General features: G+C 35.1%; 3 protein-coding genes and 2 long non-coding RNA genes across 12 annotated transcripts in view; 2 read left to right on the top strand and 3 right to left on the bottom strand.

The window, feature by feature from the left end:
• The window catches only part of LOC121262043 (potassium transporter 5-like), a 6,656-nt gene extending 1,227 nt beyond the window's left edge, over positions 1-5,429 (bottom strand). The window contains exons 1-7 of the mRNA XM_041164477.1: positions 5,274-5,429; positions 4,840-5,065; positions 3,072-3,320; positions 2,306-2,359; positions 1,567-1,827; positions 948-1,115; positions 558-812 (exon numbers count right to left, since the gene is read on the bottom strand). Coding sequence (XP_041020411.1) covers positions 558-812; positions 948-1,115; positions 1,567-1,827; positions 2,306-2,359; positions 3,072-3,320; positions 4,840-5,065; positions 5,274-5,429 — 1,369 coding nt within the window. The remainder of the gene's footprint in view (positions 1-557; positions 813-947; positions 1,116-1,566; positions 1,828-2,305; positions 2,360-3,071; positions 3,321-4,839; positions 5,066-5,273) is intronic.
• Positions 5,430-12,567: 7,138 nt separating this feature from the next.
• On the top strand, positions 12,568-12,880 carry LOC121263860. The gene is made up of 2 exons (XR_005940366.1): positions 12,568-12,702; positions 12,827-12,880. It is a non-coding gene; the product is annotated as an uncharacterized LOC121263860 (long non-coding RNA).
• Positions 12,881-32,535: 19,655 nt separating this feature from the next.
• LOC121263518 lies at positions 32,536-44,685 on the top strand. 8 transcript variants are annotated; one of them, XR_005940282.1, is made up of 7 exons: positions 32,536-32,786; positions 38,099-38,341; positions 40,147-40,221; positions 41,241-41,350; positions 42,395-42,466; positions 44,051-44,109; positions 44,486-44,685. It is a non-coding gene; the product is annotated as an uncharacterized LOC121263518 (long non-coding RNA). The 8 variants fall into 8 exon arrangements; XR_005940280.1 differs by lacking the exon at positions 44,486-44,685 and adding an exon at positions 39,782-39,853 and having other exon boundaries at positions 44,051-44,475; XR_005940279.1 differs by lacking the exon at positions 44,486-44,685 and having other exon boundaries at positions 44,051-44,475.
• Positions 44,686-45,622: 937 nt separating this feature from the next.
• LOC121262246 (potassium transporter 5-like) lies at positions 45,623-52,051 on the bottom strand. Its single transcript, XM_041164642.1, has 8 exons — positions 51,581-52,051; positions 51,211-51,433; positions 49,106-49,354; positions 48,699-48,749; positions 47,573-47,833; positions 47,306-47,473; positions 46,939-47,193; positions 45,623-46,850 (listed from the first exon to the last, which is right to left on the bottom strand). The coding sequence occupies exons 1-8, from the start codon at positions 51,788-51,790 to the stop codon at positions 45,898-45,900; spliced, it is 2,370 nt and encodes a 789-aa protein (XP_041020576.1). The 5' UTR covers positions 51,791-52,051; the 3' UTR covers positions 45,623-45,897.
• Positions 52,052-54,464: 2,413 nt separating this feature from the next.
• On the bottom strand, positions 54,465-54,923 carry LOC121262041 (uncharacterized mitochondrial protein AtMg00810-like). Its single transcript, XM_041164476.1, has one exon. It carries the CDS (start codon positions 54,921-54,923, stop codon positions 54,465-54,467), a length of 459 nt encoding a protein of 152 aa, XP_041020410.1.
• Positions 54,924-72,089: the final 17,166 nt, after the last annotated feature.

The raw sequence follows: 72,089 nt of genomic DNA, 5'->3' as shown, positions 1-72,089 counted from the left end.
TATTCAGAAAGTGTTTCATCTTATCTCATCATTACAACTTTCTCAAATTTCTATATAAAATACAATAAACAATTCAACTAGTTTTTTCAAATCCCAATTCGACTTTTTCAAATCCCAAAATAATAATAATATTAAAAAATAATATTCTAACAATATTTTTTTCAACTTTCATCTTTTATCTAAAATTATCTCATCTTATCTATGAATCAAAGTGGGGTCTTTACTCTCCTTACAATTGGCCTTAATAATTGGAGTGGAGTGTAGAATCATTGTTTGAACTTAAGACTTTTGTTTTGATGATGCCATATTTATTAAGTCACTGATCACCACTTGTCCCAAAATTCAGAGGTAAATTTAATTATTTAATTAAATCATATCTTATTTAGTGGATGTTGAGAAGCAGTAGTACTTGATCTCAGGCATGTTTAGAACTCTTTCAATTCCGTTTCTTTATGAGATTAACTGCAAATAATTAGCCCAATATATAGCTGTGGTCTGTGGATGCATGTTGCAAATTTAAAAGAAGCTAAAGAAAAAATGGAGTGCTTAAAGATTACCGTAGGCATTGCCAATCTTAGCAGTGGTCCTGAAGCCTAAAGTGACTGCCACACAAGCCACCATAAGAATATAATTGATTTCAGGTATGTAAACTTGTCCTTCATACTTAGCCGAGGTATGCAGTACTTTCACCCGAGGAAAACATCCTAGTGACAGGGATTGTTGGATTATAGAGAAAGTTCCTGAAATCATGGCTTGACTTGCTATGATTGATGCCATTACGGCCACCAAAAACATTGGCCAAAACAAATCCCCTGCATCCATTATCATATGCAACCCATTTAGATTCACAGAGAGAGAGAGAGAAAGAGAGATCTAGCTAGAGAGAGATAAGAATAAAACATCATGCATGGCTATATTATAAGGACATGTATCATGTGTTGGTTCACCTGGTATAGACTTGTAAAAGGTGTCTTTAACAAGGTCGTTGTGCTTTCTAAGGAAGGAGGCTTGTCCAGCGTATGCCAATATGAGAGCCGGATAGGTCACACAGCACATGCTTATTTGAATTGAACGAACTGTGAAGTGACCAACGTCTGCAAATAATGCCTCAGTTCCTGCATATAATTTATATATACGACTAATAATGTAAGAAAAATTATATTCATAAGTTACACCCTCTTTAATTACTGAAATGACTCGATTTATTTTATAATAAAAATAACTTTAAAATTTGACGGGTCACGTTAAGCCATCCACAGCAGTTTCTAAATTTTTTGTATAAAATTTTTGTGTAGATCGACCTATAGTACTTTTGGCATAAAATGATTTAATTTGGACAAGAACATAATTCTAAACATGTCAGTCATATCAATATATATAGGGAGTTAGCTAGAGGGTGTGTTCTTCATATGGATTTACATATAGAAGAACTCTGATAAGTAAAAATCGATTGAGGTACGTTACCAAAGGGAGAAAAGAAAAACAAGATCATATATTGAAAGCTGGTTTACTTACTTTGCAGTACTTGATCACATGCATGCATGCAAGGGCAAGAAAATTGCAAACCTGTTATAGCGAGTACAACGCCACCAAGGGAAACCCAAGCAGCTTTTTTATTCCTCCGAAAATAATCTACGATGTACTTTGGATTTATGGCTTTAGCAACAGTTGGATCGTATATGATGAAATTGTAGACGCCAATGCCACCGATTAAGGCAAACCAAATGCAGATGATCGGAGCAAAGCTGTAGCCCACTTTATCTGTTCCAAACCTTTGTACCATGAATAGTAGCACCAAGATCGCCACTGATATCCAAACAATCCTCTCTGCATGATATATTTATAATAATTACAATCAAAACAACTCGTCATTTGTAAATTCCCTAAGATATATAACCATAAATGATTGAGAAATGGTTTGGCCCCATTTAGATATAAAAACGGTTTCATTTAATCTCATCTCATGATCATTATAACTTTCTTAAATTCTCACACAAAATATAATAAACAATTCAATTTTTTCAAATTCTAAAACAATAATAATATTAAAAAATAATATTCTAATAATATTTTATTCAACTTTCAACTTTCATATAAAATCATCTCATCTTATTTTACTATCCAAGCGAGATCTTTATCTATTTTATCTTTTCTTTAATTTACGCCATAAAAATCCCAACAAAAGTTATATATATAAAAAAAAAAAATCCATTAATTTCTAGATACTCATAAATTATATACCATTAATTAATACTATAATAAATTCAATTCTGTACTATATATATATATATATGTTCGTACGTACCTTCTGTCATTGCATGTGGGGCCTTTATCTTAATCCCATCAACAGCCGATAAAACTGCCATCACAATTAACATAATTTGTCAAGAGGGAATTAAGATTTGGGGTATTATTAATTAAAAACATCAATAAATAGGAGTGAAACGAAAAATTCTAAGGGATCAACAATGACATCAGGACCCTGCATATTGATTAAAAGACACATGCAGAGATAGCAACATCAGTATTATAAGAATAAATATTTATGACGGATTATTTGTGACGATAATAATTATTTACGATAAAAACAGACTATTTTTAACAAGAAATAATTGACCACAAATAAATAATTTTCTTATAGTGCGTAATACATATGATCATTTGCACAAAGAAATAAAGGAGAAGGAAAGACGTATATGAGACAGAAAACAGGGTCCATTTGTAGAGTTCTCATAATATATATATATATATACACACACACACAAGAATAAAGGCCATATATAAGAGGACAAAAACAAGAAACAATATTCATGAAATGCTGACAAGAGACTAATTATATATAAAACAACTACATTTATATTAAGTATGATCAATTCCTTTTGATCTATTAAATATTTAATATTTTTTTATAAATCTATATATATAAACATGAATAAATGCTGTAAAATCTCATATTTATATGTATCTAGAACGCAGTACACGCGCGTACATGTAGGGAATAAAACAAAGGATTAAATGAAAAGTATATAGTGATCATGATCAATGTGTAATTAATTAAGCAAATTACGTACCTGAAATACAGGGAGTGAGAACGCCGTCCCCTATCACCATGGAAGTACCAAGCATTGAGGCAAACAAGAGGAAGTACTTAGCAAAGTTGCTCTTCTCTAGCCTGGACTTGAGCCTCGATGCCCTCTGTAGACCTTTGTTTGGCAACTCCATCTGGTAATTTGACAAGTCAGCGTCCTCGGCCTGCTGATTGGGTATCAAACTTACCTTGGCATACCGGCATATGAGAGAGTACAAGGCAAAAGTCCCACCTGAAAAGGAGATCACGAATAAGTTCATCAAAGGCTAATTAATTAACATGCATGATGCGCATTATCAAGAAACCAATTACTGAAAGCAATTCTGTTGAATACTTAAATATTGGCTGGAAAAGGAAGGAATTATAAGGTTTAAGCTGTACCCTTTCTGTATATATGATCTAGCAGGAAATAAATTCATCAATTGAAAAACTGAATCCATTTCAGAGGGGAAAGGCATGATCATGAGGAGGCCGCCTCAAAGTGGACTTCACTTGTAATTATTTAAGGCCTCGTTTCGATTCAAAACTCACATCAATTTATCTCATCTTATCATTACAATTTTCTTAAATTTCCACACAAAATATAATAAACAATTTAACTTTTTCACATACCAAAATAATAATAATATTAAAAATAATATTCTAAGAATATTTTATTCAATTCATCTAAAACCATTTCAACCTACCTTAACTTATCTCTAAATCCGGGGCCTATAGGGATGTGTTCAGAATTTGGGGGTTCCAACGTAAATACAGGCCTCAAAAACTAATAAATGCTCCTAAAATCCAATGAATATTCGGAACAGATTCAACAATGATCCTTGCAAGGAAAACTAAAAAGTTTGACTATTTTTATGGTGGATATATGTCTCAAACTTCATTGTAATTAGGTTCTGTTGTGTGCATGTGTGTGTGCGCCCTTTAAATAAGATCCAGTATATACCCTGAATTAGGTTTTGGTCTCTAATATTCATGACGTGAATCCAGTTTTTTAGACATGTCTTAAACTTTTGGGTATTTCTAATATGTTAATCTACATGCACTAAGCTACATGAGGACAAAAAAGATCGTGATTTGTCGACCCACGCACACAAACTGCAGGTAATAATTAAGGAAGAAAACTGTTCAGCTAAGTTGAGAATTATACATTGAAAAACTATATATCAGCTTATAGATGACACTTTTATAAAGCCATCTCCATGCAGCTAGAAATTTTGAAGTTAGTCTAGCTTGAAAATCTAAACATAAACAATCAAAGCAATTAATTTGGGCAAGCTTCCCAAAGCAAGTATAGTAGTGATCTTTCCATCGATTTAAAAGAAATAAAATGGGAAAGAATTCATGGTGGAGGAAGGTGCAGTAGTGGTTGTATTTCATGGGATTAGGTTGAGCAACAGAAGATCAGGAAGATTCAAGAGATGCCATGCATGAAATTGTAAATAGTTTGAAAATGGCACAAACGAAGCTCGATCCACTTGCAACATAATTTGCGAGGTACGTGCAGCTTGATCATGTTGTGTTATTAATTTATATCAGATTTACATGATCATGTAATTGAGTTTCAGATAGATAAGTACTACATTCAGCATCCACATCACTAGGGGTGCTGTGCTTGGTAGGTTTGAGTCATGCAACAAGGACATACCCCATGCATGCATGTGTTGGCCTGCTAGCTATTTATCAGGGGGTCGAATTCTATAGGATTAGATATGGACCGAAAATAACCTATTCATATGTACGTACGTACTTACCTTCGCCATTATCGTTGGCCTGTAAGACAATCAAGACATATTTGAAGAGAGGAATCAAGGTGAGAGTATAAAAGATGAGAGAAAGAACTCCCAAGATGTCATCGTTGTCCTTGATACCATCTGTGAAGGTGCTCGCATACACGTACAGTGGAGACGTTCCAATGTCCCCGTACACCACGCCAATACTTTGGAATGCTAGATGCAATATCACTGACCATTTCACAGCCTTTTTCCCCCTCAAAAAAAAAAATATTAAAAAATATATTAACTATTGTCTTAATAAATCATCAATTATCTTTATATAAAATCAGTTCAAATTCAAGAAAAAAAATATATGAATTTTAGTCATTTTTGTTTACATTTTATAACAAATTGAGATCATGAAAATTAGTGGGGGGGAAAAAAATAGAGCTAGCTTGTGGAGGCAGATCGACCTTGGAGTCATGACCTGGAAACAAGCTGGACTCGATGTCCAGAGAGTCATGTCTCTGTAACCTTTGCCATGAATTTTTTTTCTGCTCTTTGAGCTCCATAGAATCTTCTTCCTTCACTACTTCAGCCATGGCTTCTACTACATCATCATCGGCCATAGATATTCTCTATAACAATCCCAGAAATTAACCACATAGAGAGAGAGAGAGTTGCCGTGCTGATGAGGTCTGGGGAGGAGGGTGGAGAGTGAGGAATGCGTATCGATCGATATTTATAATTATATTCAAGTTAATGATGAAGGGACCCAAGTTTTCGGAGCTAGCCTGACTCGTTTGGACACCAGCGGAAGGTCATTCATGGTTTATATATAGGGATTTTTTTTTTCCTTTTCGTTTCTTTTCACATTGGACTTGGCAACATTAGCTGGGTCGCCATAGATTTTCTCAAAGCAAAATAGGAAATTTAAAATTCTATTTCGAGGAGGATGTCGCTTCGGCATCTTCGCCGACAGCCAACAAGATCGATTGATTTTCTTTTTAGTAATATGTTGAGAAATATATTTTGTAAATTCTTGTTTCTATAATTTAGACTACGTATAGCTTTAGATCTCGGTACGTAGATACTATCGTCGCAAATATTTTTTTCCTTATGGTATATGGTTATCTTTGAAGACAATTTCTCCCAAAATCATCATGCACGAAAACAAAAAACAAGATCACCTTAATGAATGTTATTTGTGATGGTTTCTCGACTAATCTACATAGCCATTGCAGATACAAATCATTTGCGAACAATTTCATGCATCGTAAAAAAATTATTTATTTGTAGTCAGTTATTTTCTACTAAAATGAATATTTCTTACTGCAATAAGTTTATTCTCATCATAAATAATGATTCGTATCTCAAACAACTCATAAATACTCGCTTTTGAGATCATGAGGCAATATTTGCATCCACATTCGATGAGCAAATTTTGTCAACAAAGCCAAGCATGCAAGCAACACTAAATTTTGTGTAGCAATAACAAGAACAAGAACAACACTGATGAAAGAATGATTTATTGGGTTAGTTGGAGTAATATGCATGAGGGGAAGTCTATAGGGGGAATGAGTTTCAAGGATCTTAGAACCTTCAATCTTGCTTTTCTTGCAAAGCAGGGTTGGAGGTTGTTGTAGAATGACAGTTTGGTACTTCATAAACTTCTTAAGGCTTGGTATTTCTACAAGTCTAATTTTATGGAAGCTAGTTTAGGCAATTATCCATCATATACTTGGAGGGGTATTTGGGAGGCTAAGAAATGGTTGAGGGAAGGGTGTCGATGGAGGATTGAGAATGAGAAATCTACACATTTGTAGACTAAGCAGTGGGTTCCAGGGCATAAAACTTTGGATTACGAACATGATTTGCAAGTACAAAACAGAAAGGATTTTGTGGCTTCCATTATAGATGAGGAAACAAGGTGGTGGAATCTTGGAAAGATTAGATATCTCTTCAATCCAAAGACAGTTACAGATATTATGAAAGTGATATTTTTTCAGTAGACACAACAGATAAGTGGATATGGAGTCATGAAAGAAGTGGACAATTTTCAGTTAAAAGTTGTTACATCTTCATTTTTTCTCAGAAGAGGCCTTGCTTAATAGAATCTTCTTCTATGGTTAGGCAACAAAGGTTATGGAAGGCTTTGTGGAAGATGCAAGTTCCTAATAAAATGAAAGTGTTTGCTTGACGTACTTGCAAAGAAGGTCTTCCTCCCAAGGACAATTTGTTAAAGAAGCAGGTGATTGCGGATGCACATTGCAGCTTTTGTTTGCATCCAAAAGAAGATCTTCATCATGTTGTTTTCAGTTGCAGTCAGATTCAAGTTTTATGGCAACAATTTCTCCCTTCTTTGGCTTCTAATACTTGTCTTAAGGTCTTTGATCTTGCTATGCAACTTGTTGAGGGTAAGGATTTTGGTAGCTTGGGTTTATTTTTCTGTCTGGCATGGAGCTTCTGGTATAGAAGAAATAAAATGAAATTTGACAAGATTAGGTTGAGTCCTAGACATTTGACAAATCTTGCATTGAGCCTTATGCATAGTTATAAAGAAGTGAAAGTTAAACCTCATGTACAGCTTAAACATCATCTTAGTTGGAAACCACCTCTAGTAGATGTGCTTAAGCTGAACACAAATGGGGCTATATTTGCGGATCTTCATTAGGCAGGACTAGGAGTCATTCTTAGAGATGCCTCAGGTAAGGTGGTTATGGCTACAAGTGAAATTGAACATGAAGTCAAGGATACAGAGGCTATTGAAGTGCTAGCAGTATTTCATGGTCTCCAATTGTGTTCCACTATGGGAATATCGAATCTTACGGTTGAAAGTGACTATTTGTTGTTAGTGCAATCTCTGCAACAAAATAATATGGTCGACTCGATTCCTGGTGCGTTGTTTAAAGAAGTTCAGAGGCTTAAGGGTTGTTTTGGCACTTGTTCTATCACTCATGTGCAGGGAGGGGAATATAGCAGCACATGAGCTTGCTCGCATCGCTTGGAGGGTTGATAGTATAGAAATGTGGTGGGATTATATTCCAAACTTTCTTTCTCAAGCCATATAGTTTGATAAATGTTTGTAATTGTTATCTCGAATAAAGATGGTTGTTTTTATCAAAAAATTAAAAAATATATTAATTAGAATCGGTATTAATATGATACTTTAACTACTAAGGGATCGAGTATATATATATATAGGACATACATTAATTGTATCCACCAAATAATGAACATATATGTATAATATATATATATATATATCACTACAAGAAAATTGTTTATTTGTGGCCAGTTAATTCCAACGAAATGATTATTTACAGCCAAAATGAGTTTGTTTTGGTCACAAATAGTCTTTTCGCCGCAATTAAATGGCCACAAAAGTCCGTTTTTCTTGTAGTGTATATATAATACATATATATATACATACATATATATATATATGATCTACCTTTAATTTTGTTCTTGGCGAACGAATAGAAATAAATATTTTTTAATCTTGAAAATCATGTGCAAGGTCAAGATCAAGTGTTTCATCTATCATGTTATAATTTATCATAATACATAAATATGTTCACACAAGAATTTAAGAGAATTAGATTTTATATATTTTGGGAGTACTGGGGGAAGTGAGAATTAGCTTTTATGAAAAAACCGCACAAAATTATGAATTTGAACTTCTTCTTTCTTTTTCTTTTTTTTTTCCCCGCTTTATAAACGAAACTCGCAATGATATTCATATTGACTAATCCATCAATTAAGGCTACTTTCATATTGATTAAAGGGGGAAAAAAAAAAAAAAAGGGCAATGGTTTCATAATCTTGAAATACATGAGATTAATAGTACTAAAGTATCAAATATTGACAAGTGTTAATGTTCATCATCTTTTTAATCATCCTCGCATTATCTTTTATTATTGTGGGATCAATTACTGCAAAATTGTTTACCATCATTACTTATCTTTTAATCATTTGATATCATAATATAAGGAGATGATGATGTGATGATTAAGAAGATAATAAATAGTATTTTTCTACATTTGTCTGCGACGTTGCGTTAATATTATTTAAATAGAAGGGACGCTTCTATAAATAAACAAAATAAAAGGAGTTCATGATCATGCATGAAAAGTTGAATGCCACATTAATATCATATCGACATGATAAGAAATTGACACACGAAAGTGATCATCATCATCATTATGTATACATTTATGTGTAACCTGTGACGTGCATTTTTGGCAATCACATGAAAGCTGCATGCCTTTTCTCTTTAGACTTTGGCACCCAATCCATTATTAAAAATGCTTGTGACTTAACATCGTTTGTTTTCGCAGATGAGATGAGATGAGTTGAAATAAAACTTGAAAGTTGAATGAAATATTATTAGAATATATATTTTCAATATCACTTTTGTTTTGAGATTTGAAAAAATTGAATTGTTTATTTTATTTTGTATAAAAATTTGAAAAAATTATAATGATTAGATGAGATAATATGAGAATGACTATAAAAACAAACGAGACCGGGTGTTCAAAGTCTTAATTAACATTATGCCCTATGCAACCGGCAAGTTCATCATGTATATATATATATATATATAAATACAGACACAAATATATATAAACAACTATAAGAAGGTGAAATTGATCTATTCGAATATGCTACGCTAGCTAATTCCCCGAGCGATCTGATCAAGCATTATTCAATATTATCATGATCAATTATTGATTGAGGCTACTTTTAAAATGTAAAAAACTATTAGTTGAGAGATTTTAACAAGAGAGATTGATACATGAAGTAAGCGGCATTATAGAGTTTATTGTTGTCTGTATCTATATTTCTGGAGATCATATTGTAAAACCCACTTCATGATATATATAATAGCTATATGATTGTGATCAGTGCTGGAGATCGAGCATCTCCAAAACGTGTGTAAGAAATTAAACCGGTACCTAATTAAATACAAGAAATTAATGCATCCTAATATTTAGTTTAATATTTAAACACAAAGGCTAATTACGGACGACATGATTAACATATATAATTGAACTGAATGCATGTCAACAATGAGCTTAGCCATCATGATCAGTTGGTGGGTTGATCATCACCATGCGCGCAGATATATATAGTTATTCCGGCCCGATTAACCATTTCCGACGAGGTACGATTCTTATTTTAATGGATGATTTAGGTTTATGCATGATCATGTCAATTGCAAAAAAGAAACAAGTGTCATGAAATATTATCTATAAGATCCTGCAGGAATTTCTGGAAACTTCAAAAAGCTGAAAACTTCATATATTATAAGTTTTTGTTTAGTATCAGATCATCATCAGAAACAATGATTATGCATGGATGAGGCAAAGAGATCATGAGCAAAAGAAACGTACGATTCAAAAAATATATAAATAATAGATTATTCCTTGTCTCAAGAGTTTAACTTAATAAAAAATAATAATTATTTAAATTATATTTTAACTTCTACGTACTTAATTAATAATCTCGACCAGTATATTTCCTTGACAGGCTTTAATTGTTGCATGATCTTCACGAGGATGAGAGACTGCAGATTTAAGCCGGCCAAAGGCAAACAGCTTAATTTGCCAATTTCAAAAGCTGTAATTTCTCTCTTAATTTGACCATAGGCCAGAAGGACCTTTTTGTTTTTTAGGGATTCAGCCTGCATGCAAATAATCCTAGCTAAAGGAACAGTCCAAAAAATAAATGAGTTCAATATAATCAATTAATTAATAATTGGTTGCATGCTTAATTGACAATATATGAAAACTCTCTCTCTCTCTCTCTCTCTCTCTCTCTCTCTCTATATATATATATATATATATATATATATATTAGTACTGTCGTCTAGCCTACCTGCATGCTTGGAATATCTTCCAGGATATATTAAATTAATTTGTTGTGTTGCTAAGTGATCATATTATTTGTCATGCATGCACGTATTTAATGGAACAATGATCTTGTTGGTAGATGAGGAAGTCTATAAAAAAGAAAATTAAACTCTTTATTATTTAGTTATTACAAGGTATTAGAGTTTGTTAAGGGCTTGCAATATAATCTCCATATTCGGAAGTTCCATGTCGATCTTCTTCCTCCATCTCTTCATCAATTTCACCTCAATCAACCACATGCAACTCCATTAGGCCACCTTGTATCTCTTCTTTGGTGTTCCCTCTCTACCAATTAGCTTATCCCCTTCTCATTATTTAGAGTTTATTATTTAGTTATTACAAGGTATTAGAGTTTGTTGAGTTGAGCTCGAACTTTTCATCGAATTAGCTAGCTAGATTTTATGTTGCTGAAAAATTCATTTAATATTCGAGCAAATTTAAGCTTGTTAAATTAATTTATGAACTGCTTCATTTTGACAAAATATATTTTATATATTGAATTTTGTAATTTCATCTACAAATTTCACTACAAGAAATAAGATTTTTTGCAGCGATTTTATATCTGTAGAATTTTGAAAAATAAATTTTGATTTTGTGTTAATATTTTTATAATATTCATATATACTGCATGCATGTAACATATTTAGTATTAGAAACATTATTTTCTATAACCTCATTGAATATTAAATATATAGACCCATTATAAATATAGAGAAAATATTACAAAAATAATAAACATGAAGTTATTCGAGTTAATTATATGAGTTTACATGACAAGTCGATCGAACCGAATTTTATATTATATACAAGTGGTATCCTATAATAATAGATTATAATTTTTTATTTACGAACAGTTCATTTCATGAATAATTCGAACCAAGCTCAATTACTTTAGCCAAGTCGAAATCGGACGATTGATCATCTAGATCATCAAGCTGCATTGTTAATTTACATCCCTCCTCGTCGTGAACAGGCGAAAGTGATTTGCTGTTCGCCATTTCCATATATATATATTATTTAGCTCTGGCTTGATCGAATCTTTTGAGGAGGGTCGATCATGGCTCTACGGTCGACCGAGGTCACCCATTGAGGAGCTGCAATGTCCTAGGTAGTGTTGTGAATGGCAAGTGCTAATTTAGTGCTCCAGTTAGGGTACGTACATATATTTTTTCCCAGGTTATAAGAATATTGTGATGGCTGCGGATCCCTTGTGACCATTAATTTGTGTAACTCCCAGTTAAAAGTCTCATGCACTTTATTGGATGATGTGATCTGAGTGCTTCAATTGAACGAGTATTTGTGACGAATTATTTGTTATAAAAATAACTATTTACAACAATAATAAACTCGTGATTTTGACAAAAAAAATAATTATTTTGATAAAAAATAACTAGAGCATATAAGCAGTTTTTTTATAATATACCTCCACCTACGAGCTCATGTGTTATTATTTCCATCTACGAGTACTTTTTCTTTCACTCGTTGCTGAATGCGAGTTTTAATGTAAATCAGTAGATGTTACGAATATTATAAGAAAAATAAATATTTGTGATGAATTATTTACGTTTAGAATAATTATTTATAATAAAATAGATTCATTTTGATAAAAAATAACTAATCAAAAATAAATAATTTTCTTATATTGAATACTGCATCTATGTCTAATCATGCATGCCAATTAAGACCTGAAAAAGGATTTGACGAACATTTTCTCGAATATGTTATGCGTACTACCAAAAGAAAGAAAAGACAAGAAAAGAGTTTCAGCTCATGTATTATGTGTATGTATATATGTATGTGTATATATATATATATATATACACTGGGGTTGGCGGATAAATGTGCAATATCTGATCTTCGTGAATCGTATCTGCAATCTTTGATCTACTAAACACTGGTTCGCCAAAGCCCACCGATGCCTGCGATGCGGATAAATGTGCTGGTTTCATTGTCGAAGGTGAGGCCTTGGTGTCGTCGCTGTCTTTGGGTAAAATAATTTCGAAACTTTAGCTTTTGCATGTGCTCTTGAGTGTGTTTGAAATCTGGGTTTTTGTTTGAGTCGTGCATTTAGTTGGTTTTATTTTTTGTTCTGGGGTTGGCGGTGGATTTAGGTGGAGCTGCCGTGGATGCTGATAAATCAAAGGCGATCGGCACTGCACTACGTTTGAAGAAGCTCACGGTGAATATTAAGCGGGATTTGATCATGTTTCAAATTTGATCGTGTTTTGGGTTTGGATTTTTGCAGTTTCTACTGGACCTGTGTTTCGTGCATTTGGGTTTGTCTAGATGGTTTTGCATTTTAGGGGTTTTGGGTATAATTTCTTTGATTTTTTTTTAATCATTTAAAGCTTTGTTTACTTTATTTTTTCGACATCTGAATCTAAGGTTTACTGATATTTTGGTTTTCAGGGGTGTCGATTTTTGCCCCTGTTCGACCGAGTGTAGTGATTTTAGTTTTTGTCTCTTTCATTTCGTCTGTTCAATGGATTTTGAAGAAGTTAATTGTTTTGGGTATGGCGAGGCTTTTTCGGAACGCTTCCATTTTCAGACACTATCTAGATATTTCGGAGGTCACTCTCTTCACCCATTTGCATACCATTTTTTAGAGCCTTTTTTCATTCGATGTTTATTCGGTGACTCTGTTTCTTACACTCTCTTTGATCACCGACCAAGTGTGCGCACTTTTAAGAAATGGAAGTTTGGAGAGATTGGAATCTTAAGGTTTGGGACCATTGAAGATAATGTTCAGTTTTAGCCTCTTTCGGGCTTTTTTTTCTTGGGAAACAAAATGGGAATTTTCATATATGAGCATTTCTTTTGTTTCTCCCCATGTTTTTGGTCATGAAAAAAAATATGCTTTTGTTGTACTATGTGTTTAAGGTTTTGATAGAATTGTTTCTCTTTATTTGCCTCTTTTACAGTTTCCAGGTTTGGCGCGTTTGAAACTTATTTAAGTTGATTTATTTATCTGATTGCTTATCTGCATGGCTTTAAAAGAGTCATATTGGGCACTTCTTCTCAGTTTTGTGAATTTTCTACAAGAGGTGCTAAAATTATCTGACTGTTGACAGAACCATAGTTTGGGAATTCTTAAATTGGTGATTTAGGTCGTTGTTGAATTTTATTTCAGCACCTTTGGCATGTCATAAATTAGACTTGTTTCTCTAGGCCCATTGAATTTATGAATGACTCATCTAGATCATATAAATTCTTTGTTTTCTATATTGAAAGTTTTCTTTTTTGTCATCCAAATGTAGACGTGAGGCAGTACGATCCATGTGTAGATGCCATTTATTTCTACTAAGGCTTAATTGAGAGTGCTGTTGAGTATCATAAAAATCATATTAAAAATGAGAATCACCAGTGTTTATGAGTGGAAAGTTTGACAAACTATACTTTATTTTGTGTTGCCTTTGTTTTCTGATGCCCTTTCTCTGTCTCTTAATGAAGAGTCCCAAATTTACAAGAAATCCAAATAATAGAAAGCAAATGAAGATGTTATACTAGTGAAGAATGAAATGATCATTCAAGAGAAGTCAGATTACATTGGTTCGTTGCAGAGTGAGATCGCATCGCTCCAGTGGATTAGCATATACCTCTGCATGACCATTAACTAACAACAATTACTAATTTCTTTAAAATTACAAGAAGTAAAGTGTACCCGCCTTATTATATTCAAATACCTCTAATTTTAATGACATTAGTAGCTACTATTGTTTAATGCTTAGAGGCTGCTAGATGTGCTTAGTTTGTCACTACATACGAACACATTGTTGACTACAGTTTTTGATATCATCATTCTTAAGCATTATGAAGTCACATGTCCAATTTTAATGAAATTAGCAGCTACTATTGTTCTATACTCAAAGGCTGATAGATCTGCTTAGCTTGTTACTACATAGGTGCACATTATTGACAACAGCTTTGGATATCATCATTCTTTTACATAATGAAGTCACGTTGTAAATTTAAGGGATTTTCATACGACAGGTCTCTATAATTTCAGAAAAGAAGGGACTTTAGATGCGGAGTAGGTTGGTAAGGCTTATGCATGTGATGGTGAATGCGAAATAAGGAGAATGCAACCTTGGAAACCCAGGTAAATGAAACTGAGAGGAAAGTAAACAATTTGACTTTGAATCTAAAGAGAGTTACTTATCTTGCTAGATTTTGTTTGGAAAGTATAACTTATGGTTTTGTGTCTTCGTTGAAATACATTTTGTTATGGCATACAACATTACAACTGTGTAAGGATGCTTTTCGCTATTTAAACATTATAGCAGTTCAATTCGACCACCAACTTCCCTACTCTCTCCAGAGGTAGGAAACTGCACAGATCGGCCACGCCAGTCACGATTATCTGGCTCAGAATAACGATTCTGAGGATTTTGTTGGGGCTATTGTAAGGTTGAAGCTTTTTGACTCTTTAGTATAGATCCAAATACAGTAAACCTAAAAGGTGTATTGATTTTAGGTTCAGTTTTTGTATACTTCCTGCTTACTTGGCCTTGCCTTGTTAATGATGAGTCGATGCAAGTCTGCAAAGTGTTATTATATCTCTTGCTTGCAGATAATTTGGCGAATATGCTACTTAGGCATGTCATTGGACGGATGAGTTTCCATTGAACTAATTTTTTCATTTTTTGATCTATGTACTAAATTATTCATTAATCAATTTTTGGTTTTTTTTTTTTTTTTTTCTTTTCTTTTGTAAAAAATCATATTATTTTTTCTGTTTGTGCACGTTACTAATCTGCTCAATTCTATTTCACCCAAACCACGTTGGTCCTCACCTATACATATATATATATAGTCCTACAAGACGCAGCTACTACAAGAAAAATGGATTTTTATGACTAATTTATTACAATCAAAAGATTATTCGTAAGTAATTTTAATTGTAAGTAGTCATTTCGTTAGAATTAATTGGTCACAAATAGACAATTTTCTTGTAATGAGCTGGCTATAATGCGAAAAGGTCGAGCGCTAGCGACGACGTTGTCTTTTAATACCAAACGTGAAACGTGTCTTCCAGCACGACCGACAGCTGCCACCATGCAACTAGTTTGTGTTTACACTTGGCTAGTTGTATCGGCTGTTTCTAGTGGCCGGCTGTTCACATATATACATGATTAATGTTCCAAAAACATAATATTAATTAATTAGATAGTAATTGTAGATGCATGTTGATTTGACTGCTGATTATAATTCAAAAAACAATCTATATAATATCAATCAATTATTGCACTTTTTTCTATATATTGTAAGTCCCTCTAGTTAGTACGTATAATATATATTGTAATTTATAGTAATTAGGATCGTATATTTATCAAATAGTTGAATTAAAAAATAAAGAAGTGCTTAATTAATATATTAGATATGGGCCTCGACACTAAGTTTGGATAAGATAGATGTTGAATCCTAGATAAGCTGTGTAAATAGCAATAATTAGAAGCCAACCACAGATCTACACGATCCAGGACAGCAATTTCTAGCTAGCTAGCTATATGTAGTACTATGATGTTAACTTTGCATATATATATATATATATATATTATATATATATATATTTATCTCATTCTCTTCGTCTGATATGTTTCATTTTCCACACATGCACGCTGTTCGATCCACATTGCACTTGGGTTTATTTTATTGCTCCAATGAACCATACTCAATTGGACCCTTCGTAATTTGCTCCAAACCTTGTGACTTCGTATTAATATTTTAATTTGACAACATATATTGAATACTTTGTGTTCATAAGCAATTATTGCATGTTTTTTGTTAATGAACTCTTGGGACCGATGTTCATACGTACACAAGATGTAAAATATATCAAAAAAGTTATAATAAACACCAGGTTTGTAACACCCGTATTTGAAGGGTTAGGAAGTTAGTTCTTGTTACTTAAAAATCATCTCCAAACAATACAATATATACTCCAAAGGCTTTATAAAACATCAACTAAGTTGTTCAAACCAAACGTACATGTTTCTCTACAAGGACATCAATATAATTAATCAATAACTCCACAAAGTCTCAATAAGGCTGCGTTTGAGTTCAGTTGAGTTCAGTCTAATTTTAAGCTGAGTCTAACATCCAAACACCCAACTCTCAAATTATTAAACTCATCCCAACTCAAAATCTTCTTACACGTGAGACTCACAACCTTTTTCAACTTAAAACATCTTTATACGTGGGATTCACAATCTTTTTCAATTTCCTATAAAAAGTATTAAACTCATCTTAATATCCAAACACACTTTGAACTCAGTTTAGATGGGTCTCACATAACTCCATTCCTTACTCAACTCACTACTATTAAAAAAGAACTCAACTCAGCTGAGCTCAGTTCAACATATAAACACAGCCTAAAAGTCTCAACATCCCAAAATACCATATCAACAAAAAAACTCAAATTTATTGAATAAGATTCTCCAATAATCATAGTACCCTTCGGTACCTAATCCACTATGCTCAATCAATCATGTAAATGCTTCTTATTCTTAATTCTCAGCTGAACTATCAAAATCATCTGAAAATATTGATGGTAATTGGATGAGTTATCATTAACTCAATAAGCACTGAACATATACTAGTATGTAAACATGAGCAAGTTACAAAATGCATAGCAAAACAGATTATCAAAATATCAAAGCGAACTTCAGAAAAATTTATTTACAACAATAAAATATACAAAAGCCCTTTGGTATATGCATAATTGAATAGCAACATAACAGAATGTATTCCATGTTTAACCCATGTGGTAGGGTTGTGCAAACGCGAACAACCAATCGAGTATAAACAAAATGTGAAATCTTCTCCTTATTATTTTCATAGCCCCAAGTGCGCACATAAGAAATATCACACAGAAAACCATTTTATTTCCGAAATGAATGCACAAAAACAGAGATGTTGGTACCAAACATAATAACAAAGGCCACGATTTTAGACCAGTGGTAAGGTCGAGACGGAAGCAGAAACAAAATGTCATGCCAGAGGTCTTTAAATGCAACATTTCCTACCAAAATAGAGTTGTGAGCATATACATGTCATATATATAATCATATACAAGTTTTCAAATTTTATACTCGCTCCTTTTTATATAGTTGAGATCGTAATGTCAAAAGTGCTCATGTTTACACCAATAATGATAGAAAACTTTTGTCTTTTCTTATTTGGATACCATGTATAATGCAGATAAAATGACCAAGGTTGTTTCCAATGTTCCATAACAAAATATGCAAGTTTTTTTTTTCTTCATAAAATCAATCTCAGTCTATTTTTAGGCAAAGTCTATTATAGAAGCACCATTTACCTGTCTCTCGTAGTGTATTATCTACGTTTTCAACTTGTACTCTAATAGTATTTTTTTTTCGAAGAGCCGGTAGCCACACAGTAGTGACCCCGTCCCAAGTTTTTTAAAAATCCCTCACATATGGCGGAGGAAAACCGTGGTTACAAGCCAAACAACTAGTAGAGCACTCCTCCCAAAAAATCGAAACCAACACAAAACAAAAACAAAGATCTAAACAGGCCTACATAGTAAAGCAAAATTCTAAACAAGCCTATTTGACAAGCACCGAAGGATAAAATTCTAAACAATCCTAATAGAAGAAAATCTAAACAGGCCTATATGAAAAAGAAACTAAACAGGCCTAAAAAAACCACACACTAGACCAACCAAAAACAGTATGAATACTGGGGCACTAGCTCATTGACGCAGGTATGGAAGACCCATCTTCTCAACACGCGTAATACCTCTTAGACATCTTGGGAGAGAAAAATGCCCTTCATAAATCTCATTCTTCCCACTTTCGCCTTCTCTAGCCAGAAAATCAGCCGCACCATTTCCTTCCCTATATTGATGAACTACCTCAAAGTTTATTCCAACGAGCTCTGCCTTTAGATCATCCCAGAAATCCCAAAGGTACCATAAGGTACATCTCCCTTTTCGAAGCCAGTCTACAACAATACGAGAGTCACTTTCAATAATGATATTAAAAAGGTGAAATTGCTTGCAAAGACGAATACCCTCCATGATCACCTTAAGTTCGGTACTGTTGTTGGTCTCATTCCCAAAATGAGTTGAGAACATTGCTTTAACCACACCGCTAGAATCACGGATAATTCCACCACCTCCCGAGTTGCCCGGATTTCTACGACAGCTCCCATCACAGTTTAGCTTCACCCAACTCGAGAGAGGTCTAGAACAAGTCATAATTTTTACCTCCTTCGCCCCAGTTCTCGGACGTTCAATCTAAAATTCTTCAAGAATTTTTATGTCTTGCATAAATAATTTACGTTTAGCTCTAAGCTTATTAGCTAATAACTTTATCCAAAACCGAACGTCTCTCCAAATTTTTCCAGCATTATCCTTTACACCTCCTTTTCCACAAACTCCAAGTAATTAGACAAGGAATTAAACCAACTAATGTACCTTTGATGGAGGATTTTTTGGCATACTGGAACCAGATCATAACTTTGGTTTTCCAAGGCATCTGATGCGTAGACGGGACTTCCGTCACAGCACTAGCATGAGACCAAACAGTCAAAGCTACACAAGTACAAAATCAATCTAACTAGTAAAATCTCATAATTCTTAACTATAGTTTAGCACACAATCCATGATAATGGCTCGATTTCTAGCTATGGCAAAAACAAACTCCAAACTCCCTACAACATATTTTAGCCCAACCTCCTTAAATTCGCTTAACTAAGCACTACACACATGCCAAGCAAACAATTCATACTTTTAAGTCAAACAAACGTTTTCCCGACTTGTCAAATAACCAACAATCAGCCCACACATTCAAAAATAACATACACTTGACTTATCTAACAGATAAACATCTTGTACTTACCCCCGACATGCCCAACAACCAAACAGCCACACTGTCAAATCTTTTCCTCCCAAAGCACTACAAATCATCGACTCCCGACATGTCAAACAACAATCCAAATAGCCACACTCTTCATACATTCCTCTATCGACCTCACACAACCAAGAGACCCTCCAAAACAGCAACCCAACAAGAAATAACACAACCTACAGGTTCTATCATTCAAACATAATTCATTAAGATTTCAACAACCAGCAATCATTCATCTCAAACACATAACAGTGCAAAGATGCGACTAATACTTTGGATATCATACCTAATCTCATGCAGTAGACCATGGATTAGAGAGCGAAGCAATGTTGTCTAAGGGTGTAACTACTATCCCTTGTGATCTAGCGACAATATTAATATTTGAGTTTGAAATTGGGGATATCACGTGATGGAACACACTCAAATCGAATAAGCGCTAAATAAAAATTGCCTTGGTGGTGAGAAGTTGGCTCCATGGCCTTTGTTCGTTGCGGTTCAAAACAAAAAGAGAAAGTGTGTTTGCGGGAGTGAGACCCCAAAGGTTAGAAAAAGAGAGAGAGAGATACAAAGAGAGCGTGTGACTAAGAGAAAATAACATAAAGAAAGGTACGATAACCAAGACGATAGGGCTTATCGATGTGGTAACGTGCAACAGTGAATTGCGGCTACAATTGGACTGAGATGAGGGAGCAAACTTGAGGGACTTGCTATGGCACAACCAAAGGGAATTAAAAAGGCCACTGAAAATAAAGAGCAAAGAGAAAGAAAGAGAGGGAGAGAGATGCTTATCGGTGTTGAAAATTAACAAAAATCGCATGGAAGAGGGGATGTGCTACGACAATGGACACTAACTGAATAGAGAACAAGAGAGAGAAAGTGAGAACCTATGGGGGACTGAGGCATAGAGATATAGAGAGATGAAGTGATGAATAGAAGTTTACTGGTGTAATAAGGGGCAACCGACGATGGTGCCTTGACAGCGGCAATACATGACAAGAAGAGGAGAGGGAGCGAACTGCAACGGACTAAGAGTGACAATTGATTGGAGAACAATGAAATGAGAAAGAAGAGGAAAGGGACGAAGGGCATTGATGCCCTAACTCAAAATGATGTCATTTTGTTTATAAAACCAAACGATGTTGTGTTTTTTTTTTCTAACCGCATAGTGATAATACAACATTGTTTAACTTACTTAAGTTAAACGGTGTTATTTTATATAAGAATACAATTAAGAAAACTATAAATATATATAATCGGTTGGTTTACCGGTTTGAAAACCGAAACTGAATCGACCGATTTTAGTTTCCCTTGATTTGAACTACAGACTAATTGGTTTTCTACCAGTTTGAACCGGTTCTGAAATCTGGCGCCCGATTTCGTCGGTACCTATTTACTCCTACCTCAAGATCAGGTGGTGTATGGAAATCTGCCTTTGATTTATTTTCTTGGAAAGTTTCACATCAATTTATTTTTGTTGTGGATCATGATAATGAGAAAAATAAGTAATCGACAAATGATGTAACAACTTAATTATATATCAAATTGGATCTTAGGTTAATTATGTAAGATCATATAATAATGAAATCCCTAGCTAGTACCATGCATTTTTATAGTAATTAGTTTAAATATTGGCACAAAGAATATTGATATATATATATATATCATGTTTTAATTAATCACTCAGTGATATATATCTGAAATCCTGAATCTCTCTACCACCTACGCACATGACATCTCTTAATGAATACATACTTGAGATATCAATAATCAAAAGCTAGCTTATGATCTCTTAATTAATTAGCATGTTTTCATGATACTATTGGATGATCATTCATTGAATTAGCTACAAATGATATGTGTGTGTGTGTGTGTGTGTGTGTGTGTGTGTCTATAAAGTAACAAATTACTATTGTCATTATCTTATTCAGGAATTGGTTACCCACTTATCAATAATAAAAAAATTAATTAATTATCTCAAAATTCAGTTCGGAGTACTCCGAATATCTCATGAAAAATGGGACGTTCATGCTTGCATGGTTTGTACGTTTTTCGTATCAAAAGGAGATAGATCGTGCATGGAGTAGTTCTATTTGAAGATAAATTTCATCTTTTGATCAATATATTTATATATATATATATATATATATATTAAAGAGTTCTATTTGTCTATACTATAGTTCTATAGTATGACGCTCATAATTGTTTCACCAGTCATCATTGCCAAAAGGCTCAATTATCAATGAAATGCTAAAAGAGAATTGCACAGGAAGTGTTTATGGAAAAATCTCACACATTGTGAGAGTCCATTGAGAGTTTTTCAATATATATACAACGTGTGAGACATTTACAAAGTGTAATAACATTACAAAGAGATAATCTTGGGATACAAACATATGAAGGAAATATGAGGATTTGTGTATCATTGTCATGCATTTTGTAGTCATTGGGCATTTGTGAATGGTTGCTGGTCGTAAAGTTCCCATATATGAATTTTCCTAGATATTGGACAAGTTTCCTTATGTATCTTTAGTACTCCCTTACAAACTGTACCAAGATAGAAAGCCAAGTTTGGATCGTAACCTGTGAAGAGCAGGGCATCCAAGAGGTTTGGTAAAAATGTCAACCAGTTGTATGGAGGGGGGGAACATGCCGAGTATGAAGTAGTCCAAGAGCAACACGTTCACGCATATTGTGATAGTCAATCTCATTGTGTTTACTACGAGTATGGAAAACATGATTGACAGTCATGTTGAGAGTACTAAGATTGTCATGGAAAAGAAGTGGCGAAGATGAAATATGAACACCAAAATCTCTTAAAAGAAAGGAAATCCATGTGAAATCAATAGTTGTATAAGACATGGACCGATACTCAGCTTTAGAGCTTGAGCAAGACACTGTATTTTGTTTATTGGCAGACCATGAGATAGTTGCTTCCTAGAAAAATACAATATACAATTATGGAACTACGTGTTTGAGGACAACCTACCCAATTTACATCTGAAAAGACATAAAAATCAAGTGTAGATTGGGAAATGAAATGAATATTGAGCTCGATGCCATGTAAGTAGCGAATAATGCGTTTTACCATTTTCTAGTGAGAAATGGTTAGTGAATGCATAAATTTTGAAACAAAATTTACACTATAGGTTAGGTCTGGCTGTGTAAGTGTTAGGTATTAGAGGGCACCAACAATGCTATGGCAATGGGTAGGGTCAAGAAAGGGAACATCACTAATGAGTCCCTTTTTTTGGGACAAAATGAGGCCATCTTAAGTACAATAAACTTGTATGCCTAAAAAGTAATGTAAGGAACCAAGGTTTTTCATGGAAAACAGGGTATTAATGGTACAAGTAAATTCATGCAAAAGAGCAGAGTTAGAACCTATTAAGAGAATATCATCAACATATAATAATAAACCAAGCATACCAAAAGATGAGTGATATGTAAAAATTGAGGGATCTGCCATACTACTCATAAACCCATATGAGATGAGAAAAATACTAAACTTATCGAACCATGCACAAGATGCTTGTTTTAAACCATACAAAGTTTTATTCAATTTGCAAACATATGAAGATAAGATAGGATCGATAAACCTGAAGGTTGTTCCATGAAAACGGACTCCTTAAGGTCCCCATGAAGGAAGGCAGTCTTGGCATCAAGTTGGCGAATGTGCTAGTGATTAATAAGTGCTAGGCTGATGAAGATCCGAATGGTGCCAATTTTGATAACATGAGAGAATGTCTCATTGTAATCGACACCATCGACTTGATGAAAGCCTTTTGTGACACGTCGAGATTTCAAGCAATCAAAAGAGTCATAAGCATTGAGTATTCTCTTAAAGAGCCATTTGCATCCAACAACCTACATGTTTGGAGTCTGAGTAACAAAAGTTTAGGTGTGGTTGTCATGAAGAGCTTGTAATTCATCATGCATAGCCTTAGACCACTCGGCATGGTTCAATGCAAATCAAACGGTCTTGTGCTCTTTGGGAAGGTCAATAAGGGTATGGATATTTCCATATTTAGGATTAGGTTTGTGGGTCCCAACTTTGGCACGAGTGACCATCGAATGAGGAGGAGGGGTCCGAGGGGAAGGAGAAGTTATGGATGGAGCGAGCAAACGGGTTGGAAGGGGGTTACCGTGAGATGAAGGTGCGGTGAGGTTGGGATGCTGCGAGGAGGGCTCAATGTCGAGAGCCAACAAGGGAGTGAGAATGGAACCAATTGCCTGTTGACCGGGCCAGTGGAGGTGATAACTGAAAGTGAGTTGCACTAGGGATATCCACAGGGTTAGTGATAGGTGACTGCCATTCAATAAAAGTTTATAAAGTTTGAGTATCAAAAGAGGGTAGATGAAGGTTAATGGGTTGTTTGAATGGAAAACTATTTTCATAAAAAACTACATGGTGAGAAATAAAGGTCTTGTGTAAGGGTGGATGATAGCACTTATGCCCTTTATGTGTATCACTGTAGCCCAGGAAATGCAGGGTAGGATTTTTAGGTCAAATTTATTTTTCTTTGTATCCCAAGTATAGAGATAAAATTTCGAGCCAAAATCCTAAGGGATAAATAATCAGGATACTGGCCAGAATATAGAGAACATAGATTGAAGTTTGATGGATTTAGAAGGTAGTCGGTTAACTAAAACGATGGCAGTGGAAAAAGCTTCAACTCAAAAACGTTTGGGTATGCCACTATTTTGTTCACGTATGGTGCAATGACATCGTTCCTCCGAACCATTTTGTTCGAGTGTATGCCGACAAGAATATTGGTGGATAATATCTTGTGGTTGAAGATGCAAATTAAATTGATTGTTAGCGTATTCACTGCCACCATCAAACTGAAACACTTTTACTTTCTTATTAAACTGACAATCAAAAGACTTCTGGAAAAGTAAGAAGGTATTAAAAAAACTAGATTTATTCCATAAAGAAATAAACCACAGATATTTGGAAAAGGCACCAACAATGCAAGCATAGAATTGAAATTTTCAAACAGATAGAATGGGTGCACGATCCCATAAATCACAATAGAGTTTATGAACGATATTAAGAATAGAACTAATGGAAGATAAACAAGGTAGTTTGCTCATTTTTCCTAATTGAAAACTCTCATAAAGAAAGGTGCCCTTATTTTTGTCTAAAATTTGAATAAGGCCATTGGAATGCATAACTTGAAGCGTAGAAGTTTGAAGATGCCCTAACTATTGATGCAACACTTCCTAAGTGACCGGTTGGAACCGAGTGGAGAAGTGCATTTTAATGGGTGGGGGACAAAATATAAAGATTACCCTTGTGATGCCCATTTAGCGGTGTGCGGTTGGTCACCCATTCCTTGAGAGAGAAACCAACACCATAATATTCACAGGCATAAGGATAATCAGATGTTAATTTCTAAAAGATAAAAGATTTTTTGCTAAATCAGGGACAAGCAAGACATCTTTAAGCATAATACAAGAATCACCAGAACCAATATGTGAAATTTCATGAAGACCACCATCACCAATAAGTACTGCATCATTACCAAGATAGCAACGAAGGTTGTCAAGTATACCTGAGTTACCTGTCATGTGAGCAGAGGCACCCGTGTCGGTTGGGTGACTCATGCAGCTATGAACGCATTTCAAACCTTTGCAGTAGAGGCACCAATTCTCCATAAGTCGACATAGGAGTTTAAGCATGGATGTAGTAAAAGTTTCATACTTCAAATCGAGACTATTAAGGAGGGAGAAAACTCTCATTTTATCACTATTTGGTTGACCGATTGTAGCAAGTTGCTCATCGCACACACATTTGAAATCTCAAAGATGTTTTGCTAGTAGTGTTGTGGCTTCCTTCCATATGTAAGAGAGCTGCTGGGTCAACTGAAATTCCCTCTCGTTTTGGGCGTAAGACTCTTGAAGGGCTTGCTAAACCTAGTGTTATGTGTCCAGGCCGATGACAAACGGAGGGATTCTTTTGAGAGTGTGCAGATAATCCAGTAAAGAAAAAATGATCACATTTACGCCATTGGAGGTATGTTGGATCAAACTACCGATAATCTTTTTGCAACAATCAAACTTATATCTTTGCAAATAGTTACAATTGTAATGAAATATTTTCGTTTCAAAATTATCATTGCAGTTAGGCATATGAACTTAGTTCCCAACGATTTTAATTATTATACCGAAGAGCTTTATAATTCTTTGGAAATAGGAGGAATATAACAAAAACAATTTGCTATTTTTAATAACATTTAGTATCATTAGTACTTATAAAAGAATTGTTAGAATATTGAAACATCTTTGATGAGGAAAGCATTGAGGGAGCTTACATGTTACAACTTGCAATGGATATGTTCTGCATTTATTTGCTATCATGGACGACAAGAAAAATTACTAGTTTGTTTACCATCACATGTTACAACTTTCTTGTATATTGTATCGTGTTAATCTTCGAAGAACTCTGAAGATTCCAAGTGGAATAATGTTTAAAGAAATCTAAATTTTTGTAAGAAAATATAATGAAATAAGGGAGTTATTGCTTATATTTGTCAAAAATTAAAGGATGTTCTTTTTTAACTACCAACCTTATCCTCTATCTCCAGGATTTTGCTTGCAATGTATACAAGCTTTTTTTTCAGGTATTCTTTTGAGTTCAGCTCCACTCAAGTATACACAATTAATTAACCAACTAGTGCTTTTATAAGAAGCTTTTTCTATCGTCACTTCACAAGATAATTTCATTATAGGAAGGTGTTTAAGTTTAATATACTTGCAAAAAAATATTTTCCAATGATATTAACATGGTTGGTTGGTATGGACTTATTGCTTATATTGGGAAATGGCATTAAAGTCGTTACATTAATTGTAGGTTAAATGCTCGTGAGGTTGGGAACCCACGGGGCATTCGGACCCTCTGTGATATAGTCAAGAGGGAAGGGCCGGACGTCTTGTTCTTGCAGGAGACTCGCTTATCTACTCTAGAAATTGATTCCTGTAAGTATAAGATAGGTTTTACAAATTGTTTGGTTGTTAGTTTGATTGGTAGGAAAGGTGGAATTGCTCTTTTATGGCATTGTGATGTTAATTTGTCTATAATCAATTACTCCTCTAATCATATTGATGCTATTATTAAATATGTTAATCTGTCTGTGGGGCAATGGTTTTTAACTGTTGTGTATGGGTTTCTTGAAACACACCTGAGACATTGTACATGGAGTTTACTTAGATCACTTAGCCGTGTGCATGGAGAGGCATGGCTGGTTATGAGAGATTTTAATGAGTTACTTTTTTATCATGAGAAGCAAGGAGGAAAACCTAGGCTTGAGAGGCAATTGTCTGATTTTCGAGAGTTCATTGACGAATGTGATTGAGAGATTTGGGGTTCTTGGGTAATAGTGAAAGTCTGGATCGATTTTTAGCAAACTCTGGCTGGTGGACCTGCATTCCTAATTTCAAAGTTCATCATGGGGTTGTCTCTTACTCTGATCATTCACCAATTTGGGTAAATTTGGAAGGGGTAGATGTGCCTTCTAGAGTTCAAAAAACTTCTCGTTTTGAGGCTATGTGGGTAGGTGCATAGGCCTGTGAAGATATTATCAAGGGAGTTTGAGGCATTAATCCAGGATTGTGGTAAACAACTTGGGAATTGGAATAGGCATGGATTTGGACATGTTCAAAGACGGCTTAATGAAGCTCAGACCAAATTGAGGAATTTGCATGAGGAAGATTCTGTAGGGGTTAGTGGAGATGCTATGAATCTGACAAGAGAGGAGGTTCAAGTTTGGTTGGAAAGAAATGAAGTTATGTGGCGTCAACGATCTAAGGCATTGTGGCTTAAAGAGGGGGACACTAATACTAGGTATTTTCAAATGAAAGCTTCTCAAAGATGGAAGAAAAAAAAGATTGCGAAGATTCAGGATGGCAATGGTTAATGGCAGGAAGGGTCTGAGAGGGATAGGGTCATTCTGAATTATTTTCAGATCCTATTCACAAGTGCTAATCCAAACGGTTCCTTGGAATTTTTAGACCCTTAACTAGCAAAGTTTCTGCTCAGATGAATATGGAGTTAATTAAAGAATTTCATGCTGAAGAGGTGAAGGTCGCACTACAGCAGATGAACCCTACGAAGGCACTGGGCCTTGATGGGATGTCACCAGCCTTTTTTTAGAAATATTGGGACGTGGTTGGCGACTCTATTATAGCAGCAGTTCTTCAAGCTTTAAATTCAAGTGTTTTCCCTAACTCTATAAACCATACACATATTACACTCATTCCTAAAAAGAAGTTTCCCATTAAAGTGAGTGATTATAGGCTGATAAGTTTGTGTAATGTGGTTTACAAACTTATTGCTAAGGTTCTCTCTAATAGATTGAAAACAGTTTTATCCAATATTATTAATGAGAGTCAGAGTGCTTTCATTCTGGGGAGTCTTATTTCGGATAATGCACTAATTCAGTATGAATTGGTGCATTATCTCAAACAAAAAAGGAAATCGAAAAAGGGTTTCATGTCTTTAAAGTTAGATATGAGTAAGGCTTACAAAGAGTTGAGTGAAGGTTGATAAAATTTGTTATGGAGGTGATGGGTTTTCATCAGAATTTTATTGCCTTGATTATGTGTTGTGTCAGGTCTGTGTCTTTTTTAGTTTTGATAAATGGAGAGGCTAAGGGTCCAATAGTACCATCTAGGGGTCTAAGATAAGGGGACACACTGTCCCCTTACCTATTTCTTCTTTGTACTGAAGGGTTGATCTCTCTTTTGAGAGCTGCTGGTTTAAGGAAGGATATTTCAGGCTTGAAAATCTACAGAGGGGCTCCCAACATAAATCATTTGCTTTTTGCGGATGATAGTATTATCTTCTGTAGAGCTAAAGTGGAGGAGAATAAGAGAGTAGAAGATTTGTTGGCTAAGTATGAAGTTGTTTCTGGTAAGAAAATTAACAAGGAAAAGACTGCGATGGTGTTCAGTGGTAATGTGAGTGTTGAAACAAAGGCTGAGATAAAAAAACTTGTGGCATAATGGTGAGATCCAGCAATATGAGAAATATCTGGGGTTTCCACCTGTCATTGGGAGATCTAAGACTAGGGATTTTCAATCTATAAAACAAAGGGTGTGGCACAAACTCCAATCTTGGAAAGAAAAATTATTGTCACAAGGGGATAAGAAGGTCTTGTTAAAAGCTGTAGCTTTTTCGATCCCAACTTATACCATGAGTTGTTTCCTACTTCCTTCTAATTTGTATAAGGAGTTGGGTCAAGATGAAAACAAGGATGGAGGTTATCTCAAGATGAAAATTCCTTAATGCATGAACTGTTCAAGGCCAAATATTTTCCCAATATTTGTTTTATGCAAGCTGGTCTGGGTAGAAACCCTTCCTATACTTGGAGGGGTATTTGGGAGGCTCGGAAATGGTTAGTGGCTAGGTGTAAGTGGTGTATTGGAGATGGTAGGTCAGTCAATATTTGGCAAGATCAATGAATACCAGACCACATTTCTTTACTGGCAGAAGGGGCTGTAATAATGGCAAATTCAAGGTCTGATACAGTAGATTCCCTCTTTGTGGCTCACGATAAGGTGTGGGATATTAACAAGTTTAGATCTCTCTTCAATCCAAATATAATGGCTGACATTCTTAAGGTGTTTTTGTGCCCAATTGAAATGGAAGATAGAATCGTTTGGCCTCATGAGAGGAATGGCCAATTTAGTATTCAAAGTTGTTGTAGGTACATTCTTGCTCAGATTGGTACCCAGTTTGCAGAGACATCAAATGTATAGACTCAACACATCCTTTGTAAACACTTGTGGAAGATGAAAGTTCCCAATAAGGTCAAAATTTTTGCTTGGTGTGCCTGTAAAGATGGCTTACCCACTAGACAACAACTAGTCAAGAAGCATGTTTTATCTGATGGCACTTGCAATTTATGTCTTAGTGAACTTGAAACTCTTGCACATGCTGTGATGAGTTATAATGCTATTCATAAAATGTGGGAATTGTATTTACCTACTGTCTCAATTGCTAATAACATGTTAGTTATGGATGTGGCCTTGCAGTTTTGTGAGAGGAAACTATATGATCAATTGGCTACTTTCTTTTATGCTGATGTGGAGCTTCTGGTTTCAAAGAAACAAGTATGTGCATGAGAATGTAATGCTCTCTCCAAAGCAAGTGGCCGATAATGCACTGACTACGCTGCACAGTTTTGACAAGGTGAAATAGAAAACTTGGATACAACTTAAGAATCATTACATATGTCAACATTCTCATACAGATTGGTTGAAATTAAATGTAGATGGTGCAGTATTTGCTGAGCTGGGGAAAATTGGCATTGGTGTTGTATTAAGGGATGCGTCAGGTACTGTTATTATGGCTGCAAGTAAATTTGAATGTGAAGTTGATGATACAGAATTAAACTATTGAACTGTTAACCATTTTTTGAGGTATGCAATTATGTGCTACAATGGGAATTTCAAAGCTTGTGGTGGAAAACGATAGTTTGCTTATTATTGAAGCCTTACAGGATGACAATATGAGTAATTCTATGCTTGGCATGCTATATCATGAAATTCAGACCTTATCATCTTGTTTTGGTACTTGTAGCTTTTCACATCTCTACAAAAATGGTAATATGGTTGCTCATAAGTTGGCTATGAATGCTTTCATGGATGATAATATTAGTTTATGGTGGGATTGTATTCCAAACTGTATTTCTCAAGCCTTATGGTTTGATAATTGTTTCTAATCATTTTCCGTGGATTAATGAAATTATCATTTCTATACAAAAAAAAAAAAAAAAATTGTATGTTGAAAAAGTTGTAAAGGAGCTAGAAGATTCCAAGAATATGATTTTCAGACTGATTAGGTATTTTAGTCATTTTAGGCATATTTCAATATATAGTTAACGCAACACTTTGTCTCACGTTCTAATTTGATTCTGTAGAGTCGAAGTCAAATCGTGATGCTTCCTTGAGGATCTTGAATGGCCTGATGTAGACAATAACTTCAGCCTGTAGTCTTGAAGTATATATGAAGATCGATGCATATCAGGTTACTAGTTTGCATGATTGCTAATAACATATATAGTTGTATTGCAACCGTGGTTTTATTGTCAGTAGGTTGGTGATCTGTTAGTAGCTCACCTTTGTATGTAATTAGGTTTCTTTAAAGAAGTCTTTATTCTCAGCTATGATATCTTTATTTTGTAAACTTAATTTTTCTAGAATTATTTATAAAAACACTGTGGAAAGTTATTATGAACTGGGTAGTAAAGGAGTACTATTGCAACCTGAAAATTCCAAGCAGTGGTATAATTTGTACATGCAGTCACTATTAAAAATTCTAAGCATATATGCTTGCTGCATAATTGGTGATTGGTTGTCTTGAAGTGTTGGGATTAAATGATAGACTTGTAATGGAGTTTGATGGAAGTATGATGATGGTCATGTGGGTTTCTAAATGATGGACAGATTAATTTGTATATATATTTCCTGTATTGTGTATAGATGAAATTTGAGGAAGCCATATCAATGTATATTTTGGTGGATTGTATATTTATGTTTGGTTTGGATTGTGCATGTATAGAGAAATGGTATTGTATGAAGAATGGTGTTGTACATTTGTAGTTGAATGTCATGGTGAAGTAGGATTATTTGCTCATGTAATCAATGTATCAATATTATATCAATATTCTATTGATCCTCAAAAGTCAGTTTTGGACATGGTCTTGCAGTTATGTAATAGAAAACTACATGATAAGTTGGCACTTTTCTTTGTTCTAATGTGGAGTTTCTGGTTCCGCAGAAATAAGTTTGTGCATGAGCAATTAGTCCTAACTCCAAAGCAGGTTGCAGGCAATGCTTTGACTTTGCTACACAGTTTTGATAAAGTACAGCAGAAAAATTGCTCCCAACTTCAGACACATTATAAATGGCAGCACCCTCCTATGGATTGGCTAAAACTAAATGTTGATGGTGCAATATTTACTGAGATGGGGCAGAGTGGTGTTGGTGCGGTTCTACGGGATACAGTAGGTAAGGTTCTAATGGCAGCAAGCTTAACTGAGTGTGAGGTTGAAGACATAGAGGCTATAGAACTTTTGGCCATATTCTGAGGTATGCAATTATGTGCTACAATGGGAATTTCAAAACTTGTGGTGGAAAGTGATAGCTTGATCATTGTTGAAACTCTACAGGATGACAGTATGAATAACTCTATGCTGGGTGTGTTATACCATGAAATTAAAAAATTGTCTTCTTGTTTTAGATTTTGTAGCTTTGCACATGTATATCGGCAGGGGAATATGGTAGCTCATAAGTTGGCTAGAAATGCTTTCAATGTTGAAAGTATTAATTAATGGTGGGATTGTATTCTAGACTGTATTCTCAAGTCTTATAGCTTGATAATTGTCTATATTTATGTTTCCAGTTGATTAATGAAATTATCTTTTCTATAAAAAAAAAATATATATATATATATATTATATTTGACATTTTTTTGCATGTTATCTATGTTCGATTCTTTTTTAATTATTATAACACGTGAATCAATATGTATGAATTGATGATAAACTCTATCCCTAATGTGTGATATTGTATTTTCTTCTCTTATGCGATATTATTTGTAGAGAGATACATTTGCTGCAAATAGCTTTTTTTTTGTAGCAAATAACTGTTTGCAATCAAAGTATATTTCGTTATAAATAGACAGGCTCTTTTGCAACGAAATGTACAGATCGCGAATCCTATTTGCAACGACAATAAATCAATTCGTAACGATAAAATTTGGTAGCAAAAAGTGACAATTTGCAAAAATAAATTCACTAAAAAAAATATAGGCTATTGCAGCGATTTATTATTTGTTGAAAATAAAATCGCCGCAATAAATTAGTATTCTTGGCAATTTCTTGGTCGACGCGGCCTCCAAACCGAAACCTTTTTTGTTTTATCTTTTGCAGCGATTTTAAATCAAATTGTGGCGTAAAACATCGCCACATAAGGTATAAACCTTGTTGTGACTGACAATTTCGTTGGAATTGCGTTTTTAATGGTCAGGAGTCAAAACAGACGAAAATCAGATTTACCCCCTCACCCGTAACATTTCTCCCGTGCACTCCCAAATCCCGACTTCACCTTCTTCTCCATTTCTTCTTCTTCATTTTCTCCCTACCAGCACATTAAGCAAAACCCACTCAAAAAACCATCCTACCCGGTTGTCTCTGTAAGAATAAGAGAAATAGAAGGAATAAATGGTAGAAAGAAGAAGAAAAAGACATGGAATGAGGAAAGAGCAATGCTCAAGAATTGTATTGTGTCATACACTTTTACAGAGTGTTGCATGCAGCTTTATACTAAAAGAGGAAATAAAATCCTAACAAACTATCAGAATAAAACAATTACAATGAATTTGTACAGCAACGTAACAACCTTAGAATTTACATAAAGGTATATGAAACATCAACCAAATGAGGGTCCATATGGTAAATAAACTAAAGAATTATGATGTCTATTTTGCACATTTGATGAAGCCTGAGCTTGCACATCAGAACCTTTGATTTGTCCATGAGCAGCATCCTCTGCATGAGTTGGATCTTGAGTGATCTATTGTGTATGCTGCTCTAATACCCCCCATAAGATGGAAAATAGATGTTTACTATTTCCATCTTGGAAAGGTGTAAATATAGTGTATAAAAAGGTAGAGATTTGGTGAAAATGTCAGCAATTTGAGAGGTGGTGGAAAGATATGCAATTTTGATGCTGCCTTCTAAGATTTTATCTCGGATTAAGTGGCAATCTACCTCTATATGTTTGGTCCTCTCGTGAAAGACTGGGTTGGCCGCAATATATAATACAACTTGGTTGTCACAGAATAATTGTGTAGCTTGAGGGTGAGAGATAGAGAGGTCTGTAAGCAACTGTCTTAACCAAGTTAACTCAGTGGTGATGGAGGCTATGGCTTTATATTCAGCCTCTACAAATGACCTGGAAACCACAATTTGCTTCTTGAATTTCCAAGAAATGAGAGACTGTCCAAGAAAAATGCAATACCCAGTGATGGATTTTTGAGTGTCAGGGCATGTAGCCCAATCTGAGTCACAATAGCCTTGTAATTGAACTTCTGAAGTAGAGGATAAGAGAATCCCTTGGCCAGGTGAATTCTTAAGGTATCTTAATACCTTATAAGCAGCAGCAAGATGAGTTGCTGAAGAATGGTCCATGAACTGGCTGAGTTCTTGGGTAGGATAGCTTATGTCAAGTCTTGTGATTGTAAGGTAAAGGAGTCGACCAATGAGTTGTCTATAAGGGGTGGGATCAGGTAATGGGCTGCCACTTGATTTACTTAACTTGTGGTTCTGGTCCATTGGGATTTGGAGTGGTTTAGCAGCAAGCATGCTTGAGTCTGCAAGGATATCAAGGGTATATTTCCTCTAACATAAATGAATACCAGTAGGATTCCTAGCAACTTCAATGCTTAAGAAATATCTCAATGTACCTAAGTCCTTAATTCTGTAATGTTTGTTCAGAAAACCTTTAAGAACATAAATGGATTCAACTTGATTGCTGGCAACTACTATGTTGTCTACATAGACAACTAGTGCTGTAAACGAGGTGACAATATGATGGGTAAAGAGACTATAGTCTGATTTGGACTGAGTGAATCCAAATTGGATGAGGGAAGAGGAAAATTTGTCATACCACTGTCTCGAGGCCTGTTTGAGGCCATAAATGCTTCGGAGGAGCTTGCAAACTTGATGAGGAGAACCTTTATTGTATCCAGGTGGGTTTCTCATGTAGATTTCTTCTTTGAGTTCTCCATTAAGGAAAGCATTGTTGACATTAAATTGGTGAAGATGCCAACCTTTAATGGAGGCTAGAGCTAAGATGGTTCTGACTATCACAATTTTCACCACAGGTGAAAATGTTTCATGGTAATCCACTCCTGGTTGCTGAGTAAAACCTTTGGCAACCAGCCTTGCTTTCTTCCTTTCAATTGTGTCATTGGAATGGTATTTGGTTTTAAAGACAAATTCGCAATCTATGGGGACTTTTCCAGGGGTAGATCAGTAAGTGTCCAGGTGTGGTTAAGCTCTAAAACTTCAAGTTCAGCCTCAATTGCTTGACACCAATCAGGGTCCTTAACAGCTTGTTTAAAAGTATGAGGATCAATGTATGATGATATGGTAGCAGGAAAAAAAAAGGCATGAGATAAATTGTTATAAGAAATGAAGGAAGATAAAGAATGATGAATACCTGAAGAAGTAGCCATGTCCCCTGATTGAGAAGGTGAGATAGAAGAGGCCTGCTGACAATGAAAATCCTGAAGATATTGAGGGGCAGTTCTGGTTCGAGATGATTTTCTAAGGATAGATGGAGGGGGAGAGGGTAATGAGTCAGGTGGATGGGGAGACGGTAATGAGTCATGTGGAGTAGATGGAGATGAAGGAGGTAGTGAAGCAGGTGGAGTAGGTGGAAGGGAATGAGGTAATGAGTCAGGTGGGGGTGGTGGAGAGGGAGAAGAGAATGAAGTTTTTGAAGGAATAACATAATTGTTATTGGAAGAGGAGCAAGATGGAAGGATGTTTGAAAAGGGGGTTGTATGGGTGAAGAAGATAAGTTAGGTTGGTGAAATGGAAACACATATTCATTGGTCACATCTCTGGATATGAAGACTGTTTTAGAGTGAAGGTCAAGGAGTTTATACCCTTTCACTCCAAATGGGTAGCCAAGAAGAACTCAGACTCTTCCTTGAGGTTCAAAGGGATAAGGTGGAAGCAAAACATAGGCAGCCAATGATTCTCATATGAGAATATGTAGGAGGGGAATGGAAAAGAAGTTCATATGGTGTTTTGTTGGAAAGCAAAGGGCTAGGAACACGATTGATAATGTACGCAACAGTTAGAATGCAGTCATTCCAGTAAGAATTAAGAAGGTTTGCTTGAATCTTGAGTGCTCTGCCTATGTTAGAAGATGTTGATGTTTTCTTTCAGCAACCCCATTTTGTTGAGGGGTTGCCACACAGGTTTTGTGATGAATAATGCCTTTCTTATTGAAGAATTCTGTCATTTTGAACTCAAGGCCATTGTCACTTCTCAAAATTTTTATTTTTGCATGGAACTGTGTTTTAACTAAATTGTAAAAGGCTTCAATGCATGATCTGGTGTGGGATTTATGTTTAACCAGGTAGATCCAAGTACTCCTCGAAAAGTCATCTATGATGGTGAGGAAGTATTTGGTTCCATCATAAGCTTCAAAAGAATTGGGTCCCCAGATGTCACAATGTATAAGGTCAAAAGAGTTACTGCTTTTATGTGTGCTAACAGGAAATGGCAATATGTGGTGTTTTGCAAGGGGATAAACTTGACATGGGTTGGTAACAGAAATTGTAGAAACATGTCTTTTATTAGATGGGTCTACTATTACATATAATTTAGAGATGGGAGTATGACCCATTCTACAATGCCAAATATCAGAAACCTGATTAAATTTGTGAGAAACAGCAGAAACAGAAATTGTCTTTTGTAAGGAAATTGAAAAATAATAAAAAAGAGCTGATGGGGAAATTGGTTCTGTGAGCAGGTGGTATAAGCCATTCTTAATCTCACTCATGCCAATTGTGGTCCATGTCAAAAGGTCCTGAAAAAAACAAATTTGTGAAAGGAATACAAAACAACAAGAAAGGGAAGATGTTAGTTGTTTAACTGATATCAAATTGAAACTAAAAGAAGGAACACAAAGGACATTGTGCAAAATTAATCTAGAAGTAATGTGAACTGTGCCTATATGAGTTACTGGTGCAGATTGTCCATTGGGAAGTTTAATAACAAAGGAAACTTGAGATGTTATAGAAGAAAATGTGAGGTGTTACAGATCATGTGATCTGTAGCACCTGTGTCAATTATCCAAGAGAGGTGTGTGCTTGTGCTATCTAATAGGATGAAAGAAGTAAAAGGAAAATGATTACCATTCATGGTAGATGAAGGAAGACAATCTGTTTGGACAATATTAATTGAGTGATTAGCAATTGAGGCCTCCTTTGACTGCAATAAAGAAATGAGTTGATGGTATTGATCTTTGGTAAAGGTGGGAGGGTCATGGGATTGTTTTTCTGTATCCAGGATGGTCATATGAGCTACATGAGCTGGATCTTGAGTGATCTTGCCATGGAATTTGTGTCCAGCTGGGTAACCATGCAACTTATAGCACTTGTCTGCTATGTGCCCAGTCATATGGCAATGAGTGCAGGTGGGGGGCTTGGCATTGCCTGCTTTGAAGCAAAGTTCTAGGGTATGACCTTGAATTTTGCAATGAGTGCAAAATGATCTTTCACGTTTGGTCTGTTGTGATGGCTTGGAAAATGGTTTGTAATATGGTTATTTGACAGCAAAAGCCATGGAATCTGGTGAAGGGAGAATGTTAAGCATATTATGCTGCATTTCTTGCTGTTGTATCATGGAGAAGATTTTGTTTATAGAAGGTAATGGGTCAAGTAGCATGATCTGGTGACGGGTGGTAGTGTGTCAGTCATTGAGACCCATAAGAAATTGGATAACACAATCCCTTCCATATCAATTAAGGATAATGAGTTTGCTACAGGTACAATCAGGCAGAGGGTCACATAGGAGAAGTTCATCCCAAATTGTTTTAAGCTTGCCATAATAAATGCTTACTGAATCATAATCTTGTTGTAAGCATGTGAGAGCTTTCTTGAGCTGAAAAATTCGATGCCCATTTTGTTGGGTGAATCTTTCTTTGAGCTCACACTAGATCTGTTTTGCATCATCCACTAAGGCAATGTTGGACTTTAGGCTTAAATTGATGGAATTGTGAATCCAAGAGACAACAAGATCATTGCATCTCTCTCTAACAATATAAAGAGGGTCTGTAGGGTCTTTAGGTTTGGTTAAGCTTCCATTGATGAAGCCTATTTTGTTTTTGACACGAAGAGCTCAACACATAGCTCTTGACCAGGTAATGTAATTCTCATTGTTGAGAAGGTCAGGGACCAAAGGAGAGAGGGGTTGTCTCCATGGTCAAGGCGATATGGATTGGTGATGTTAATGAAATTCAAAAAATGGGACTTGGGAGATTCAGTAGTCATTGCAAGATATATTTACGCAATGGCTCTTGATACCATGTAAGAATAAAAGGAATAGAAGGAATAAACGACAGAAAGAAGAAAGAAAAGACACGGAATGAAGAAAGAGCAATGCTCAAGAATTGTATTGTGTCATACACTTTTACAGAGTGCTGCATGCAATTTTATACTAAAGAGGAAATAAAATCCTGACAAACTATCATAATAAAATAATTACAATGAATTTGTGCAGCAACGTAACAACCTTGGAATTTATATTATATATGAAACATCAACCAAATGAGAGTCTATATGATAAATGAACTAAAGAATTATGACGTGTTTTGCACATTTGATGAGGCCTGAGCTTGCACATCAGAACCATTGATCTGTAAATGAGCAGCATCCTGTGCATGAGCTGGATCTTGAGTGATCTGCTGTGTATGCTGCTCTAATAGTCTCTACCACTGAAAACCACCACCAACAGTGGAGACTCCACCGATTTGGCGACCGGAAGCAAAACCCACTCATCATCGTGCATTACTCGCGATTTAGAGGTTCCAGCTCGTAAAGTGCGATTTTTGAAATCGATTAAGCTGCCGTTCGACATCAAGCAAGACCACTTTGCCTAGTAGTAGTGGGTAATCCAACTCGCCTCCTCCCCGTCGTCTCCTCCACTCGGTTGGAGTCGATTACTGTTGGTAAGATACTCTGTTTTTTAAGTTTACGTTCTTAATGAAACCGTTTAGGTCAAGTAGAAACACTAGTGGTTTGCTCTTTCAATTTATGCATAAATTGCCTATGTGTTTGTGTATATATAATGTAACTGTGGAATTCTTATAATGTATTTTAAAATCAATATAAACAATCCTATGTTAGACTGACTACATTAACAAATGGTTAAGATTTTGGAACCGAAAGTATGGTGGAATTCAAAGCTGGATCCCAAACAGCTTTGTGGTGGCGTTTAACTCATTGACCTATATAGTACTATCAGTTGTCTGGGTCAGGCCCATGGCCTCAATTGGGGAAGAAAAACAGAGTAATTTGTCACAGACAAACTTGACTGTTGCCTTGACAGCACATTGGTTGGGATGCATTTGCAGAGCTTGGCCTTTGCAGCAACTTCTTTTTCTTAGTTTTCATTTATAGGTTTGGAATCAATGTTTTTCTCAAGGTGGAATTGATTTTATGCTCTTAAAAATGTCAACTTTGAGATGGTCAGGTTCTATTCTCTTGAAGCTTTGAGAAACACTAGTATAAAACAATTACAAATTGATCTCACTTGATGTGTTGAAGTCAGTTTGATATTTCTTTATATAAAACTGGTAGAATGGCTAAGGAAGATGAAACGATCAAAGGGGGAAAATTGGCCTGATTTTAAACTTCCCCAAAGTTTAAAATCAGTTTCTTTCTTAGACTTAAAAGTCTAATCTCCAACCGAAATATACATGAGAACATCGGTTCGTACAAGAAAAAATAATCACCAATGTTCCACCACCCTCAAATGCCACTCGCCACATAATATGGGAAACACATGATAAGCCCTTGAATTTAAATTGTTGTGATTTCAAATATCTCCTTTTCCACTACGCTAATTTTCAAAGAGCAATTAATTCATGTAATCACAGGTTTGAAACATTCTATTTATGTCTTTATATATATATATATATATATATATATAAACTTTTCTAGGTGAGAGACTCCTAGAAGGCCTTGAAAAAACTCCAAGGTTCCAAAATGTCTGAAGTAGCCTTAACCATGAAAGCAGAATATCTAGAGTTCTTTAGCCCACCTATATTGGTAGGAAAACCTAAACTTTGAACTATGGTCAAATAGGTTTTGGGGCCTAGCAGTATCCAGATTCCTTGGCATATGGAAAGATTAAAGGATTGAATCCTCAAGTCCTCTTTAGCAACTACTTCTATAGGTGTTGTGAGAGGCCATGTGATCAGCTCAGCTTGCTACCAAAATTACTCTTCGCAAAAGAAAAAAAGTTAGGCTTACTGTTCTAAATCCATATCCTTTCTACTCTGTTGGCATTCTTATTCTATTTACTTAAACATAGAGGGTACAGGCCTAGTATGAGAAATGCCAAATACAATGTTTTTTTCTGTCCTATCTGAGGATTTTTTTGGCAGTGATATGCAAGGCACATACATGGAAGGCCCCATTCCTTCTAACATATCCAGGTTGAAGAACTTAGAAGAATTGTGAGTATATTTTCCTTTCCTGGACATTAATTGAGTAGAAATGTGAAATCTGAAGGATGGTACATTTGATTTGTACTGATCTGTCATGTTTATCAGGAGGATATCTGATTTGAAAGGATCAAGTATTGGATTCCCTCATTTCCAGGATCTGAAAAAGTTAAGATATTTGTGAGTTATATATAAATGCTCAATCTTTTAAGCAAATATTAATCTTATCATAATAAGCTGTGCCTTTTGTTTTTGTTTTGTTTCTTAAATTTATTGAATTGTTTCTCTTATTTCTGTGCTCTCAGGGTGCTTAGGAATTGCTTAAATATCACTTCTTCAATCCCAGTTTGTATTGGAGAGTTGACAGAATTGGAGATGTTGTAAGTTGTTTAAAATGGACTAATTATAAAGATGTTTGGATTTTGAAGTTATTTTTCTTTGTCCTGGGTGAATACATTTTTCTTTTGGACTTCTGTGAATATAATGCATCTAATATTGTTAACTCTTAGGGGTTGGCCAAGTGGTAAGGTCTTGGTCTTGCATCTAATATTTTTCTTTGCTTGTTCAATTGCTGTTTGTAACCATAAATTATGTTTTACTCTTAGAAACTTCTATTGAAAACCAAAAAAGATATGTGAAATTTGAGTTTACTGGAATGAGCCTGAAACTTTCTACATAAAAATGTGTTATACGAATAGGTGAAGGCTAGGTACACATATTCACAGGATACTTTAGAAGCCAGAAGTAGAGCATATTTGATAACCCAGCAACAATATTGGTGAAGAATATACTGAGGTTGATTAAGATTTCATGCTATATGCATGTAATGGGTTAGGACCCTAAGATTTGTGTACACTTCGCAATCCACTTGTATGCTAGTTGACTAGTGAACAAAAGGATCCCAGCACATATTTGAGAAGTTTTAACTGCTTACCATATGAACTATTATATGGAAATAGTGAAGTTTGGAAATGTTTCCATTCCTTTCATGAGCTTTGCCACCTAATTCAGTTACTGTCCTATACCATGCAGTATTATTCGTTGACAGAATGTTTTACTGTTCTGTACGATTTGGTTACTTTTAGCTCAAAAGTGATTTTACTCCATCGAGGAAAATGAAGGAAATATATTTTAAAATACATTTTTGATTAGACTAAATTCATTTACGTTGGGACCGACCAGATGATGGTCTTGGTTTGTTGTACTAGGGTGAAATTCGAGTGAGTGTGTGCAGAATGTATCTAGTTTTTGTGTTTTACGTGTAAGGATAATGGTTTTTGCAATTGTCACTATATGCAAGATGCAATATATAATCATGTATGATTGGATAGGTTGGTGGACAAAACAGTTTCTATAATTGCCATTGTATGAGATGTGTAATTACTTTTTTATTGGCTAGGGTGGTGGAAGGTCCGCGCAGTTGGGGGTTTCCTTTGCTGACTCAGATGCCAAGTATATAGGGAGGGAAAGTATGCAAGAAGCAGTGCATGTGAAAAATTTGGATATGAGGTATAAATGACTATGTACTTGATCTGTTGGTATCTTTCTATTTTCTCATCAAGTACTGGTGTTTATATCTGCTATCATCACAAAAAAGATACTGGTCTTCTTAATTCAAATGGGACAATTTTTTAACATGCAGCAAGAATTACCATTTGTTTATTTGGAAACTCATCCGTGTGATGTACAATATTTACCCATGTTAGAGGAGAAGTTTGTTTTTTCCCAATCATTATTATATTGTGCTACTTCTCCTTACATTGTTGGTGGTTTTCATATTTTTGAATATGTTGTAGCCACACTCTTTGCACCAAGTGAATAAACCATTGACCCACATTAGCCTGGTTTGGGGGCCTGAATTTTCTTCTATGAAAAATAACTGGTTTGATGATGGGAATCAGGCATCCTAGTCCATTATCCCGTGGTTTAATTTATAGTTCAACTCCAGGTTTCTGCTGATTCATTCCCTTGAAATGAACACTAGTGAAACGCTTCACTAGTATTCATTTGATTTTTGGTTTGCATAGGTCTTTTTCTCTGATGAAAATTGTTTACCAGGGTGTCTTTAAATTTTAATATTGTGCTTTGGTTACAGGCTGCTCGAACCAGTTCATGATACAAGGATTAGATATTCAAACATCCTAGATTAATAATTGTATTCCACTAGACATATTGAATTCATAAATATAGTAGAAACCATCTGTTAGTAGTCATGTCCATTCTGTGATCAGCACTAATGAAGTCTTGGAATGAATTGTCGGGTGCAAAGATTATATATATATATATATATATATATATATATATATATAAAGAATGTATATTCTATGCATGCGAACCAGTGCATTTATAATGTATTTCCAGTTTCTTTTATTTTTTATTTTTTTCAAGGGAACATAAATTGTACTGCAAAATTCTCTCCATGTATGTCATAGAGTAAAAGGGATACAATAGTATTAAAAATCGACGGACTGATGTCCTCTTCTTTTGATTTTCCGTTTTCTCAAGCCATGTAAATGGTCACTATTCTGATTATAGTGAGTCTTTTTTGTGAAGTGGACCGGAGCAATCAATTTGGTAAGGATAGAGCAGATGGAAAAGCAATTATGCTCCATTGGATTCTGTCAGGTATGGAAAGAGCATATGTTAGTTTAGGATGCTAGAATGAATTAATTTTGTGAAAGACATTGGGGATAGTGGGCAACGATTTTCTCATTAGTCAGATATTTTCAACAAGATTACTGTCTGAGCATGCACAAAACCAAATTGAAATTATCCCATATGCTTTGGTTTGATTATGTAATAACAGAATAAAATCTTGTCCGGAAAAATAATTCTTATTGAACCGCCAAAAGGGGAAAACAACCATTTCACAGTAATATAGCCTCACTGTCATTATGTTTGCAAGCACACCCGCATTTAGTTACTTACTTCTAGAATGATATATAGTATATCTGAAAATATATATATATGGCTGGTTGATGGCATGAATCTCCAAGTGGGTCTTTTCAGCTTCTCTAAAGTAGTCAAAAACCAATTGACTAATTGACTTGTCTCCCCAATATTACACTGAAGTTGCTCTTCCTAAACTGGTAATTACTAAATATTATTTTTTTTTCCTAATCAATCAGCACATTACCTGTCATTATTGTGATGTATCAGAACTGAATCTCAGTCCCTGCTTGTATGTGGTCTTCTATATACTTGATTCAAAACAAGTACACTTAATTAATGACGTAACAACCATTTTTGGCCTTTTACTCAACTTACTAACCTAAGTTTTTAACCAATGATGTTGTGGGCACTAGAGGAAATATGGTTCCCTTTGAAGATAATGGTTAAGTTTCGTCAAATAAATTTAGGAAATGTACTTTCCATTTAGTGCTTTTCGGATTGCTGCCTAGGTCTTTTAGATTCAGAAATTTTCATCCTCCATATATTCCTGACCACCATTTTCAAAATTCCAAAGTCATAACTTGTGACCTCACCTTTCCTGCATGTCCTTTAATAATTGGGTGGGTTAAAATTGAAGAGGCCCATCTGGTTGGTTGAAAATTGAAATAGAATTTTACCCTGGCCTGTTGATATTCTTCATGTCATGGAGAAGTTTCTAATTTTTACGAGACGTTGCCGTGTTCCTCTAAACTTTGCGATTTTAGATTTCAAAGGTTCTCACTTTATTTATCAGAAAATATTTATTGTTGACTCAACGTTTCTGTGTGCCATCCCACCTGGAAAAAACATATTGAGGGAAGGAAATAGTTATTGTTTCTTGCTTCTTGATAATGAAGTGTTGGGATATAGTTAGCATGGATATTTTTGTTGAAGTTCTATGGATTTTTTCCAGGGTCAGCCTCTCTCTCTATTTTCTTCATCTTTATTAGATAAAATTTCTAAAATGCATCAAGTTAGAATAATATTTTTTTTTTTTTTTTGAGAAATATCCCAAGTTTTGATAATGAGAAACCTTATTCTAATCTTTTCTTCTCTTTGGGTTAGGATTTATTGTTATAGCTGTAGGGGTCTCTAGTTTTGTTTTCTTTTGAATTTAAGATTTGGCAGAGTATTATACTACCACATATAATGCCCTACTTGTTTGACTATTTTTTATTGTTGTCTGAATGAATATCACTACTGAATGGATTTTGCAACTCACTTCAAGTTTCTGGTTACATATTAATTTTCATAGTTGAATAACACAATATATGCCAGGTTTATTGAAGACCAAGACCTCAGAAGCTGATGGTGGTAAACAAAATGCGCAGCTTGAGGTATTTGTTGCCCTTTTTTAAGGGAGGGGGTGATATTGGTTCCTGCTCTGTTTTAGAATTGAATGGATTATCAATTAGCTATCTTACTTATAAGATTGTGGCTTGGTTTATCTGGATTTTTTGGTTTTAGTTTTTTTATTCTTCAGCATATACTATAGTCCTTTCATTTGAGTTAAGGAGATCATAATATGGTCATATTAGTAGTTTGAATCTTTTTTGAGTGTGTTAAAAGAACTATAAACCAATCCATAGGTAAGGTAAAATTGTGAAGCCTGCAAAACTTGGGTGGTTTGGAAATCCTCTTTGAACTTGTAGTGCATTGTCGATTGCTTTGTCTCTTTATTTCTCATAATATTTCATTTTTTGCAACATGGAGGCATATGGCAAGAACCTATAATTTGGATTTGTATTACATTGTATGGATGTGTACTATATTTTTTATGTATTCTATTTTTGTGCTTTTTTTTATTTATTATTTGTTAAAAACCCTTTCCAGCAAGTAAAATTTGTCGGGAATATTTTTTTTCATCCATGCAACTTATTTGCGGCGATCATAATGATAATTCATAATCGTTGAGAAAAATATCTATTTATTTGCGGGTATTTATTAAACTTTTGCGACGATATATATCTATCGCCGCAATTGACTTTTCTCACCGATTTAATGTTAAACAGAAATACTATTTTTGTCATTTTTTAGGACATTTGTGACGAAATAAAATCGTCAGTAAAAGTATATTTTACGGCAAGTTTTGCCTATCACTGAAATTGATCAGAAATAGAATTTTAATTTTTTCAAAAATGCAGCGAATTAAAAATCGTTGAAATTGGTCAATGCAACGATTATTGAAGATATTTGTGATGATTTTGAGCATTAGAAAAATCCTTTTTTTATAGGGAAAAAATTGATGGGATAAACAACAAGGCATTTGCGAGAGTAGGGCAATGACATGTCATCATTGCAAATACTCTTTTACAACGAAAATTGGTTTTGCAACAATTTTTTTCATTGCAAAAAGGTCAATCTTGTAATTTTTTTCCTTACAAGGCTACAATTTGTTCCCTCCACAAGTGATAGTTCCCGTGCCAATCGAAGGGTGACAAAGTTACTCATAGAGATCAGTGAGATGCAGGAAGCCATGAGTGGAGTAAGAGTCTTGCTCTCCCTTGGCTCTTGATACCCTAAACAGAATCGTGTGGCTCTCCCTTGGCTCTTGATACCCTAAACAGAATCGCACACGAAGTGTTTGTTAAAAAGTCTCTCACACCATGAGATCAGTCCATTGAGAGTCTTTCAATATATATACAATGCGTGGGACATTTACATAAGAGTGCAATAAATTTATCACGGAGAGAGATTTTCGGGATAATTTCCATATTTGCATTTCGTAGCCGTTGGGCATTGTGGATGGTTGCTGGTTGTAGAGTTGCCATATATGATTTTTCCTAGACTTTGGACGAGTTTCCTTGTGTATCTTCAATAGGGTTAACTAACACATGATGATTCAGACTCAACTTTATAAGCCTAACCATAAAGAGACTCCATTGACATGATCTATAATTACCTGTTTTTACATTTAGATGCAAGGGGTAGTACCATAACGTACCGCAACGTTTATTCTATATATATATAATACAAAGTTGACGCCAGAATTATGGCAGATTACAAGGGGAATCATGCAACATTTATAACCATAGCTATACCTTCTTTTGCTCTGTAAAGTCGTCTAACGACCCCATGCATGCACGGACGTACGTTTTATCATAACATGATCGTGCATGTAAATTCTAAAGCTCGTAAGTCATGCCCACTTTTAGCATGCGTTTGTGAGGAATATCAAACACCTTTTCACTTTGCCTCAAGTTTCTCTTCAGGAAATTGTAAGCATAATCTATCAAAATTCTCTTCCCAATGCCAGCTCCTTCGCCTGCCACCACTTCATTCTCGCCAATCAAGTGGACAACCCCTGCACGCCATGCTTTTTCCACTGCCTCGATCTCTCTATCCACTGCCTCCCGTCGCCTCTCTTCATCAACTTGCGCCTTTACATGGTCCTTATTTTCACTCTCCCGGCCTTCAAACGTTTCACCATTTTGTTCTGCATTATTTTCTCTTTGGGAAAACCAAACCTCATCCCTAATAAACTCCTTCAGTTTCTCAATCAACATCGTCTCAAAGGGCTCTTGCTCGTTACGCACATCTGTGTATCCGTATCTCACCACACAACGAAACACATTCAGCTGATCCTTGGGCTCCACTTGGCGAAAAAGGAAGCGTTCTTCAACTGGAACTTTGCTTATGGGCAGTGACTTGATGGAGACGAAAATGAGTACCGACTGCAATGCAGGCACATTTTCAATGTAGTGCTTGAAAATGGGTGGGATTCCCTGAACGAGCTCGGAGTAGAAAATGGCAAGCCCGGGGATTTGACAGAAGTTTGTGTCATTGACAACCTCTTTGAGCTTATCCTGAGAGATTTTGTGATCAAGCTCATAGTAGTACTTTCTTCTGTATACATTGTTCCAGACATACATTATAGACATTAGTACTGCAGCAAAGGCTAGGGGAAGATATCCTCCTTGGTCAAATTTGTAGAGGACTGAGCTTAAATACAGCAGTTCCACAGTGCCAATAACAAAAACATAGGAGATAATGAAAAGTATGGGGGTTTTCCATATCATGATCATGATAAGTACGAGGAAAGACGATGTGAGAGTCATGACAAATACCACTGCTATCCCTGTATGCAGAAAAAAGTTTCACTAATTACAACCAGATTTGAATCCACAAAGAGATGAGATTATTTCAAACATTTGGTAATTAATTACCGTATGCATTGCCGATCCTTGTGGTGTTCCTGAATCCTACAGTGACCCCAACACAAGCCAGCATAAGGAGGTAATTAATTTCTGGTATGAAAACTTGTCCCTCATACTTAGCCGATGTATGCACAATCTTCACCCGAGGGAAACACCCCAGTGACAGGGATTGTTGGATTATAGAGAAAGTTCCTGAAATCATGGCTTGGCTAGCTATGATGGCCGCCAATACAGCTAGAACAAACATTGGCCAATACAAAGAGTCTGCACCAGAAATATAGATATAGCTTATGTCAGTAAGAGTATCTCACAAATTCAATTAATAACAAAGACATATATGGAAATAAGAAGTAGCTGTAAAAGATGAAACTTTTACCTGGTATAGACTTGAAGAAGGTATCTGCAACATCTTCATTGTGCTTGCGAAGATAGGCAGCCTGACCGGTATATGCAAATATAAGTGCCGGATAGGTCACTGAACACATGCTTATTTGTATTGAAGGAACTGTGAAGTGACCAACATCGGCAAATAGGGCTTCAGTTCCTGCGCGCATGCATGAATTCATTTCAAAACTCACACACTTTATTAATATATAGATATATACTCCAAGTTATCCAAATGGGATTGAGCAACATTGCTAACCTGTTATGGCAAGCACAATGCCACCAAGGGATATCCATGCTTCTTTTTTGTTCCTCCGAAAATATTGCAAAATGTACTGTGGGTTTAGAGCTTTGACAACGGTTGGATCAAACTTGATAAAGTTGAAAACTCCAATGCCACCAATGAATGCAAACCAAATGCAAATTATTGGAGCAAAACTGTAGCCGACTTTGTCAGTTCCAAGTCTTTGAAGCATGAATAGGCAGACCAAGATGACAACTGATATCCAAACAATCATATCTGTACGTATTCAAAGAAGATGTGTTATCATGAATAAGTACTTGCTTGTCAATGTTAATATATATCTTTTTTTTACGTTCTTGAACTTAATTTTCACCTGATGATCAGGGCACTAATTTTTGAAATATCATATACGATGACATTATAACTATAATTTGTAACCTTGATTGTATAGTACATGGTCATGTATGATGTGCCTAATTAATATATGTTCTAAAATTAAAAGCAAAGATTCCCCAAAGTGAATTTGCACACAAGAAGTGTTAAGTTACTAAGAAATTTTGTAAAAATAAACTCACAAATTTATATATATGTCTTTATATAATATGTTATATCTGAATTATAATAAAAATAATTTTATAATTTGATATATTACATCAATTTATGTTAATTTATGAATTTATTTTTATATAATTTTCTGGTTTAAAAAAAAATACATCCAGTACGTACCAATATGCCAAACAAACTTGATAAATTATTGGGAGAGATAAAAATAAACATAATGGAAGCTGACTTTTTGTTGCAGCAGCGAATATTACACGTACGTATATTTAAAGTGAGATTTTAAAGCTCTACAGTTCAAACGACGTGCGTCGACACATGCCATGTCTAAAAGTTGCTTTAGGTTTTAGTCATTGCATGGGTACATTAACATATATATTTTGTTCGAAGTCATTATTGGATCCAACACTTTTGGTCTACAATATCTTAATTATAGTCAAAGTGGCCGCAGAGTACGTAATTATTGTGGATACAGAGTACTGCAAGCATCTACGTCATAATGATCGAGGCAGATGGAAATTAAGAAAAAGGGATTAAAAGATTAAAAGACTCCCAAGAAACAAAGGCAAGTGGGGGTATATACCTTCTGTCATTGCAGATGTAGCTTGCTTGATCCCTCCCACGGCTGATAAAACTGCATATATATATATATATATGCCATCAAACGTGACAGAAAATTATTTTCAAGTCAAAAGTCAAACAATAAAAATCTGTGAGTAGTTAGCTAGAGATGAGACTTGAGACATTGGACACATGATGTGGACAAGTGTCCAAATTGCAGCAAATTCTAAGAAACCGGCATGCATGTATTGACACATGTGGACATGAAGTACCGACAACTACCCAAGATGGTGGAGTACTCTTCTATGATTGCATGGTGGAGTATACTCATCCATCTTATAGTATTCCATTAATTCCACTACATATATTATGCATAGAAAAAAGAAATTATATATATATTAATCCCACTATATATCATTATTAACAAACCTGAGATGCAAGGAGTAAGCACGCCATCGCCAATAACCATGGAAGTACCAAGCATGGTGGCGAACAAAAGGAAGTACTTGGCAGACTGGCTACTTTCAAGCTTGGACTTAAGCCTCGATGCCCTCTTTAGACGATCGTTTGGCAGCTCAAGCTTGAAATTCGAGACCTCCCTATCCTCAGCTTGCTGACTAGGAATCAAACCCACCTTTGCATATCGGCATATGAGAGAGTACAACGCAAATGTTCCTCCTGAAATTGAGTAGTACGTACTTGAGTTCATTAGGAAGGACGATTAGTGATTAATTAAACTATGCTCATAATTATTATAAATATCGTATATATATATCGTCCCCAGATAGTGGAAAGTAATTAAATGCAAGTAGTACCCTGCCCTCCAATACTTCAGTGCATGCAGCTAGTTGGCATGACTCATGACGACAGATTATAATCAATTAGTTAATTCCTTTGTTTGCGTGTCTTTATTAATTTGAAACTTCATTCAATTATAGTATTAAGACTTCGGAGATCAACTAAACTATGAACAATATTAAAAGCATACATTATTGGCATTAAAATATAACATAATTAATATGCTCACGTTCATGTGTTTTTAGAAAATGGAGCCGATCACCCTAAAAGTCAGAGGACCCATCCGCCCCCACATGAGCTCTTTTCTTCACGCATGTGCGGTGGAATATCTGGTCTCCAACTGAGCTCACAGTGAAGAATTTATGAACCATTCAAATTATGGGCTTTATAATTTGTTTTTATTTTTCTTCTATTGAGAAATATTACTCATCATCTTCACACTACACACCAATATGTAATTTTTTTATTTTTGTTTTTCTATTTTAATACACATGTTTATTATTTACACATCAATATGCCGTGTGTATTTATATAAAAAGATAAAAATGATAAATTACATATTAGTGTGTGGTGTAGGAGATGATAAGTAGAATTTTTCGTGTGAAATTTTATCGACTTTGTACGACACATTGCTATATTGACTTAAATATTTTTCCTTTTAAGAAACGACCTTCACACAGAGTACGTACGCATGCATATATGCATGTACCTGCCTAGTCAAGCTCCTCTCTAGAAAGTGCCAGCAACATGTCTAGGTTTCGTCTGGCTTTTTTCCTAATTTTTATAACCTTTTCTTTACTTTCCAAATTTCTGCATGGTTTTTTTTATTAATTTTGGCCTACCACGGATCGCAAGGTGGTAGTTTAACAGACGAAAGTTTAGACTTTGCATGTTGAAATTAGAAGATGGTAGAAACTAGAGTCCGGAATGAACTTTTTCTCTCAATGAGAAGTTTAAAAAGAGACCAAAATCTTAAAAATAAAATAAATAAATGATCATAAAAGTTTGGCAGCTTGTGACAAGTAGCGGACCATTGAATCTCGAGTAAACAAACATGACCATAATATTAAACAGCACTGGGACAAAATTGAGGTCGGAGGCCGCCGGATTCAGTATATTCATCAGAAGATAGCTGAATGCTGGAAAAGAGGATGACTACAAAACTAAAAAATTTTAACGTGCAAGGAAATATCAAAATTTTCTCAGAAAATTAAATGAAATGAAATGAAATTATTTAAGCCTTATTTGATTATGCAGTTCAAATGAGATCATGAGATAAGATGTTTTAATTATTAAAAGTTAAATAAAATATTATTATAATATTTTTTTTATTTTCAATTTGAAAATTTTGAATTATTTATTATATTTTATGTACAAATTTAAGAAAGTTATAATGATTATATATATAAGATGAGATGAGATAGTTTAGATTTGTATAATCAAATCAGAAAAGATTATCATGTGCTAAGGAAATGAAGATTTTAGCAGAAGCAGACGAAGCAGGCTTCCGGGCAGAGTAACTCTAGTAAGACAAAAAACATGTTCACTTTTGACCTAATTTAAATCTGTCACAGAAAACACACATGGGGTTACTCATCATGATCCTGTGAGAGATCATCATCTGCGAGTAGTCGTAATTTTGATATATTAATTAATAATTAACATGCACGCATGAGAGAATTAGCTATAAATAAATGATAGTCATGTTTAATTAAGGTTAATTAATAAGAACTTACCATCGCCATTATCATTGGCTCGTAAGACGATGAAGACGTATTTAACCAAAGGGATGAGGGTGAGAGTGTAAAAGATCATGGAGAGAACACCCAAAATATCATCATTATGCTTGATGATGCCGTTTGAGAATGTGCTGGAAAATACATACAGTGGAGATGTACCAATGTCCCCGTACACTATTCCGATGCTCTGAAATGCTAGGTGCAATATCACCGACCACCCCTTCAAAAACCAAACATGAATTAATGGACATTCCTAATTTCATAATATAACTGTCTTCTATGAACAAAAAGTTCGAACCCATTAAGGAAGGAAAGATCAGAGACCAGAGAGAGAGAGAGAGAGTTTATTTGTAGGAATTAAGGAAACCTTAGAGCCATGGCCACCATGTACATGACCTCGTACGCTTCTGGATTCGACGTCCAAGGAGTCGTATCTTCGCAACTTTGACCATGATTTTTTCTTCCCTTTGAGCTGATGATCTTGATGAGGAAATTCCTCCTCCACAGCCATCTCCTCCTCCATTTCTTCATGTTTATGATGATCTTCTACAACATGATCATCACTAGACACGTCCATCACTACGTACGTCCGGTTACGTATATCTATCTATGTATTTACCTTTCTATCTATCAGTAGGGGGACAAAGATGGTCATGCAATGAAAGCACAATATAAATACATCATGTTTTGTCCTCTCTCTGCGTTGAGAGTCATACACGTAACAATTCAGAGATAGATAGTATCAGGGTAAGATATATAGTAGCTGGTGAGGTGGGATGGATTGTGAAGTTAGCTAGCTAGGTCGGGGAAGGTGATCAGGTAGGGAGGCCTCGGTGAGGGTGATGGAGGACTTCGCTGATACATACGTCTAGATCTACTTATATATAGAAGAAATACTTTGCGAAGGATCCACCAGCTTCCCCGGCCTTCTTTGTGTACTTGTCTAGTTTTCTTTTCTATAATACCTATTAATTAAAAACAACAACATTAACAAGGGGTGGACCCAATATTATTCCCAATCCCCAAATAAAAACCATTAAAATAGCCAAACCCTATATATATATATATATATATATATATTCATATGCAAAGTGTTTTTATATTACTAAGAATTACGACAAACCAAGCCAAGAAAAAATAATTAAGATTAAAAATTAAAGGGGCCGAAGAAAAAGATTCATGTGTTCAAATATGACCTGGCCCAAATAGGCCTTAATTGTGTCCAAACAAAACTTCTGTCAATTTAAGATTACGTTCGAATGTTGAATTGAGTTGTAAATATTAATATTTTATAAATCTAATAGAGATGGATTTAATTTTTTATGTTAAAATATGTAAATAAAATATATAAAAAATATCTTATAATTTAACATATTATATCAAACTATATCAGTTTATAATAACTTTTTTTTTTTTATAATTAGATATATACATTTGTATATATGTCAAGCACAGAGTATTTCTGCTCTATTTTCTTGCAGAATCCGTGCAAGAATATTCCATGTAAATAGAAAGTCAAAAAGGCCTACTACCTACCCATTGTTGTTCCTGAACCTAGACTTATATTATAAAGGCATACATATATATATATATATTAATGAAAATATATAATATACACCATATGATCATGATGTATTCACATTTATTTGGACCATTTCGCTATGTATCTAAATATAACTAATCCTCTTTTGTCTTTTGGAACTATATAGCTACCTAGCAGTATATACAAGATTGACATGCAACAAGCAAATTAAAATTGAGCTGGCAGATTTTGCATGGATCGAGTAAATCCCTACTTTGGTTTTTTTAGTCTTATTTTAATGTTTATAGTCCACAATGTACAACTCCATGAGAAAATAGATTCAAATTACAAAACCTTGCCAACATTTCATATACATATAACATTAATTCAACACAACAAACAGTGAAGTAAAAGATTAGGATCACGAAAAATAATATTTGCAGTAATCATGTGTTGTACAAGCATTATGCATTTCTTTTGAAAAAATGTGAGAAAATATGAAATCTACGTAAAAAAAATTAATTTTTTTTATAGCGCATCCCACTTTTTTTTTTTTAAAAAAAAGTATGCAATAATTGCATAATCTATAACTGTAAATCCGTAATACCGGCCAAAGATTAATTGCACGTGTATGTATATATATTATATACACTAGAAACCAACTATATATATATGCTTAATTAATAATGAATGAAATTATTGGATATAGTAGTACCAGTCTCATGCATCTTTCTGATCACCCTTCGTCCACGCAATATCGTAGGGCCTAGCTCATATAAATTATTAATTAAGGTTTATTTGATCTATAATTTGTTGCTTACTAACAACCAACCAGACAATTATTATAAGTTACTAATTATATATGTTTATCCTTTTTTCTTAAGAAAAAAACCCTATTGTGGTGGCATAAAAAATTACTATATATGATACGATGATGTCGATGCTGACATGGGAAGATGAAAAATTTTAAGATACGATCGCAAGTATCTGTTGCATGGTAATTTCTCAATGGACGTGTTTGAGCAATTGAGGCATATAAAAAAAAAAAAAAAGAACCGATTCAAGCCTGACCCGATTTTAGTCTATCCGCGGGTTGGTTTGGCTCGCTATCTAAATGTGGGTGGGTGGGTGGGTTGAGTCAGGCTGAAACCCAGTTGTGATAGATCAGACTACAAGCCTAAAAATAAACGTGCTTTGACAACTTGTCATAGCATTTGGATTTTAATATATATAGACACACTACATTTATGTCAGGATATACACAAGGAAACTTTACATACAAGGCTTAAAGCAAATAAGGTATGTACAGAACAATTCCAAGAATAGACTCAATCTGAATCTTTGATTCTGGAGACGTCAATCGTGGAGTCTATAATTGTGGAGTTATTCACGTTGGACAGCTCGGCGTTAGCTGGTTGCTTTACACCCCCCTGCAAGCGAATGGGGAGATCACACACCATGAGCTTGTCAAGCAACATTTGGAATCTGGCAAACGACAATCATTTGGTGAAAAGATCACCAATTTGATCCAAGGTGGAAATATAACAGAGTTTCACATCGCCATTAACAACTTTTTCATGGATAAAATGAAAATCAACCTCTATATGCTTCGTACGAGCATGATAGACTAGATTAGATGCAAGAGCAAGAGTACTCTGGTTATCACACCACACAGTGGGAGGAGAAGCAATGGAACGTGAAGGTCTTTTAGTAACATCCGTATCCAGTATCATTCAGCCACCACCATTGCAAGTGCCCGATATTCAGACTCAGTACTAGACCGAGAAACTACACTCTGTTTCTTAGCACACCAAGACACAAGGCACGGACCAAAGAATATACTGTACCCTGTAGTTGATCGATGGTCTGTGGCATCTCCAGACCAATCTGTGTCGCAGTAAGCTGTGATTCCTAGTGTCCCTTTGCTGAAATAGAGACCATGATCAACTGTGCCTTTGAGGTACCTTAGAACTCTCTTGGCTGATTTCAAGTGAATCTTAGTGGGAGCATGAAGGTGTTGGCAAAGTTGATTGACCGAATAAGCAATTTCTGGTCTAGTCAACATGCAGTATTGTAGGGCGCCCACAACTTGCCTGTAGGAAGTCACGTCTTCAGCAGGTTCCCCATGGCTAGCTGAAAGCTTTTGGCCAGAGACACACGGGTCAGGATATGGTTTAGCGCCAACCATACGAAAACGGTGAAGCACATCCAAGATGTATTTACTCTGCCATAGGTGAAGTCCATGAGCATCACGTGAGGCTTCTATCCCCAAGAAATAACCAAGGTTGCCGAGAGACTTAAGAGAAAATTCTCGCTGGAGATGAGAAGTGAGTGTCTAAATAAATGATAAACAAGACCCTGTAATGATCAGATCATCAACGTAAACAAGTACAAAGACATGAATATCTTCATGATGATATGTAAATAATGAAGTATCAACAGAGGAGCCAATGAAACCGAAGTCAAGTAGACTGGTGGAGAGTCGAAGAAACCACGCTCACAGCGCTTGCTTGAGGCCATAGAGAGCCTTTTTCAGCTTGTAAACATGTTGCGGAAAGTGGGGATCCACAAAGCCTGTAGGCTGTTCGATAAAGACCTGTTCTTCAAGACTACCATGCAAGAACGCATTGGAGACATCATACTGTAGGATTGGCCAACTATATTGAACCGAAAGAGCAAGTACAACTCGGATAGTTGCTGGTTTAATAACAGGGCTAAAAGTTTCCGCAAAATCGACTCCATCAATTTGTTCGAACCCTTTTGCTACAAGGTGAGCTTTGTATCGATCAAGACTCCCATTTGATTTTTGTTTAACCTTGTACACCCACTTAGTCCGAATAATATTATGGGCAGATGGTCGTGGAACCAAGTCCCATGTTGCATTTGCAAGAAGTGCATCATATTCCTGTTGCATAGCTTGCTGCCATTCCGGGGATAGAGCAGCTTGTGAAAAGGTAACAGGCGTAACAATATTAAGCGTACTGGTAAATGCACACAGAGGATGTTTAGAGGTATAAAACATTTTAAAATCGGGAAACTGTTTGGGCCGAGTGGAGCCAGTTTGGGATCGAGTGACCATGTGATGTTGAAGAGGATTTTCTTGTGGGTTTTCTTGTGGCATATGCTCAGTGTTGGCAGCATTGGATGGAAGGATTTCAGAAGAATTTTCTTGTGGGATATGCTCGATGTTGGCAGCATTGGATGGAGGGATATCAGAAGGAGGAGTCTCGCTTGCTTCGGGTGACATGGATGGCAAGTCTATATCAACATTTATATGGGGCTCATTATCAAGAGTTGGTCCAGGGAGTAGCTCATCAGGAACTTGGGAATAAAAGGGTGTGAGATCAGGAACCATACATGTCATGGAGCCGTTCGATGTTACAGGAGGAGTGTTGGAGTGCCGAGTTTTTGCTGGAAATAGATGCTCATCGAAAGCCACATTCCGAGAGATGTAGGTTTTCTTTGAGATAAGATCAAGGCAGCGATAACCATGATGATTGGGGGAATATCCTAGGAACACACATTGCTTGCTATGAAAGGCTAGTTTGTGTGATGTATAAGGCCTTACAAGGGATAACATGCACAACCGAAAGTTCTTAAGAAAGTGTAATCTGGTTTTTTATCAAACAGTTTAGCAAAGGGAGATTTTTGGGACAAGGTTGGTGTGGGTATTCGGTTTATGAGATATATAGCTGTCATGAAGGCATCAATCCAGAATTTCGTAGGTAAATGTGACTGTGCTAACAAAGAAAGTCCTACTTCCATGACATATCTATGTTTCCTCTCAGCTATACCGTTCTGTTGTGAGGTGTAAGGGCACGAGAGACGTTGATGAATCCCTCATGTTCGTAGGAATTCTTGAAATTGATGCGAAAGATACTCACCCCCATTGTCACTTTGTAATTGTTTGATTTTAGTGGAAAACTGGTTTTCAACTAGAGACTTGAAGTGTATAAAACATGAGAAAACTTCTGATTTATTTTTGATAGGATACAACCAAGTAAATCTCGAAAAGTCATCTATGAAAAGCACATAATAGCGATGACCTTCATTTGATGTTATTGGTGATACCCATACATCCGAATGCACAATATCTAAAGGAGAAGAAGAGACTCTAGAGGATTCATCAAACGTTAATTGCTTGGCCTTTCCCATAATGCAAGGTTCACACACATGATCTAAGGTAGATGGTCCTGAAGTAGGTAAGGCATAAGTTTTTATGATACTTCGGGTGGTTTGCAAGGAAGGATGTCCGAGCCTTGCATGCCAAACATCTAAAGTTGTACGAACACCTAGGAGAGCAACATGAGTACGAAATTTATTGATGGAATGACAATCAACTTGGATGGGATACAACCCTCCTTCACTCCGTCATGTTAGCAGCGTTCGGCCTGTGAGGATGTCCTTCACATAAAATGAGAACCAGTGAGTACAAAGTAGCAAGCATTGTCAAGACAAAACTTATTAATGGACAAGAGATTGACAGCAACTTGTGGACTGTGTAGAACACTTTTAAGGTGAAGGGTTGAGCCGGGTGCATGTAGTGTGAATTTACCAGTATGTGAAATATGTAAACCATTACCGTTCCCCACAGCTACTTTATCACCTCCATTGTATGGTTCAGCCACCTGAAGGTTGGAGAGATCCCCAGTCACATGCTGATTAGCGCCACTGTCAATGAGCCAGGTATTATTCTCATGAAGGGAGTTGGAGTATGCTACCATGGCAGCCAGTTGTTGTGGTGGATGTCTCCCTTGATGGTTGTAATCATATCGATGGAAACAATCAAGAACCATGTTATTCCTTTTCTTGCAGATTTGGCAAGCAAAATGATCAAAATCAGGATCATTTGCCCAAGCTGGGACACGCCCATTGTGTTGAGGAGGGTTTGCTAGACGATTCTGAGATGGAGGTGTACTGAAGCGAGATTGCCATGTTTTGTTGTTATTCTTTTTGACATTTTTTCCTCCCCCGAACTTGTTAGCCGTCATAGCAAAACTTTGATGATCACCTTGGAAGTTTCTCTGTTGATTCTCAAGCAAGGCTTCAAAGGCAAAAATTTCAGATTGAAAATCAGTAAGAGATAGTGACCTTTCTCGCTGTGCGAAGTAACAATTGGAGATGAATGATGTGTAGGCATTGTTGAGTCCTCCAAGGATGTGGGAGATAAGATCCTCCTCGGTTACAGGCTTCCCAACAGCTGCTACTTGATCAGCAAGGGTTTTAGCTCCTTCAACAAACTCAGGACAACGTTTCCCTCCTTGATGCAAGCTTTGTAGTTGCCGCTTTAGTTGATTGACATTTGAGGCTGAGGATGACGCAAATCGATTTGCTAGTGTCATACATGCTTCTTTGGCAGTTTTAATTCCGTAGACCATTGACAACACTTTTTCTGAGAGTGTAGATTTCATCCAAACCAGAACAAACTAGTTTTTCTGATTCCATAGTGTAAAAACAGAGTTGGTATTCTAACGTTCTTGTCCTGGCTCAACAGGCAATAATTCTTCTGGGCACGGTTCCTTTCCATCCACGAAACCCAGAAGGCCATGAATACTTAGGGTTCCTTCAACTTGGGAAGACCAATTTAGATAGGTTGAGGGACCATCAAGTTTTACCGAAACATATTGAATCATATTGTTTGGTGGGACAAAGGATGCAGCGGAAAAAGACATCGTGGAGCAAGATCGGGCGAATGCCAAAATTTCTCTGATACCATGAAAATAAACATGCTTTGACAACTTGTCATAGCATTTGGATTTTAATATATATAGACACACTACATTTATGTCAGGATATACACAAGGAAACTTTACATACAAGGCTTAAAGCAAATAAGGTATGTACAGAACAATTCTTAGAATAGACTCAATCTGCATCTTTGATTCTGGAGACGTCAATCGTGAAGTCTGTAATTGTGGAGTTATTCACGTTAGACAGCTCGACGTTAGCTAGTTGCTTTACAAAGCCAACCTGCTGCTGGGATGTCTAGTTTGAGACAAAGTTTAGTTAATTTCACAAATCTTTAGACAGCTAACACGGATAATCTAAAGTAAACACATAATCCATAATATTAATTGAATGACTAAATTAATATTAATCTTTTCCCATCATCTTATAACATTTTTGTGACTATAGTTAATTATGGGTTTAAGCCTAAACTTATGCACTTTATAAAAAGTTGAGTACTGCATGCCCATGTCTCTAACAATATGCCATTATTACTTATAATAATTATAATTAATTAGCTTTAGCAAAAAGTAAAATAATATTAACTATAATTGTTTAAGCACAAAGTGTCATGTAATATTTAAAGGTGGGAAATGATTTCATTCATCTGCATTTCTTCCTATGCGATTCTGAGACCATAATCATTGTAGCTCAGAAAGTCAAAATCAATCTGCATAAAGCACACAAATCAGACACTCTCGTTTGATCAGATTATGAGATTCATATTACAATATTGAAAATGATAGATTACTATTTTTCTACTTTTTATTTCTATTTTATTTTTTTTAATTTTTTATTTTACCTAATAGTTAAGGAAGTCATTATGAATAAAATTATATATTTTTTTAATTTTTTTTAATGATTAAAAATGTTAAAAAAATACTTAAAAAAATAATAAAAAATAAAAAATTTTAAATACATTATAAATAGTAAATAGATAGTAAGAGAATAATAACCCTATTTAGATTTACCCTCATGCAGCTGTCAGCATGCCACTGAAATTTTTCTTCATTGGTGTTATAAGTTCCATTCCCTGAGATCGAAGACGTTCCATATGCCCCATATTTACTTAATTGCATATTATACAATGAAATAATTTAAATAAATATTACTTAGCATTAATTAATCTAAAATTTACCGTGAAAAAGAAATTCGAATTTTGGAATAATTTAACACTAAAGATTTTGCATTGATAGTCGATGTTAGAGATGGCAATATATAACACGATATGTGAACAAAACAAGAACATGACGTGAAATAAGTGAGTTTGGATTTGATGTAAATAGATTTCGATCAAAATGGGTTGACTCAAAAATGCATAATTAATAAACAGATCAATTATAGATTAACCTACAAATTCGCAATCAATTCGTATAATATGAATAAATTCTATTTTCAAATTTTCAAATTGTTTAGTTTTATGTGCATCTATTGTTGTTGAAATATAATATCAATATTCATATTTGACTACTTAATTATTTTATGGAAATATCAAGTATTTTATATATTATTATTTTGAATATTAATCATAAAATATTTTATCATAAATCCAATTATGATTGAGAATGATTTATATAGTTATTCACAAATGATATATGAAATCATATTAATCTAGTCAAAATAAAAATATGGGTCAGTTCAACATATTTATATAGAACAGATTAAACGAGTCGTATTCAAGTTAATAAAAAAAATTAAATACTAAACAGATTATGTGAGTCATGTCGTATCCTCCATTATTTATATGGATCGTGCTGGAGCTTTAAGGTCTAATCTATTTAATTTAACGGATTGTGTTCAAATTAATCTATATAGTCTAATACTAATACAAATACAAATTACTACCCCTAATCAATGCAGTCTAACTTATTAGTGATCTCTAAAGCAGTATAAATCATAATGACTTATGGCAGCCAACCTATATATCTTCCTATATCTTAAAAGCATATATAACATCAACAGTAATGAATATTTTAAAATAGTATGTCCTGTGTCCAACGACTTCTTCTTCGTCTCTCGTTCCTTTGCATGATATTTTCTTTCTTTTTAGTCACAATTTTACTTCTTTGTTGAGTCCCAACATCTGGTTAACAATATTGTCTGGCAGTCGGAAATATCTAGGCTGTTGATAGAAGGAATGGAGTGCATATACATCTCGTGGTTTTCAAGCATATGCAGACCTTTCAGACTCAAGTGGAGGAAGAAAAAAATTTTCCAGTGCTGTTTGACGATTCTTCTTCTCGCCGTTGGTATGCAAAATTCTTCAAATTCCACTTCTACATCTTGTTTTTGTTTTTCTCTTTCTCGCATATTTATTTTCTTTCTACGGCTCAACAACAGAAATATATTTCTTCTTCGTTTCCCTTCTTCCCCATATAATTTTTTCTTCGTTTCAGATTTATTTTCGCATCTCTGTTTTGTTTCTTCTTCGTTTCTTTTTGGTTTGAAGAGAGCGAGAGAGAGAGTTGTCGTGCGTGTGCGAATGCCAGTGTGCGATGGAGAGAGAAAGGGAGGTTCGTGGTGGCTAGGTCTAGTGGAGGTTGTCGCTGGTGTGAAGTGGTGGAGGTGCGGTGGCCTGGGTGGCTGCGTACGGCTGCGGAACTGGACACAAATGGGTGAAACCCATTTCGGTTGGGTTTCCACGGGGGAGAGGGAGGGCTACGCATGGGGGACATCGGTGGTGGCTGGGCTGGTTGCCGGCATGAGGGGGAGTCGCGGGGGAGAGAGATGGCTACACTTGGGGGACATCGATGGTGGCTGGGCTGGTCGTCGGCGTGAGGGGGACTTGCTGGTGGTGGCGGTGAGGCTGGCTAGCGCACGGCAAAAAGGTCCGTGCAGATGAATCGGGCCAGAGGAGACAAACAAAGTGAGGAAAAAAAAAATTAGTATAAAATCACTAAAAAAAAATAATACATAGTAAAAACAGTAGTATCTTAATTAGTTGAGTTTTCTTGTTGCTATATTCTACAATTTCTCATCTAAAAAAATATCTGAAAGCTCTCGAGTCTTAAATATTATATAGTCGTATTAATTAATCTAATAATCTAAAGGCATGCATATTGAGTACAAGGCTGGCCTTCAACGATATAACTAAACAATTAATTAATTAACAAAGAAATAAAAATTAAAAAAACTGAGATTCTGATTGGATGAAGCGTGTTGATTAATTTGATCTGGGTGAAACATGCAGCATGTTTATATTCTCAACTCTATTGACATAGGAATATTTGATTCATCAGAAAATTCTTATTTATTATGACTAATCTAGCTACCCCGAAGAGCATAAAAAATTCTTAAGGAAATAAAAAATTTAAAGAGATGAATTTAAATGTTGCACAGTTTTTATTTCCTCTATTTTTAACTTTTGTGAATATTTAGGTCTATTTCTATATATTTGTACAAATATGTAATTGTTTGTACATTTTTTTTTTCTCTTTTGGCATTTGTTAATGATTTCTTCTTAATAATTTATTAAGACGTATAATTTTAAAAATAATTTTTTTTCACCATTTACCTATCAATTATATAATTATTATTAACTTTAAATAAATTTTAAAATGTAAAAGTATGTTATATATTTATGTGTTTGAAGTATGAAGTTAAGGCCAATGAGCTCTTTAAATGTTGCACAGTTTTTATTTCCTTTATTTTTAACTTTTGTGAATATTTAGGTATATTTCTATATTTTTGTACAAATATGTAATTGTTTGTAAATTTTTTTTTTCTCTTTTGGCATTTGTTAATGATTTCTTCTTAATAATTTATTAAGACGTATAATTTTAAAAATATTTTTTTTTCATCATTTACCTATGAATTATACAATTATTATTAACTTTAAATAAATTTTAAAATTTAAAAGTATGTTATATATTTATGTATTTGAAGTATGAATTTAAGGCAAATGAGCTCTAGCTGATAGAACCTCTTTCTACATAAGAATGGTTCTCTGTTCAGGTTTTTTTTTCAATGTTGGTTTTTTTTTTCTTCCATTTCGTTGAAGCTGATTTTATTTTTGTTTGTCTGATGTGCATCTTTTGATTTTCAAGTTTGTGGTGTTCAATTTGTGTTGATGGACTGCATTGTAGCTTCTTTTGGTTGTGTGATTTGCAAATTTGTGAAAAAGTGGATTATTTTTTTTTTTTTTTTTGGCATGTTCAATGTTTTGGTTGTCTTGTTTTGTTGATTTGTTTGATTAAGAACATATTTAAGAACATATGTCTCCAACATGTTTAAGAACATATGTCTGTTCAAAATTTAATGCAGAAGGTAATATTTTGGATTAAAGCAACTATCTGTGTGGTTGATCTCCATCAAATATTCTTCTACATGTCCTGCATTGGATGTAAGAAAGGGATAGGATATGAACAAAATGAAAAATTCATGTGTTACTATCGGAAGTATATGAGTAATGCACAACCACGGTATATATGTTATATTCATATTTTACGTCATGAATATAGTTTGTTTAATCAATTTTATGTTATATTCAAATTATTGTTTAGTCATTTAGACTCAAAAGTATAGTTTGTTTATACAGCTGTCGAGCCTACATTGACATTGACGATGGCAGTGGACGATTGGGGGCTGTCATTTTTGGTGAAATCGCAGAAGAAGCTCTAGGTTGCACAACAATCGAACTAATGGAACACACATGAAAGGTAACAACTTTTCAAATTCCGTTACGGATTTCCTTCTGGTGCTTCAATTGAGGATTTGTTTATGTGACATGTGTATTTTTCTATGGTGATTTTCATATTTGTATTGTTAAATGTCATCACATTTGTATAATATTGTGGTGTCATGTGATTTTCACTCAGGTGAGATTATGAATTACCTCTTATTTTATTGCCTTTCTGTTTTTGTTATTTGGTGATTTTGGTCTGTTTACTGCACATTATATGGAGTTTCTTAGGTGGTATAGGCTTTGTTAGGTGACTTCTTTGGGAGTTAATAACCATATTATGATGTTCAGTCTAGAAGCTCCAATAACATTGAGCTAAAATGATTTACCAGTAGCTTTTTTGTTAGAGGCCACCTGTTCCTATTTAAATTGATGAATTATTTTAGTTTGCAACTTTGCATTTAGGGTCTGTTCTCTATCCTGCTCAGTTTTGGGATTTGTAAATTATTCTCAGCATTGAAAGTTTGCCCCTTTAGAAGTCTGCATTTAATCTACTTTTTTTGTTGAAACCTGATCGTTTGATGGACAGAACTAGGCATGATTATAACAATTACATCTTAAAGGATTGGATGGATTACCAAAAAAGGTAGTTGTTTGAGGAGTAACTTTGGTGGTCTTTTGCAAGAAGAGTTGTAGTTTGAGAGGTTAAAGTGTAATTTTTCAAACATAAAAAAAATGCAAAAGGATAATAAGCAAATCTATGGAATGCCTCCAATGATCAAGGTAGTATTGGTTGAAAACATCTTGTACTGAGAGGCTGCCGATGGAAAAGAAAAGAAAATCTGTGCTTTAAGATTTTGAAAAAATTCTAAACATTTTAATGATTTTCGCCTGGAAATTGATAAATAATCCCAATAGATTGCTTCGTAAACGATGTTTGGCTACTTTAACTTACCAATGCAATAAGAGGACTATGCATCATTATGGATCTGTGTCGTAGGCTTGTAGCTCTAGAATTGACATATTTTGGATTCAGCTCCGTATCTTTTCTGAAAATGTTTCCTCTACTGCTTCAAGCTCATAAATTTGTATTGCATTCTCCTTTATTCATGTTGTAGCTATAATGATGTTAAATATTTAGAATATGGGTAATTGCTATATCCAAATCATACCTGCCAAGATCTTACCTTGATCGTAACGGATTATGAAACAGTGAGATCTGATAGATTTTAATGAAAATAGACTAGAAGTGGGCAAGAGGTACTATTAGCACAAAAACTACATTTATATTTGTTCACCATACTTTATATATTCTATATTAACATGCATCTAAATCTTTGATAATCATGCTTAGACTCTAAATTCATTTCATGCAGGAACATTTACCGCATATCCAAAATATTACAAAATTATGTTCAAGTAAAAAATGGATCATACAATTGGGTGTAGATTTAGATCAACTCCAAAAACAGCGCCACAAAAACTTCAATATTCTCTCCATAAATACTGTGAATGAGGAGAACACACTACCTCTGAATACATAACCCCCAAACTTTACTTTCAGTAACAAAAAAAACAATTATGTAATATTTAGTCGTTTCAAAAACAAACTATAATTTGAATTAGTTTGTCTTCCAAACTTGCTTGACCTTATAGTTTGTTTAAACTTCTTGCTATTTGAATTAGTAGTTTCTAATTAGAATAATCTATATTATCCTCATAGACCTCATCATTAAATTCTCTTCTTTTACACTGGATGTTTATATTTTAGAACAATTTAATACAGGGCAAACGTGTCTCGCACATAACTTCACCGCGTGTGTGTGTGTATATATATATCTAGGTTATTTTGTTTAGGTATATTGGTGCCTGAGTACTACGCGGTACATTGATTTGGGTTCTTTCTGAGTTGGGTTTATGCTTAATTAATCAACTTCGTAAACTACGTACTGTCATTATCATTATTTGATAAATAAAGAGTTTGACTTTTTCTTAATAATTATAGATGCAATATAGGAAACATATTAATTATTCACAAAAAAATAGAAGAATATATATTATCTCATCTGCTAAATCTAAGACAACTATGCCGGCAACAAGTAAAAACACAAGAAATGTTGATGGATGACACCTTCGGCATTATAAAAATCATACATAAGAAATTCAACACCATTGTCAAAACGTAGAGTTTTGATTTTAGTGTTGAATTGAGTTTCAACAAGCATGAAAAATGATTAATGTAAAAGTGGCCTAGTGTCAGATTTATGTTTCATCAAAACTATCCAAGTGCAGCGAGTAAAATCATCTACAATGGTTAAGAGAAAATGTAATCCATTTAAGGCAGTAGTTGGGAATGGCCCCCACATGTCACAATGTATTAATTGGAAAGCAAAAGTACTAGCAGACTGGTAAACGATGGAATTTAGCCAAAGGGTAGACTTCACAATGAGATTTATTTCACATTCCACATTTTGATACAAGGTATAGACTTTTCTAGTAAAGATTCTCTAGCATACGATATATGTCCAAACCTATAATGCCAGAGATCAAAACGAGTAGATACAACAGAAGAAAGGTTATAAATTTCAAAAGAAGGTTCAGCAGAAATTTTATTGGGTACACGAGATTCTTGTAATAAAAAATAAAGGCCACGCTTCATTCTACCATAAGCAATAGCAAAGGTCCTGAATGACACAAAAATTACCAAAGAAAAACAAACAACAGTAGTTAATTTTTGTAAGTTGAGTAATTGATATCAAATTTGTAATAAGATGTGTCAATACATTTATCTGTTGCCTTTTATTTTATTAATATGTTTCTCTTACTTTGAATGAATGGATGAGAGACAAGTGGCAAAATTAGGACCCTTGATGTTAATAAGGCTGAGCTGCTTTATCACGTGAGATACTTGTGTTTGCAGCTGTTGTATCAAGTGTTTGAAGCCGCTGGATCATTACACGTGTTGACATCTGTTTTATCCTATATATTCATAGCTACCCGTGTTGTAAACCCTAATTCATTCTCATTTGGCATTCTATTGTTTTGAGAAACTTCGAGAGAGAGAGAGAACAGAGAGGGGCGAATCTACGGTTTGTTAGGTTTTTCACTTGGAGGGAAAAATCACTGCGATTTTTTGTGAGAGACTAGGGCTTTGTAAATACAAGTGATTCTGAGGCTTCTCTGTGAAAGACATTGATCATCAATAAAGCTTTGAGGCCATTCCTGTCGTGGACGTAGACCATTAGGGTCGAACCACATAAATTTAGTTGTGTTGATTCTTTACTTCCTTTATTCTTTTATTTATTTGATTATTGCTCTTGATATTATTCTATTTTTTGATATTTTTGGTTCTGATATGAGATTTGTATTATTTGGAATCTTGCTGGATCTGTCAGTGTATTTTTTATATCAATCTTGTTATTTTGAGTTTTGTAAAAAAGGGAATGTTGGATAAATATTTACAAGTGGTATGTAGAGCCTAGGTCAATGTGGACCATGAGGTTTGATATTGAAAAATTCACTGGGGAAAACGATTTTGGGTTATGGAGGATTAAGATGAGGGCACTACTAGTCCAATATGGACTGCAAGATGCCCTCATTGGTGAGAAAAGAAAAGGATCTTCCTCAAAAGAGGAAGACAATGAGACTGTCCAGAAGGACATTCTCCAGAAAGCACACAGTGCCCTAATCCTCTCTCTTGGAGATAAAGTCTTTAGAGAGGTGGCCAGTGAGGACACTATTGCGGGTATATGGCTAAAATTAGAGAACCTTTACATGACTAAATCTTTAGCTAACAAACTTCATAAGAAAAACAAACTGTACACTTTTAAGATGATCCCTGGAACCCAAATAGGGCAACACCTTAATGAGGTTAACAAAATCATTCTAGATCTAGTAAACATAGACCATCCTCTTGATGAGTTCCTTGGATTCATCGTACCAAAGCCTAAAAGAAACTATGATGTTTGGTAGAGACTCACTTACATTAGATGAAGTACAATCTGTACTTCACACTAGGGAACTACAAAACAGAGGAGATGCTAAACAAAATCATGGGGAAGGCTTGTTTGTTAGAGGCAGAACAGAAAAGATAGAGAAGAGGGGCAAGAATGATATAAAAAAATTTAGGTCTAAGTCAAAGGGAAAACATTTTAAATGCTTTCATTGTCACAAGGAATGGCATTTTAAGAAAGATTGTCCTGAAAGAAAAAACAACTTTGAGAATAAGCCTAAAAAGGCATGGGATGCCTCTGTGGTATTAAAGGGATATGAGAGTGCTGAGGTATTCACTGTGAGTGAAGTTGACTCAAAAATAGAATGGATAATAGATTCGGGTTGTTCCTTTCATATGTGTCCAATTAGAGACTGGTTTGAAACATTCACTGAGTTAAATGGGGGACATGTAATTCTAGAAAATAATAAGTCCTGCAAAATCATGGATATAGGGTCAGTTAGACTGAAAATGCATGATGGCATTGAAAGGTTTTTGAGAGAAGTCGGGTTTATACCTGAGTTAAAGAGAAATTTAATTTCTCTTGGCATGCTTGATTTATTAGGCTATTCCTTCAAGTCTGAGGCAGGGGTTCTTAGGGTTGCAAAAGGTTCTCTAGTTATTATGAAATGGGTAATTAGGAATGTACACACTACTTGAAAAAACTGTGGTTGGGGAAGCATCCCTTATATAGAACACTGTAGAGAACCAATCCGTGCTATGGCATAGGAGACTTGGACATGTAAGTCAGAGGGGGCTTTTATAATTGCAAAAATAGGGGCTACTGAGTGACCAAAACCTAAGCAATTTACCCTTATGTGAAGATTGCATTTATGGGAAGGCCAAAATGGTTAGTTTTAAGTCAGCCACTCATAACACTAAACAAACATTAAACTATGTCCATTCTGACCTTTGGGGACCTGCAAGAGTAAACTCCCACAATGGAGGGAGTTACTTCCTATCCCTTGTGGATGATTACTCTAGAAAAGTCTGGATTTATATCCTAAAATATAAAAGTGACACCTTTGAAAAATTCAAGGAGTGGAAGTCCTTAGTGGAGAATCAAGTAGGGAGAAAACTCAAGGTTCTAAGAACTGAGAATGGCCTAGAGTTTCTGTCTAATGAGTTTAATATGTACTGTAGAAAGGAGGGAATCCTTAGGCATAAGACAGTGAGAGAAACCCCTCCAAAATGGCTTAGCTGAAAGAATGAATAGGACCATCTTAGAAAGGGTAATGTGCATGTTATCCAATTCAGGGCTGCCCAAAACCTTTTGGGCAGAAGCTGCCACTACTGCTATCCACCTCATAAATAAGTGTCCCTCCTCTACTATAGGGTTTAAAACCCCTCAGGAATTATGGTCTAGAAAACTCCCCTCATATGACCACTTTAGAGTTTTGGGTGTGTTGCCTATGCACGTTAAAAAACTGATAAACGAGAACCCAGGGCACTTAAGTGCATATTTATAGGGTATCTTGAAGGAGTTAAGGAATACAAACTTTGGGTAGATGGACCTGGTAGGTATAGGTGCATTGTGAGCAACGATGTGACCTTTTAATAAGTCACAAATGGCTCGGGTACAAGGAGATATACCAAACCTAGAAGTTGATAAATCCTTAAAGGGGTTACAGGTTGAGGTGGAGCAGGTTAACACCCAACCTGAACCTGAAGTTGGGGAAGGCAGTAACTCTAAGGGAGAAATCTCAGGGAATATGGATAAAGGTGGAGTTAGCTCCTATAACTTGGTGAGAGACAGGCAAAAGAGAGTTATTAAACCACCTATAAGGTATGGTCAAGTTGAACTTACCATGTTTGCCCTAACTGTAACTGATGAGGTTGTTAATCAGGAACCTAGATCTTATAAAAAGGCTATGTAGCAAGGACTCCTCTAAATGGATACTAGCCATGCATGAGGAGATGAAATCTCTTAATAAGAATAAAACCTGGGTTCTAGTGCCTAAACCTCAAGGAGAGAAACTAGTTGGATGTGGATATATAAATAAAAGGACAGCATACAATGGATAGAAGGGACCAGATATAAGGTTAGGCTTGTAGCCAAAGACTTTACACAGAGAGAAGGAATTGACTTTAATGAAATCTTGTCTCCTATGGTTAAACACAGTTCCATTAGGCTACTGCTAGCTTACACAGCTTTTGAAAATTTGTATATAGAACAATTAGATGTTAAAACTGCTTTTCTGCATGGGGAACTTGAAGAAGAAATTTATATGCAACCTCTTGAAGGTTTTGCAAATGAAATAAAAAATGATCAAGTATGTCTTTTTATAAAATCTTTATATTGGTTTAAACAATCACCTAGGCAATGGTATAAAAGATATGATACACACATGATTAGTAACAATTTTAAAAAGAGCTGCTATGATAGTTGTGTCTATTACAAGGAAGAAAAAAGAGTCTGTGTTTATCTTATGTTGTATGTTGATGACATGCTGGTTGCTTATAAAGACACTGATTTAATTGAACAAGTTAAATGCATGCTAAAATCAGAGTTTGAAATGAAGGAGCTAGGCCCTACTAAGAAAATTTTAGGAATGGAAATTGAAAGGGATAGGAATGCAAGAGTGCTATACTTATCTCAGAAAAATTACATTTCTAAAATCCTTAAAAGATTTGGTATGGAACATGTGAAACCTGTTAATACACCCTTAGGTAAGCATTTTAAATTGTCTATAGATCAGGCTCCTAAAACAAAACCTGATATTAGTTTTATGAAACAGATTTCCTATTCTAGCATGGTGGGAAGTATAATGTATGCAATGGTTTGTTCTAGACCTGAGCTGACATATGCTATGAGTATAGTTAGTAGATTTATGGGGAATCCAGGAAAAACTCATTGGCAGGCCATTAAATGGGTGCTAAGGTGCCTGCCAGGCTCTACTAATTTAGGTCTTAGTTTTGGAAATAATGTTGAAAAAGGGTATGAGTTGACTGGTTTTGTAGACTCTGACTTTGCAGGAAATGTAGACACTAGGAAGTCCTTAATTGGGTATGTATTTATTGCTTTTGGGGGAGCTATTAGCTAGAAATCACACTTACAATCTGTTGTAGCTTTGTCTACCACAGAAGCTGAATATATAGCATTGACTAAAACTATAAAGGAGGCCATATGGTTAAAAAGTATTGCAAATGAGTTAAATATTTACAATGGCAATATCAAGTACACTATGATAATCAAAGTACACTACACTTAGCAAAGAATCAAGTTTTCCATAAAAGGTCCAAACATATTGATATAAGGCTTCATTTTGTTAGGGATGTTATAGAATCTAAGATTGTATATGTGGAAAAGGTCTCAACTGAGGATAATCCCTCATATATGATGACTAAATCTCTACCTTGCTCTGAGTTCAGACACTGTCTAAACTAAGTTGGTATGGAGTCTAAAGTTTGTCCCCATTAGGGGGACAATGCAGGAATAAGCCAATGATGATGAACACCTGGCAAATAAATGTTTTGCCAAGGTAGAGATTTGTAATAAGATGTGTCAATACATTTATCTGTTGCCTTTTATTTTACCAATATGTTTCTCTTACTTTGAATGAATGGATGAGAGAAAAGTGGCAAAATCAGGACCCTTGATGTTAATAAGGTTGAGCTGCTTTATCACGTGAGATGCTCGTGTCTGCAACTGCTGTATCAAGTGTTTGAAGCCGCTGGATCATTACATGTGTTGGCATCTGTTTTATCCTATATATTCATAGCTAACCGTGTTGTAAACCCTAATTCGTTCTCATTTGGCATTATGTTGTTTTGAGAGGCTTCAAGAGAGAGAGAACAGAGAGGGGCGAATCTAGGATTTGTTAAGTTTTTCACTTGGAGGGAAAAATCACTACGATTTTCTTTGAAAGAGTGAGAGCTTTGTAAATACAAGTGATTCTGAGGTTTTCCTGTGAAAGACATTGATCATCAATAAAGCTCTAAGGCCATTCCTGCCATGGATGTAGACCATTAGGTCAAACCACGTAAATTCAGTTGTGTTGATTCTTTACTTCTTTTATTCTTTTATTTATTTGATTATTGTTCTTGATATTATTCTATTTCTTGATATTTTTGGTTTTGAGCTGAGATTTGTATTATTTCGAATCTTGCTGAATCTGTCAGTGTATTTTTTATATCAATCTTGTTATTTCGAGTTCTATACAAAAGGGGCTGTTGAATAAATCTTTACAAAATTGAAGGAAAATGATAGCATGCATAAGACATTTGTCAAAGTGAGTTTATTAGAAATTTGAACCGTACCTATAGGTGATGCAGGAACTTGGTTACCACTTGGAAGTTTAACAAAGCTACTAACAATAGATGTGAGAAGAGATATGGAGCTAACCATGTGATCAGTAGCTCCAATATCAATGACCCAAGGTATAGAACTTTTAGGTAAGGTAGTATTAGTAAAGGAAAGAATGATGAACTGTTTGTGAATTGGAAAATATGTGTGCGGAATTTCGGGCACGAGTAGTTGACAAGCATATACCTGAAAGATTGGAAACTGATGAAGCTGTGTTGAAGTCTCTGCTGAACTATTGTTAGCAAGTTGAGACGTTGTTTGCATTGCTCGAGTGAAAGGAATTTGTGAAAAGTCATTGATTGCCTTTGATGTAACAACTTGATTTGCAGCAGAGCCTCTTTTTCCTTTGAACTTTTACCCCGGTGGTATGCCCAGTTAGGCCACAATGCATGCAAACGGGTTTGTCTTTTCTATAAGAAAAAGATGTGTTCTTGTTGGCTAATTTTACATATACAATATTTGAACCAGTAGTAGATCCTGTACGAGAAAACAAAGTTGCATTCTCTATACTTGGCAAGGGTATAGAACGAATTCCCCTTTGTCTTTCCTCACAGGTAATCAAGGAAAAGACTTTGTTCAAAGGTGGTAGTGGATCTTGCGGAATTATCTGAGCACGCACATGTTCAAAAGTATCATTAAGTCCTATCAAGAACTTCATCACTTGTTCTTGTTGATGGGCTTCTGCAATACTTTGCATAACACCACATTT

Source organism: Juglans microcarpa x Juglans regia, chromosome 4S (assembly GCF_004785595.1).
Source record: "Juglans microcarpa x Juglans regia isolate MS1-56 chromosome 4S, Jm3101_v1.0, whole genome shotgun sequence".
In the NCBI taxonomy this organism is placed as follows: Eukaryota; Viridiplantae; Streptophyta; class Magnoliopsida; order Fagales; family Juglandaceae; genus Juglans; species Juglans microcarpa x Juglans regia.
This window is presented reverse-complemented; position numbering and strand designations above follow the sequence as displayed.

Coding starts and splice junctions, on each gene's coding strand:
- LOC121262246 (XM_041164642.1), bottom strand. CDS start 51,790: ATGGACGTGTCTAGTGATGATCATGTTGTAGAAGATCATCATAAACAT. Junction 47,834..48,698: donor TACATCTGCAATGACAGAAG/GTATATACCCCC, acceptor GAATACGTACAG/ATATGATTGTTTGGATATCA. Junction 47,194..47,305: donor CTTCTTCAAGTCTATACCAG/GTAAAAGTTTCA, acceptor TTTCTGGTGCAG/ACTCTTTGTATTGGCCAATG.
- LOC121262041 (XM_041164476.1), bottom strand. CDS start 54,923: ATGGTTGGCGCTAAACCATATCCTGACCCGTGTGTCTCTGGCCAAAAG.